This window comes from Solanum dulcamara, chromosome 7 (assembly GCF_947179165.1).
Source record: "Solanum dulcamara chromosome 7, daSolDulc1.2, whole genome shotgun sequence".
NCBI lineage: Eukaryota > Viridiplantae > Streptophyta > Magnoliopsida > Solanales > Solanaceae > Solanum > Solanum dulcamara.
The window spans coordinates 29,464,893-29,536,981 of NC_077243.1; the positions used below are offsets into that span (position 1 = coordinate 29,464,893).

At 35.0% G+C, this 72,089-nt stretch overlaps 2 protein-coding genes across 3 annotated transcripts; one reads left to right on the forward strand and one right to left on the reverse strand.

The window, feature by feature from the left end:
- The first annotated feature begins 12,685 nt into the window (after positions 1 to 12,685).
- On the forward strand, positions 12,686 to 40,520 carry LOC129893988 (exocyst complex component SEC10b). 2 transcript variants are annotated; one of them, XM_055969464.1, is made up of 25 exons: positions 12,686 to 12,928; positions 18,228 to 18,328; positions 18,434 to 18,691; positions 18,777 to 18,851; positions 19,223 to 19,324; positions 19,685 to 19,735; positions 19,855 to 19,960; positions 21,455 to 21,574; positions 26,483 to 26,574; positions 26,882 to 27,047; positions 27,131 to 27,207; positions 27,557 to 27,655; positions 27,758 to 27,848; positions 30,127 to 30,212; positions 30,891 to 31,064; positions 33,597 to 33,650; positions 33,950 to 34,075; positions 34,190 to 34,282; positions 34,409 to 34,555; positions 34,741 to 34,838; positions 35,123 to 35,207; positions 36,231 to 36,289; positions 38,670 to 38,768; positions 38,854 to 38,937; positions 40,010 to 40,520. In XM_055969464.1, the coding sequence occupies exons 2-25, from the start codon at positions 18,233 to 18,235 to the stop codon at positions 40,086 to 40,088; spliced, it is 2,517 nt and encodes an 838-aa protein (XP_055825439.1). In that variant the 5' UTR covers positions 12,686 to 12,928; positions 18,228 to 18,232; the 3' UTR covers positions 40,089 to 40,520. The 2 variants fall into 2 exon arrangements, with proteins under 2 accessions (XP_055825439.1, XP_055825438.1); XM_055969463.1 differs by having other exon boundaries at positions 18,233 to 18,328.
- An 11,738-nt stretch (positions 40,521 to 52,258) lies between these two features.
- Positions 52,259 to 54,386, reverse strand: LOC129896920 (FT-interacting protein 3-like). The gene is made up of 2 exons (XM_055972913.1): positions 53,069 to 54,386; positions 52,259 to 52,954 (listed from the first exon to the last, which is right to left on the reverse strand). The coding sequence occupies exons 1-2, from the start codon at positions 54,111 to 54,113 to the stop codon at positions 52,488 to 52,490; spliced, it is 1,512 nt and encodes a 503-aa protein (XP_055828888.1). The 5' UTR covers positions 54,114 to 54,386; the 3' UTR covers positions 52,259 to 52,487.
- Between the last annotated feature and the right edge of the window lie 17,703 nt (positions 54,387 to 72,089).

Consider the following 72,089-nt stretch of genomic DNA (forward strand, 5'->3'; position numbering starts at 1 on the left):
TACTTGTTCTTTGAAGAATTTATGGTGCGAGTCGATCCTAAAAATGTTGGCCGCGAGCTAGAGGAGAATCAGGTGCACCTTCATTTTTTAGCTTTTCAACTTAAATTTCTCATCTTAGTGAGAAAGGAATCACATTTTTTATAAATTAAGTGACAGATAATAAATCGATCCGACCAAGTAAAAATCTGTCATGATTTACGTGACAAGTTATTAATTGGTCTACTCAATCAACCATTGATCTGCTTTATAAAATCATCCAAAAGGCTAAAATATTTTGTTTACCAAATCAGGCGATTGATAGTACATTAATTTGAACAATCTAAAAATCAGGTTGATTTTCTAAATATATAATAGACCGACTAATAGTTGGTCGGATCGATTTACAATCAGTCCTTTAAAATATTAACACCAATCTTTAGTTTTCCTTATTTGTCTAATTGATATTACATTTGTTACAATATCTTCAGGAACATGATATATCTAGCGAGGGGAATGAGTCTTCTAAAATCGTTAGTGATGGAGATAATGCTTCTAAAACAGTTAGTGATGGGAATGAGTCTTCTGAGACATCTAGTAATGGGGAAGAATCTACTGAGGAGAATGATATATTATTGATACCAGAACGTGAAACCTTAGTAGACCTCTCCCAATATAGTTTGCGTAAGAAATTGGAGGACGAGGATCACTTTGATGGACTTGTGAGCATTTTATCAAGGTGGGATGTTGTTAAAATTATACAATATTACTTGGAGAAGAAAAAAGTGTACAACCAATTTATGAATAGTTATTTTGGCTGCTTATTAAATGTGAACCTAGAGAATTGGAACAAAAATTTTTGTGGCTAAATGGTACACTATCTTCTACAACGACGTATTGTAAAATTAAAGAAAAAGAAGGTTTGATTCATAAATAATGGTAAGCTAATTCAATTTGGTATGAAGGAGTTTGATAATTCCACTGATAAGACTTTATATGATGAAGGGAAGGCAAAAGATTTTTTAGATCTAGTGTTGAACAAAAAAAGTAGTCTAACGGAAAATGATTTAAAGAAAATATTAAAGAGTGACAGATTTGATGCGCAAACAAAGTTGAAGATCACTATGGCGTAGTTTGTTGAGTCTTTTTTATGGGCTGGTGATCAAAAATGAACTGTTGATATAAAGAATATGAAAATGGTGACAAACTTGAATTACTTTAATGCATATCCTTTGGGTGGTGTTCTTTTGAGATGACAATTGAGTTCCTTCTAAATGTTAACTTAAAGAAAAAGTCTGCAGAATGGAAGGAAAATAATTTCACATCTAAAGGTTATAGCTTGCAAGAATTTCCTTGGGCTTTTATGGTAAGCTTAAATAATTTTATGGTGAGATAGATATTGCATTGGTCATGACAGATTATGTATCGATCTAAAATTTAATTGGTCATGACAAGTTATGTATCGATCTGAAATTTATATACTAATATTATTTAGTACTTTTTTTGTTTTCAATATAGGTGTGGGCTTTCGAAGCAATTCCTACACTAGGAGAGGCTTTTGGACAGTCATTGATAGAATCTCCCTTGCCACTTCTAAGATTGCTCCGATGGTATGATAAAAAGAAGACATCCCCAGATTATAAAATAGTGTTATTAACAATGCAAAATAAAGAGGTGAATACTTAAGTGTCACGCTCCGAGAGGGTACCCTAGACGTAACCGGCACTCAGAAACTATTTCTGACTCCCAAGCGAACCACATAGCCTGATCAGACATCCGACTTTGCCAGGGTATGAACGCTTAACCAATCATGGATCAAATCCAACCAAGTCCTATAATGTCAGGATAATAAAATGGGAAACATCCGACTTTAACAGTTCGATCCCCTCCTACATTTGGCGACGTAGTTTATTGGTTCGAGTATGGACTATACTCTTATCCAATTCGGTGCTCGATACTCCTCCCAAGACTGAATATACTCATATCTATCAAGTGAGTAAGATACTCAAAATACTCATTTAGTCTCATTGGACTCTTTTCAAAACTCAACTCAAATCTGGCCTCATTGGACCTTCTTTCAAATTAACTCATCTCAAATCATCAAACCCTTCTCTTTAAAATTTATACTCAAAATACTCGTGTTAAAAAATAATTAAAAGACTTCTCAAACTCAATTCATCCTTAAACTCTTTTTAAATTATAGATGAAAATAATTATTCTTTAGACTCAAAATAATGTATAAATAGTTTATGCAAAAAGGTTCACACAAGCTCCTTCTCAAAAGATCATTTATTTTTAAAATATTCATAAGACTCCAATCAACTCAAATTATGCAAATCACATACCACATAATCACATTAGACTCCAATCCACTTCATCACACAACATCCTCATCAACATAACCTCTTCATTCACATCATCATCAAATATCATTATTCACATCATCATCAAACATCATCATCACATCATCATCATCATCATCATCAAACATTATCATCACATCATTATCAAATATCATCATCACATCAATCATCAAGCATCTACTCCAAAAACCCTTATTTTTGTCATATGTTCAATTTATAGAAGCAAAAGGACATTCTTAACTATCCAATTCATTCTTTTCATTCCAATCAATACACATATACACAAAACCATCCATCTCAACCTCAAGACAATTATGACAAAGAAATCTTATCTTGGGTTCATGTGAATGAGATATGAATCCATACTCCCAACAAAACTCAACTCAAGAATACCATCAATACCTATAAATCTATATCCAAAGATACATTTGTAGTCAATAATATGAAAGATAACTATTTAGTAACTCAATTCATTAAAATCATCCATCAATTTTTAGTATATAAAGATATTCTAGGGTTTAGGAAAAATTTCAAGAAAACCTTCCTAGAAGGTTCAAATCTTTCACACTCTTAACCAATACATACATGGGCATATGGAAGAACTCAATCCATATTTTAGGTTAGCCTTATATACCTTGCTTGAAGATCATCTCACTGGAAACCAAGACTTGACTTGAAGATCTTGAATCCTTGAGCTCTTGAGGACAAATCTTGTTGGAGATGTTTGGGAGAGAAGAGAATAGAGATTAGGGTTTTTAAAGAGAGGCACAAGGCTGAAAAATATGGTCCAAGTCGTCCAAGGCTAGAGTATATATAATTAGGGAAAATATAACACCCCCCAAAATTTTTCCCTAAGATTCGGACCTTTCTTGTATTCGTGTAGGGTCGAACCCAATTATTGTGAAGCGTGTGCATGAGTTAGGATAAGTTCCTAAGTAATTAAAGAGTGTTAGAGATGATGTGGGGTCATAAGGGATCCTTAGAACCAAGCTAAGTCCAAAAGAATTCGTCATGAGTAAGTTGTCGAAGGAGTTTGTATAAGGGTTGACTTCTAATGACCATATCGTTTGAAATATGATGAACTAGATGGACCACGACCTACCAAAATAAAGGTCGTCGAGTCTTCTTTCCAAAGCCACCAAGAATGTAAATTTTTTGGAGTTCGAAGTCAAAAGATATGACGATCCTAAGACGCACTAGTTCGACAGGAATTTTAGGCCTGGGTTGCAACTGCTGGGAATATGGCCTTGGCGCCATAAGGGCGTGACGTGCCACTATCGTGCCAGGAATATTCCTCAGTAGTTTGGTCCCTAGCGCGACGCGCCACTATTGGATAGCAGGGTTTTTCAAGCCTATTTTCCAGAACCCAGAAAACTTGGGCTTCGCGCTGTAAGGGCGCGACGCGCCACTATCATGCTAAGAACACACCTCAGTAGTTTGTTCTTTGGCGCGGCGTGCCACTAATGGGTGTGCAGGTTTTAGGCCTAATCGACCTGGCGCTGCAATGGCGTTTTCAGCCTATTTTTCAGAATTTTAGGAGAAAGGGCAAATTGAGAATTGTCCCAAATTATATATGTATCAGCCTTATCACATTTTGGGACCATTTTCAATCCCTCACCCTCTCTCTAAAAAGCCCTAGAAAATCCCTCTTTCCTCTTCTTCTTCTTCTTCTCCATTTCCAATAATGATTTGTTCCAAGAGCTTCAAGACTTCAAGTTTCCATTGAAGACCCAACAACAAGGTTTCTTCAAAAGTCTTCACAAGGTATGTAAGGCTAACCTAAAATATGGATTGAGTTCTTCCATATGCCCATAGATGTGTTGGATAGGAGTTGTGAAAGAGTTGAACCTTCTAAGAAGGTTTTCTTGAAAGTTTTCCTAAACTATAGAATGTTTTTAGATACTATTAGTTGATTGATATTTTTAATGACTTGAGTTACTAAATAGTTATCTTTCATATTATTGATTACAAATGTATCTTTGTATATAGATTTATAGATGTTGACGATATTCTTGAGTTGAGTTTTGTTGAGAGTATGGATTCATGTTTTATTCACATGAACCCAAGATGAGATTTCTTTGGTCATAATTTGTCTCGAGTTGAGATGGATGGTTTTGTGTATATGTGTATTGATTGGAATAAAAAGAATGAATTGGATAGTTAAGAATGTCCTTTCACTTCTATAAATTGAACATAGGGCTAAAATAAGGATTTTGGAGTAGATATTTGACAATGATGTGATGATAATATTTGATGATGATATTTGACAATGATGTGATGATAATGTTTGATGATGATGATGATGTGATGATAATGTTTGATGACGATGTGAATAATGGTATTTGACGATGGTGTGAATGAAGAGGTTATGTCGATGAGGATGTTGTGTGATGAAGTGGATTGGAGTCTAATGTGATTTTGTGGTATGTGATGTGCATAATTTGAGTTGATTGGAGTCTTAGGAATACTTTAAAAATAAATGATCTTTTGAGGAGGAGCTTTAAATAAATTATTTGTGATCCTATTTGCATAAACTATTTACACACTATTTTGAGTCTAAAGAATTATTAGTTTTATCTTTGATTTAGAAAAGAGTTTAAGTATGAGTTGAGTATGAGGAGCCTTTAAATGAGTTGAGTATTTTTACATTAAAATATCTATTTTGAGATTGAGTTGAGGAGTTGAAATTATATTTTAATGTACAAAATATTTTTGCATTCATTGAGTTGAGATTGTACAAGTTTTAAAGAGAAGAGTTTGATAATTTGAGTTGAGTTTTGAAAAGAGTCCAATGAGACTTGCCATTATGACTCGATTGAGTTGAATTGAGGATAGAGTTGATGAGTTGGCGAGGTTCTAAATGAAACTAGACGTTAGGGCTTGTTTAAGATGATTGGATGGAGTCTTATGAGCATGGAGTCATGGAAGGAGTATCGAGCACCGAAGCGAGTGAGAGTATAGTCCATACTCGAACCCCAGAAACTATGCCGCCAACATAGGTAGAGATGGAACCGTTAAAGTCGGATGCTTCCCGTAGGATCGAACCGTTAAAGTCAAATGCTTCCCATTTTATTGTCCTGAAATGATAGGACTTGACTAATCGATGGAATCCATGATTAGGGAGGCGTTCATGCCCTGGAAAGGTATGGACGGACGTGGCAAAAATGTCTGATTATTGTACTATCACTGGCTCATAAGTGATGGTTGTCGGATAAGAGAAACTCCCATTTAGGTCTTGATAGTACTCAGAGTCAGTTGAGTTGAGTGGCATGTGATTTGGTCCCGTCTAAACCATTTCTTGTTAGACTTAGGACACTTGAGTGAGTTGTTACTTATTTATTGAGTTGAGTCCTTCGAGTTAATTGTTGAGTTGAGGGTATATGGTCTGATTGGGTTAGACGAGTTATGATTGGATTGTACATGATTTGGATGGATATATGAGTTGATTGGATTAGAGGATATGTGATTGACTTCGAGTTAACAGTATATGATTGAATTGGATTGAATGATTTAATTGTACTATATTGTACATGATTGGATTGGATTGTACGGTATATGATTGGTCTTTGTCTAAAAATGTATTCTTACTTTAGACTTATGACGCCTTATTTGAGTCTCTCTTATCTTTCTGATGTGAGATATTTGGATCGATGATATTCTTCCTTGAGGTATGTTTCATTTTGCCATATTACATACTCATACATTCTATGTACTGATATCAATTTAGACTTGCATCATTTTATGATGCAGAGACAGGTTTAAGAGATCGTCAATAGGAGCATCATTGGGGATCCATTCGCACTCAGCACATTGGTGAGTCCTCCCCTACATTTGGAGGACACCGTTTGTGTATTCTTGCATCGAGTTAGCCCTTTTCATTTTGATTTGAGGTAGCCATGAACATGTCATTGGCACCAATTAGATAGTAGTGATAGAGGCTTCACAGACTAGGAGCCCGTTTGGATTGGCTTTAAGTTGGTCAAAACCAACTTAAAGCCCCTTTTTAGCTTTTGGACGTGTTTGCCTAATGCTGACTTTAAGCCATAAAGTTCTTAAAGTCAGTCAGAAATGAAAAGTTAGGATTTCTAACTTTTTTTTCCAAAGTGCTTAAAGTCATTTTCTTTGACCATGGAAATTACTTTTATATTCTTTATATTTTAACTAAATTCTCAAACTACCTTTTTTTATTCTTTTAACCCTAAAATTCACATCATAAGTACTTTTATCCAAACACTCAACTGCTTATTTATAAAAATAACTTTCAGTACTTCAAAGTTCTAAAAGCACTTTATACATAAAAATTACTTTTTTTAAGCCTATCCAAACGAGCTCTAGATAGTGATGGATAGATTGAGTACTTATATCCTTGGGTTATTCTTGTCAAACTATTTTTAATGATAAATATTTTAGTTGATCTGTTGGCCCATGGCCTTTATTCTTTGAGTTGGATGGGTGATTTGAGTTGCCCGCTAAATTATTCTTTATTTTTAAACTTTTCGCTGAATGAACGGATGTGTGATCAAGTTATGTGGTTCGCTTGGAAGTCAGAAATGGTTCCTGAGTGCCGGTCACGTCCAAGGTACCCTCCCGGGGCATGACAAAAAAAGTCCAATTTGCCCTTTCTCAAAAATCTGGAATAATAGGCTAAAAATGCTCCTGGCGCGATAGTGGCGCGCCGCGCCAGGGACCAAACTACTGAGGCTGTTCTATGGCGCTATAGTGGCGCGTCGCGCCCTTACAACGCCAAGCCTATATTTTCTGAGTTCTAGAAAATAGACTTGAAAACCCTGCACATCTCATAGTGGCACACCGCGCCAGGGACCAAACTACTGAGGTTTGTTCCTGGCGCGATAGTGGCGCATCGCGCCACTGCGGCGCCAAGCCCAGGCTTCCTGTAGTCACAACCCAGGCTTGAAATTCCGGCAGTGCTAGTCCATCTTAGGAGGGTCATAACTTTTGACTCCGAACTCCAAAATTTACAATCTTGGCGGCGTTGGAAAGAAGACTCAAATACCTTTAATTTGATAGGTCATGGGCCACCCAATTCATCCTATTTTAAGAGACATGGTCATTTGAAGTTGACCCTTATACTAACTCATCCTAAAACTTAATCGATTGGAATTCTTTGGACTCGACTTGGTGTTAGAGATCCCTTATGACCCCTAAACACCTCTAACACACTTAAATTCTTAGGAGTTAATCCTAACTCATGTGAAAAATTACGAGTCCTCCAGTCTGAGTCTACACTCACATGAAGAAATGTTCGAGTCTTTGCGAAAAATTTTCCGGGGTGTTACATTAAGTTTGTTTGGTGCAATATTTCATTTTAGAAGTTTTAATTATTGTAGTTTTTTTAAATAATTTATTTTCTTATAGGTTGTGGTGCATCCTACTTTGACTCCTACTAATGTTGAGTCAAAAAATTTATATTTGATTAATTGGGAGGATTTGAAAGATGAGGTGGATGAGAATATAGATCAGTTGACAAAAGTAGTTAGTGGTGTGGCACGATTAGTTAACTCTTCTCTCGAAAGGCATGAGACTCCGATAGCTATGGATTACGACAGACGTGAAACTGATATTAGAAGAAAACCATCAAAGGGAGTTACTAAAAATATTAATTTGAGTGATTCACCAGACAAACTTTCTCAACTTATTGAATTAATGCAAATATGTTTAATGAAATGAAGGATATGAACAACAAGTTGAATGAAAGAATGGATGATCTCGATGTTAAGTAGACCACTTGAGTGGTATAGTTGGTGGATTGCATGTCCAAGTAGAAAATTAAGCAAAAAAAGTATGATGATGAAAATTTTTAGGTGGGTGATAAACAACCAGATATGTTGGAAAAGAAGGTAATTGATGAGCTTGAAGTGGAAGGAAGCAACATGGTTGACAAAGATGAAGCTACCAAATTTGCGGGAGTATGTACTACAAGGGCGAAACGAACAAGGAAAGCTAACCCAAAATATGATTCTCCTTTTGCAACAGATCTCAAACAAAAGAAAATCCGGGAGGCTTCGAAGAATATGAAGACTTATAAAAGGAGAAAGATCGACAGTGATAGTTAGTAATTTTGTTAGGATGTTTTTGGGATCTGTCGGACAAAGTATGGATCAATCGATTTAATTAAAATTTGTCTTGGATTGTATTTAAGTTTAAAAAGTTAGCGTATTTATATTATGCCACTTTTGTTCTCACTGATGGAAATATTCGACTTATTTTAATTTCATTAATAATTTTACAGTGTAGATTTTCTATCATCATTTATTTCATTTATAGTCATTGACAAATTTATGAACTATCCGACAGATACATGATCTGTCTGTTAGATGTGATATCGACTATTTATTTTCTTACTTGTACGTCCAAGTTGTGCTTTACTTTGTAATATTGTTCCTTTCTGATAAATTGAGCATCTGTCCGACAGATACATGATTTGTTTGTTACAGTAGATGCTTTGGTTCGCCAAATGTGGTATCGATTGCTCTTTATCGTCTTATTCCTTATTAGTTTTATGTTGATATTTCGTATTGACTTGAGAGTTGATGAATAAGGAGTAAAACTAATGAAAAAGTCAAAAAATACATGGCATGATCATTCGAGTTGAAACAATAAGACGATTTACAAGAAGACTGACTATTTATTTTTGTGAAGGCACCATCTGGTGCATATAGATTTCTGATATTTGTTTTCTTACTTGTACGTCCAAGTTGCGCTTTAGTTTGTAATATTGTTCCTTTCTTTTTCACGCAAAAAAAGAGAATATAACATCAAATTTTCTCTCGTATAAATGTTGATAAATTGAGCATTTGTCCGATAGATACATGATCTGTCTGTTACAGTAGATAGTTTGATCCGCCGGATGTGGTATCGATCGCTCTTTATCGTCTTATTCCTTATTAGTTTTATGTTGATATTTCGTATTGACTTGAGAGTTGATGAGTAAGGAGTAAAACTAATGAAAAATTCAAAAAATACTTAGCATGATCGTTCGAGTATGTTCACTGACAAACTATTAATTTATCTGACAGATACATGATTTGTGAGAGTTAAAACAATAAGGAATAAGAAAATTTAACACTTGTAGTCTTAAATTACAATAAGAGAATTTAACACTTGTAGTCTTAAATTACAATAAGAAAATTTAACACTAACTGCATATTTAGAGTTCAAGTATGTTTATCGGGACAAATAGTCTTCTTGTGGCCGACTTGCTTGCAGAGAGAATATTTTTTTTGCTTTTTAACACCTTCACCAACTGTTGGGATCCTTTTCTTACGTTTCTGGCCTTTCACACGCTTCACAATGGGTGGATTAATTATATTTTCTATGGCCAATTTCCATTGCTCTTCTGGAGGAACGGGGTTTATAATCTCTGAATAAGACAATCGATGGAATTCTGCCGAATAATATTGTGAACATAGATTGTAAACTCTCTCACCATAGTATGGTAATCGTTGAGCTCTGAGTGCTGCTAATGCATGGGCATAAGGCAATTACTGAAGATCCCACACTTTACAAGAGCATGTTTTGCCGTTGATGTTAACTCCTGCGTCCTGACCATACCCTTGAACAATAAACTCATTCACGTGAAGTTATTGTATAGATAATTTATCTGTAATTTTTCATCTAGTTTCTCGCACTAAAGTATTTATCATCGGAGCTAAATAGTTACTCGAGCACAACGTTAGACCACGTCGCTCATGGAACCATCGACATAACATCCTTTGAATTGCATTAAATAAAGCAATGATGGAAAATTCTCTTTCAATTATAAGTCTGGAATTCACAGACTCTGCAATATTGATTGTCATGACATCATACCTTCTTCCTGGAAAATGAACTCTACTCCACCGTTCGAAACCAACATCATTCTTGAGGTATTCAACAACATTGCCATAACTTTTGCGTCGAATTTCTTCTAAATACTCATTGAACTCTTCGACTCGATACGCATTCGATGCGTTATAGTATAGACCAAGGATTGAAGAACCATCATGGAAGTTTGTATGAATATTTTCCCTAAGGTGCCTGGTACATACTTCGTGATGAGCTTGATCGTAGACTGTAGCAATTGCTTTCTTTATGCTCGCATTTCTGTCTGATGTGATGGATAACTCATTTGTATTTGGCACTACATTGAGTAATTGATAAAAAAAACCAAGTCCAAGAAAGATCATTCTCTGAGTTAACCACATCCCAAGCTATAGGATAGATTTGATTTTTATTATCCTGTCCACATGCAATTAGCATTACACCACCAAATTGGCCCGTTAAAAATATCCCATACATCGAGGACATTTCTTATGTTCTTAATTTCTCTTATGAATGGCCTATAGGCAACAAAAAAATATAAAAACCTGTCATCTTGAACCTCCAAAGCCGTAAAGCTATCTTCATTTGCTTTTTCAATCTCGTATCGATATGCTTTCAGTGTCGCGTATCCGTGTTTCGGTATTCCCCATATCATATTTTGTGCAAGTTGCTTGGCCTTCCAGCATGTCCAGTAACTAACATCACATCCCAACTCTATACTCACAATATTCATTATTTCCTTCGGTATAAGACATTTTCCTTCTCTAAACCTCTCTTTGATAAATTCTGCAATAACGCTGGCAGAAGCATGCCTATGTCTACCAGATATAAATCTCAAGTCACAAAAGTGATTAGGCTCATATTTTGTGATACGGAAGACATTTGAGCTAATATACTTAATAACACGAACCCTCCACTTACAGCTTTTTTCAACACATGCAACACTTACCAATGATTTGTTAGACTTCTTTGTAGCAAACTCAAAATCCTTTTTGATTGCGACAACTTTCAGTTTGTTCACTACGACTTCTTTGTTCAGAAATCTATATCCTTTATGAAAATCCGAGCCATCAAAAAAAATATAGCTATGATGTGTTCCAATCATTGCATCCTCTAATTGTTCAGGCAACTGAACATCATCATCTTCGTTATCCAGTGGAACCTTTTTCTCAACTTGGCAAGGGAGAACATCTTCTATTATATGCTTATTAGCTTCCATAAATTTCTCAACTTAGCAAGGGAGAACATCTTCTATTGTACCCTCATTAATTTCCATAAATTTCTCCACTTCACAAGGGAGAACATCTTCTATTACACGCTCATTAGTTTCAATAAAAGTATTTGTCTCTCCTCCCCCATGAAAATCATCATTGTGCGTGCAGACATTTTCATTCTCAAATTGCTGGTTGTTCAAACCACAATTGCTTTTCAAAAAAATTTCAATCAAGGAAACCTATAACATTGACCTGCTACCTTCACCATTTATATCATTCAAATAAATTTGGACATCATCATTCTTTAGTTCAACTGGCGGGGCTTTTTCCCTCAAAAAAGCACCTGCATTAGTCATATACTTGACACAAATAAGATCATGTCCGAAACACAATTCACCTCTTCTAATGATAGTTCCATGAATTTATCAAAGGTAACATCACTGCTCACAAACATTATTCGAACTGTATCATTTTGAGAATTCCATCTCCACGATTTCTTGTCATCTATCCACTTTCAAAAATAATCAACAAGACAACTCCTGTCATGATTTTGTACCGACCTACAAATAATAATGTAACGTTATTAGAAACTAGTAATATGAAACATTATTGCAAACATGGAAATAAAAAATAAAAAATCTATAATAAATCTGTCGGACTAATTACTATGATCGGTCAGCTATTGAATAATATAGAGGACTGATATATAATCGGTCAGATTGATGGTCAATCGGTCCATTGCAGACCAGATTCCATCTGCATAATAACTCTACAAATATATAAAATTCATTTGTGTACCTTCAAACTGAGGTCTTGATACATTGTTTTAACAGAAGCCTAGGCTAATTCTACTCCAAAATAATCTTTAATCGGATTTAAATTGAGCTTGACTATTTCTTTAAAACTTTAATACCGTCTTTCTCCAAATATAGCTTGTTGAAACCAACTTCACCAAAAAGAGAAGAGTTTTAGGAACTTAATAACACACAATCATATGCACAGAGGGTAAATTGAGAGTGGAAGAAGAACAATAGAAGAAAGAAGAAAAAAAGACGTTGAAAGAGATTTTGGAGGGTTTTTCTTGTTTTTGTTTTTATTGTTGATTGTGGACTAATTTGTAGTTCATAAAAAATGAATACTAATTTGATATAATAATTAAATTCTAAATCACTATTAAATTAGAGTTTTTTACCTAATCTAAAAAGTGGATCATTTCACTAAAAAAATTAAAATTTAAAACCCTTTTTAATTAGATAGAAGACTTAAATGGGCCAAAAGACTTAAATGGGCCTTTTAAGGAAGAGTCCCCTCTTCCACTGCCTGCTGCCTGAAGTTCTTGGTCTACAACGGAGAAAATATAAACAAATAAAGTAAAGCTCATCGTTACTTTCATTGAGATCTTCTTCGCTTTACTCCAAGGATAGCCGTCTTCTTCTTGTTATTCCTGAGATTTTCGACTGGTCATCTTGATCGCCAGTTTGCTGGAAACAAAGCGGACTCCATTTCTTTTTATCTACATTTCAGCAATTCTCGAAGCATAATTGAGGAAAAGAGGCGAGTTATTTCTCTAAACAGTCACTCAATATATATGTTGTACTTCTTTCAATTGATTATTTAACAAGTATAATTTTACAAATAGCTATAGAACTGGGTCAAAGGAAAAAAAAAAACTCCCTTGGAGGTTTAACTGGATGTTATTAGCGATCAGCTCCTATTTTGTTTGATTTTCCTTTTTACTGTTAAATTTCTGTAATTGAAGGGTCTGAATCTGAAACTTCTAGTTTTCTTTGTCTGTTTTGAGGAATAATACCCTTCAGCTTCACATCTGAGTCGTTAAGAAAGATATAATTACAAAGTCATAAGTTGATCCTTGCTATTGCAACTATATGTTAAAGAATTTCTCTTGCTATTATTTTTCAACTGAATTTCACATCTTTGACTTGTAAACTAGAGAGAAATCTGTCGACAATGGCTTCTTCAACATTTTGTTCAAGACTTAAGATAAATAGAATTAGCTAAAGAAGCATAGGCTAAAACAGATAAACTCTTACATCTAAGAGGAGTATTACCAGTGTCATGGATGGTATACCGGCTTATTTGACGTCTCTCTTAAAATGCCAACAACAGTGGAGATGAAGTTGAGTACCATGAGGTATAAATTTCTGTGGGAAGGCATGTTGATAACAAAAGTTTCATTTGGTTAAATGAAAGAAAACAAAAGACAGAGAGGGACTCTTTCCATCTGCTAACTCCTAGGATGAGAAGTAGGTCCCTTGTTTTTAGCACGAAGAGGTCCAAGAGGGGGATTAAGAGTGAGGAATCTAAAGTTGCATAACAAAAGCCTTTTATTTAACGGCTTTGGAGATGTAATGATGACAACATCATGGAAACAGTTGATAGATGCCAAGTGTGGTTGGAAGACATGTGGGCTCCATGCTCAGTTGAATCTTCTTTAAGTGGGGAGTATGGAGCACAATCAGTAATTTAATGAATCAATATAATCAGTTTGTGAAACTGAAACTGGGAAATGGTAATACCGCCCAACTCTGGTCTGATATATGGCTGGGAAGTGAAAGTTTTAGATCAAAGTTCTTTGATTTGTATAGCTGCTCCACAAGCAAAATGAAAGGTATCAGACTTGTACTCAAGCATTGGTTGACAGCTGATCTTTAGGAGGGGTCTCTCAATGACTGGGAAGTATATGAATTTGCTCCATTGATGCAATTATTGGACACTGTTAGATTGGAGCAGTGTTGTCAAAGGTACGCTTAAGTCCTGAAGCGAGGCTCGAAACGTGTTGAGTGTATCGCCTCGCTCAATGTGCGCTTTAGTGTCGTCATCAACGTTTCGAGACATACTTTTCCTTGCCAATGAGTTTCTTCAGAATAGGCGACCTTAAACAATTGATATTTCAGTTTATCGTAATTCTTTTTTAATATTTCTTTGTTCATATATTTGTCATTCATGCTTATAAATATTAGTTTTGAACTAAACATATATGTAATTGTATTGTTTCTCCCTTTGCGCCTTTTTTCTCACGGTTTATTTGCGGTTTGCACTTGAAGCCCCAACAAGCCTTAGAGCTTTTTTGCACTTTTTGCTTTTGATGCCACTGGATTGGAGGAAAACATGAAAGACTCATTAATCTGTACAGCAAGCAATGATGGTATTTTCACAGTCAACTGATGCTATAGTCTGCTACAAAAACAACAAGGGCTTTATCACAATCAGTAATTTATGGAAATCCAAAAGCATCAGTTAAAGTAGCTTGTTTTAGTTGGATTGCAACAAAGTAAGCTTGCTTAACTTAGGAGAACTTGCATTGGAGAGGAAGTATTCTATGTAATAGGTGTTGCATGTGAAGAAGAGGCAGAAATGGTTAATCATCTACTCATTCATAGCAAAGGGGCACGATAGTGCTGAGAGATCTTCCTAAAAATGTCTGGTGTCAAGTGGGAAATGCCTTCGGGTATAAAGAATTTGTGGGAGACATGGCAACTCCAAACAATGGCAAAAAGACAAAAGATAGTATGGAGAAAAATTCCTCTGTTTTTTTCTTGGACAATATGGTTGGAAAGAAATAGAATTTGCTTTGAAGGGTAAAGGCATCATGTATCCAGGATTAAAAATAGATGCTTATTAACTTCGTATTTATGGTCTAAAAGACATGTTATAGAAAATATGGACAACGTATGTTTTTCTAGAAGAGATAGGAGGAATGTAATTACCTTGTGGTTATTGCTGTTTTTTTGTGATTTTGTACCATATTGGTACCTTTTTAATAGAATTTATCTTATAACAAAAATAAAATAACGGGTATTGTCTCAAAGCCAAGAGCAACTAAAAGAACTTGTAGAAGCTATACAAGAAAAGGGTCTCCTTGCTGCAAAGCCAAGATCAACTAAATTATCCGATTGTGACAACTACGAACCCCTTAACTAGGCTTTTTACTAATACTAACTAATAGGCTTTCAAAAGTTTCTCCATACAAAGAGGGGAGGAATCACTTGCTTAGGTATGCGGTTGGTAATTAATTTGAAAGATAAGATACAAGCTTATTCCAATCAGACCATGTTTGACAATGCCGGATGGATCTTACAACTTTGGTGGGAAATATCAATTACATGGTCATATGCCATTTCAACTTTCCATCTCCCATTATTTCCATTTATATAATAGAGAAGAGCCTAAAATGCCCCTCAACTATTTTAATTGACACAAAATTACCCTTCATCCACCTTTCGGCCTCAAAATACCCTTTAACGTTAACCTTTTGGCTCAAAAATACCCTCGATATTAACCATTTGGTTCATATTTGCCCTTGTTTTTATCAGCTTCCCTAAAGTATAATTATTAAATAATTATTTATTATGTTGTCTAATCTGATTGGTCCAAATTTAAATTCTTCTCAAATAAATAATAAAAACTACATATGATCCATATTTTGATTCGATATGCTTGAAAATAGTATTCAAAAATTTATTAGTTTCATGATATCTTCCTATTTGGCCGATTTTAAATCAACTCCTGATTTATTTTAACCCCCTCATAACTACGGATCCAACTAAAATCAATACTTGCCCCGCCTGATTGTCCTTTTAATTTTTTTATTATATTGATTAATATAAAATCTTCTAACAATTATCCAAATATATTATTCATTTCCTCTTTTTATTCTTTTTTAATTTCTTATTCTTAATTAAGATATCAAAGACTCTAACTTGAAATGAATTTATATGTACATATTCATTTAATTTGTATCATTATCATGATGGGGTGGGGATGGGGATATGATAAAAATTCAATTTCATTCTTTTATTTTGAATATTGGGTGCACACAAAAGAAAAATGCAATATACGTACATAGCTGCATAATTAAATCATCTTCCATTAAACTAATTATTTCTATATGAACGTTGCCGCTATTTTCTTCCTTTTTTCTCCCTTGTTTTGTCATAAGTTAAAAAAAATTAAAATGGTGGACAAGATCCAAAAAAGTGGCGTAGAGAGTAGAGGACTAACCTTTTTATATATTTAATTTACTATGGAATCCAAAATTAGGCCAATCATATGAGCTCATATATTAAGTAATTTTAAATTATTTTAATGAAAAAGGGCCTAAAATGCCCTTAAACTATGAGATTTGGTACAATATTGCCCTTCATCCACCTTATGAGTGTGGACCGTTAAAAATAAGGGTATTTTTGAGCCAAAAGATGGACGTCAAGGGTGTTTTGAGGCCAAAAGGTGGATGAAGAGTAATTTTGTACCAATTCAAATAGTTGAGGGGCATTTTAGGCCCTTCTCCGTTTATATAATAATATTAAGTACAGCAACAACAACAATAACAAACCTAGTGGGATCCCACAAGTGGGATTTGGAGAGAGTAAGATGTACGCAACCTCACCCCAACCTTTATGGGTAGAGAGGCTGCTTCGGACTGACCCCCGGCAACCCTCCTCCTTTATCCGGGCTTGGGACTGCAATGTGTGCTAGCTCACACAGGCGGAGTTTTTATAATAATAGCAAGTGCCACTGATATTTAATGTTGTGATTTTGCTTTGCCCACCAGCATGTGAGTTTGATTGGCCCAGAAGTATGACATATTCTGGCAGTTGTGAACATACTATCCTATTAGCGACAAGGGCAGTTTCAAGTCTTTCTTTTATGAATCATCTTGGAATTTCTACAAACTAGGAATAGGCCTATAGATGGTTAGATGCTTTTTTTAGAACACATGTATTGTTGATATCCATAATATCAGGATGAGTGCTATAAGGTAGAATAAAATGCTATAAGGTATTGGTTGTTTTAAATGAGAAGTCAGAATTTAGATGAAGGTGATGTAAGAACAAATATATGTTCCTTCTCAGTAAGGAGTTATTGTTGTACATTTCTAGTTAGAGAAATGAAGTTTCTTTCATCTATTAGTTTGACTCCCCAGGGTGCCAAGAAAGATGAATTTTGTTTGCTTGGTTGGCGGTTAGAGGTGTGATTCTGATGGTTGAAAACTTGAGAAAGAGGAGGATTCCAATTAAATATGTTGGTTTGTGCTCAAGGGTAAACACTTGGAAGAGGATGTGGTTCATCTCTTACTGAATTGTCAGGGAGCATCACGAGTATGGGGGGAGATCTTAAGATAGTTCATGATACAATGGACTATGCCAGGTACTACAAAGGATGTACTATTCAGTTGGACGTTTAAAGGATGGAAAAGAAGATGTCAGGCATGGGATGTTGTTTCATTAGCACTCATATGGAAAATATGGAGGGAGAGAAATAAGAGAGTTTTTGTAGGGGAAGAGCTAGATTTTGTACATTTGAGGAATAACCTCTTGTTTTTAATGTCTTTTGCTTGCCCCTGTGAAGTTCCCATTTCTGTAGAATATTGGATGTCTTTCGTAGAGAATCATATCTTTCTGTATTCTTTGCTCTTTTGGTATACCTCATATATGGGAGTTTTCTCCATTATTAATAAAATTAGAATTTAATCGATAAAAAGTGTCCTGTATTGAGCAGATCTAGTAGTTAATGGAAATGGCAAATACACACACTTATATCTCATCTGAGTTTTGATTTTGTATGAAGTTGCTGAAAGTCTTGCGGCTTTAGTTTTTCCCTTGCATAATTTATATCAGTAAAATTCACTTTTTTTGTTTCTACCTTTTTCTTCCTTAGTTGTCTATCATATAGCTGTTTTCAATGAACAGATGGACTGATCACAGTTCTTCTGTTTTACACCAACTTTATGCTATTTTTTAACTTTGTTTTTTCTGCTTGTCAAATGATTACAATCTGGTTATTTAGTAAAGATGATGGAGATAATTTCTGGTTCCATTTTCTTTTGACTTAGAATAGATGAGAGAGACTAGAGATGGAATGAAGGCTGACAGGTTTTCAAGATCTGCATCTGCCGACTCTGATCCGCTTGTTCTTGACATAGATGATTTTAAGGTGATGCCTCAGATACCATTTAATGTGACTGGAAGATTATGCCAACTTAAGCTTTAGAAATTTGGTAGTTAATTGACAGCAATGTGCTCTATTTACTAAATGCAGGGGGCTTTCTCCTTTGATGGCTTGTTTGGTAACTTGGTGAATGAGATATTGCCTTCTTATCAAGAAGAAGAATCAGACTCTGCGGAAGGGCATGGAAATGGTGTTGGAAGTGATGCTCTACCAAATGGGAATTTGCGAGCACCGCCAGATGCAGGAAAGTCAGCACAAGGACTGTCAAGTCCCCTATTCCCTGAAGTTAATGCTTTATTATCCTTATTTAAGAATTCCTGTAAACAATTGGTTGATCTCAGAAAACAGGTATTGTAAAGGACTATATGTGGATTCAGTGAGATAATACTGTTGCTGATGACTTTTATTCTAATCCCCTCATATTTGATCAAAGATTGATGGAAACCTTAGTGATCTTAAAAAGGAAGTCGCTGTCCAAGATTCAGAGCACCGGAAGACACTTTCTGAGGTTAGTGTATTGAATTCAGTATTGTGGCCATTATGAGATGAAGTTATATTCAGTCAAGGGAAATATTTTTTCTGGAAAATTATCTTTGTAATAAATTACCTAATTGTGTTGTACTCTGCCCTTAAGTGTCTTGATAGAATAAATAAATGACAAAATTTTGTCGAGTAACATTTTAAATCACAGTATGTATGGGCCTGTTTTCAATGTACTTCTGAAATTTGTTTTATGAAAATGAGAGTTGATCCACTTGTTTCGATCGGTGTCTCTTTCTTTGCTGTGTACTTCCAAAGGTGTTCAATATCCTTCATGCTGTGTGGAGCTTCTTTTTACCTAAATAAATACCTCAAGTTTAAGAACATTGCATTGTGCAGCTGGAAAAAGGTGTAGACGGCTTGTTTGATAGCTTTGCACGGTTGGATTTGCGTATATCTAGTGTGGGTCAAACGGCTGCCAAAATAGGAGATCATCTACAGGTATAGCTGCTTAATACCACCTTTGTTTTTTGAAAGTCGTAAGCACTTGTTTTGATACTTGATTAAGGTTAATGTTTTTATTTTATGGTCAAGTGCAACTTGGTTTTTCTTCAAGAAAAATATTTGGTTTTTCTTCAAGAAAAATATTTGGTTTTTCTTCAAGAAAAATATTCTTCCACTTTTACTTTGCATTTCTTCAACTAAGAATGAAATGTCTACTTTTATGAGCAGAAAGAAAGAGACTCTTTTGGTTAACTCCATAATTTTTATGTTGATCTGTTTTCCAAGCTGTTTGAGACCATGTCATCACAGAATGCTGTTAGTAATCTCAGAATATATTGAATCTCCTTTTGTGTTCAGAGTGCAGATGCTCAGAGAGAAGTTGCTAGTCAGACGATAGACCTCATAAAGGTAAACTTTTACTGACTAACTTCTTGGTTATCAAAAAACTTTTACTAACTTCGTGCATGCTGTAAAACAGGTTCTATCCTCATTTTAAAACTGACAGTATTAGTTGCTTCCTTTGATAGTACTTGATGGAGTTCAATAGCAGTCCAGGAGACCTGATGGAACTTTCTCCTTTATTTTCTGATGATAGTCGTGTCGCTGAAGCTGCTTCGATTGCTCAAAAATTAAGTGAGATCCATATGCTTCCTTGATATTCTCATGTTGTAAACATCATGCTTGCTTTACCTACAAAAATTTTCCATGATTTTTTGAGCTGTCAATTGTATTAACTCCTTCCGCTTATTACCTACTAGCCGATGTATCAAGTGACTGCCTCTTAGTTTTAAGAAAGATGCCAATATGTCATTTGGCTTTTTTTTTTGAAATTTTAATTTACAGTTTATACAGTAGACTTCAAATTTATAGTTTTATTGCAGTGTCCTGAATCTAATCTCTTTATGTTCTCTCTATCTTTTCTTTGTCCTCTTTCTTTTCCTGTTCAGTTCCCTTTTCCTAAAAAAGGAAAAAATCAGCAATGCGTAGAGCCTGAATCATGGTCCTCTCTTTCCTGTGTAGACCCTGGATTTAGATATTTTCCTTCCTAGACTACGCAAAGCTAACACTTTATTTTCCCACGAGGTTTCCATGACAAAAGATCTGTATCTCTGTATTATCATCTCATAATCATTGAGGAGACTTTGTGAATGACCAATCATTTTGGCCCAGTGCCATAAAATATGTAATGGCTTACATTCTGTAGATGTTTTCCATTATGGAGGGATATGTCATATTTATGGTAAATGGCATAGTAGAATAGCTGATGCTAATATCCTGCTGCTTGTTTTCCTTTTTACATTCTCTTTTGAGAACTGGGAGGGCTAGAGGCGAATCCAGGACTTCAAGACAACGGGTGCACCATTGCTTTTTAAGATTAGGTATAAATTTTATTGTGACAATAACTTGGAGAGCAAAAGATAATTAATTATATTATCACAAAAAATATGATCAGAGAAATCAAAAAAAACAAAAACGAAGGAGGCAGCTTTATAATGAAGGCTGCTTTAGAATTTTTTTTTTAAAAAGAAACAAATGGCAGTAAGTGAGATTCGATCCCTTGAGTTGACGGAGTTAAGACTAGCTCTCGACCAGTGAACCACGCAATCTCTTTTGACCGTGCCTTCAGATAATACTAGATATATTAAGTATTATACAAATAATATCTATTTTAGTCAGATGACCATGGGTTCATGTGACCCTTTTTTTACACATAAATTCGCCACTGGGGAGGGGCATCTGAGAATGGTATGGTATGACAGTTGAATTTTGTAGGTCCTGGTCAGTGACCAATTGTCTCAATCACTATTCATTCTTCTTATTGCTTGTATTACTTTAGACCTAGGTTTTTAATATCTTAATTCTACTGATGCATGCACTTTACACAATATTCTTTTTTGTTCGAGAATTTCTTGTTTTTCTCTTCCGTGATGTTCCTCTTAGATTAACGAAATGGACTTGACACAGATTTCTTTCTTGGTATACAAGAGTGTAACAATAGAGTCTTTTTCTAGTTGCAGTTACATTCAGTAATATTCTTCTTTTCCAGGGATCTTCATGTTAGGACTTCTTTTCTTCATTTTCCTTGATTTTTATGAAGAGTTACATATCTTTCCACATACATACTAGGATCATTTGCTGAGGATGATATTGGAGGACAAACCATGACCATCTCATCAACTGTCGGTAATGCAACTGCGAGTAGAGGACTGGAAGTTGCTGTTGCCAATCTCCAAGAATATTGCAATGGTACATAATCAGGAACTTATTTCTCCATCTACCACTTCTACTTGTTTTATCTTGTTAGAACTGTAAGTCAGATTTCTAAAGACCTCAAATCCTCCAATTGCTGTTCTACTTAATAAGTGCAGGAAGCATTTTTGTAAAGGAACAGGGTACTTGATGAATTCATACCATAGATTAAGTGGAGTAAAGGATGTAAATCTATCACTAGAAACGTCAGATATGAAGCTTTGAAACCCTATAGACAATTCTTCCAATTTTTGAGACAAGCACTTAGTGACTATATGGTTCAATACTTTTATTGTCGCGGGTGTTTTTTTTTTAATGACTGAGAAATCTGTCTGGAGCCAACCTTTAGGCCAACTGCAGCCCCGGAAACTCGGGGATGATGGGCCCTCTGCTCTCTACCCTTCTCCACTTAAATACCGGAATTAGTTCGCTTGGCGCAAGGTTCAAACTTGTGGCCTAAGACACAAGTCCCTCAACTTTTGCCAATTGAATTAAACTCCAGTGGGACTCAATTGGCAAATACTGTCCCGAGTTACTCTAGTTTTTTTCTAAGTGAAGTGTTTTATAGTTTGTTTTGATTCTGGAAAGGGTTGTTTGGTGCAGGAACTTGTGAAAACTTCAGTTAGGTACGCCAATGCCACTAGCTCAGTAACCTAATGCGAGTAGCTAAACTGATACATAGTTCCATTTCAGTATCTTAGTTTGGCTGTGACATACTCATAGGTCATAAGGGTAGATTACTAGAGATCATATCTCATGGTCCAATTTTATGTGATATAATTAAGGTCTTAAGAAGTCATTTCAATTTGAGTAACATTTTATGCATGTTGTTATAAAAGGAAATATTAAGTATTTGAATGATTGAACCCCATGATTGGTTGTATAACGCATTACTGTTCATTGAAGTGTGCGAAGTATATTAGAGCATCTCAAAACCTGAAATTTATATTATAAAACTAGGGATGGAGGGACAAGAAGTTAAGTTGCAAGTTCAAATTCTACGTGGATAAGGTAGGGATAGCCTAGTAGAAAGTATTCTCCACCTCCAACCTTGAGGGTGGTGTTCGTGTCACCAAGGAAAAAAGTGGGAAAGGTAGAGGGGGTTTGTGGGAAAGGAGTCATGTTTACCATGTGTAACAAAGAAAAAAAGAACAAAAAATTTCATGAGCTGTGACCAGTGTTTAACTTATAAATAGTACAATGTTCAAAGCGTAATTAAAAGAAAAAAAAGATTTCACAATGCATGAAAAGTACATAGCATTTTGGGATTTATCCAAAAGAGAGTGAGATATACGAAGTGATGAGTGGATAACTAAGACAAAGAAGGAAACTAGACTTGGGTTGTTATCTTAGGGAAGTCTTTGTGTGAGCTATTTGGGGTTGAGCTATGTTGGTTTTTATTTATTTACGTATTCATTTTTTATTTAGAATAGAATTATTAAATCAAATATAACTATTTTAATTGCTTACGTTCTAGGTTAAATTTGAGTAGCTTGTCAAGCACTAGAGCTATGTATTCAGTAGGAATTCTTTGAATTTTATCATGTTTTATTTCCTTTATTCGTGTGCTTTTTTTGTTTCTGAGATTTCTTTTTTAATTTGTTTTTGGAAACAACTTCTGATAGGAATGGTTTTGCAGTGGATACTCACGGCTCCATAACGAAAAGTGATATAAACCTGCACCTTGCCAAAATGCTTCCTCAAACTTTTACCTCTCCTTTGATTGTCACTTACATTGGTTGGCACTGTTGATGCTGTCTAATTGTGATATATTTGAAACCCCTTGGATCTACCATTAGTAGCTTTACCAAAGGCCTTGAATGCAAAATATCACACAACATCTCTAGCACTTATGACCTAGAAATCCATCTAGAGACAATTCTTTGGGCCAATCACAACAACAATAACAACAACATACCCAGTGTGATCCCACAAGTGAGATCAGAGAAGGGTGGGGTTTATGCATACCTTACCCCTCTGTGGGGTTGAGAGGTTGTTTTCAATCGACCCTCGACTTAAGAAAAACGTTTTTCTCTATATTTTTGAAAAATACAAGAGTAAAACAAGCTATGATGAAAATATCGAAGAAAAGAAAAGTATTTATAGCAAAACGAGTAAAGATAACCAAAGTAAAATAAAAAACAATACTGATAAAATTAATGAGTAAGAAAATGGTAGAATGATGCTAATAATACCATGTTCGACTAGAACCATCCTCTCCTAGAGAAAAGAGAGAAATTGCTCGGCTACCTAGTAACCTCCTGCCCTAATCCTCGACCTTCATGCTCTCCTATTTAGAGTCATGTCCTTGGTGAGTTGTAGATGTGCCATCTTATGTCTAATCACCTCTCTTCGATTCTTCCTCGGAGTACCTCTACCCCTTCTTAGAACTATCACTGTCAACCTCTCGCACTTGCGACATCTATGCTCCTCCTCCTTCTCTTCCTCTTCACATGCGCAAACCACTTCAGTATCGCTTCCCACACCTTGTCCACCACGGAGGCCACTCCCACCTTGCCCTGTATATCCTCGTTCCTAATCTTTTCTCTCTTAGTGTGCCCACATATTCATCTACGTATCCTCATTTCGCTACTTTCATTTTCTGGACGTCTGAGTTCTTGATTGCCAACGCTTTGCTCCATACAACATAGTTGGTTTGACAACCATTCCATAAAACTTACCTTTAAGTCTGAATTCTTGGTAGTATATTCTCATCACATAGGACAACAAATGCGAGTGTATCTTTCCACTTGTCTAATCTTGGTGGACATGAGGACAAATTAGAGTAACCCTAGAGTTGCGTTGGTCGGAGGTAGCAGGTTTTCGGTTGTTTAATCTAGGTGCCAACAAGTTAGCCCCAATAATACTGTTATCAACCAAAAGAAAAAGAGAAAAAAGAAAAGAAGATGATAAATATATGTATGAGGTATGCCTTCTGAAAAAATTATATGTAGATGTATGCCTTCTCAAAATATATATGTAGGAGGTATGCTAATAATGACCCCTTATAAGTCAGAATTGATGTAGCTCAGAGTGCTGAGAAATTTAGTATGTGAAAAAAAAGTTTTCAATTAGAAAAAGGTGACATCGACTTGGTCAAATGAGATTAAATGAAATATTGACCTGTTTAGAGTGATTAAAAACTTTGGGATGCATATTAGAATTTTGAAATTTTAAAATGTTTTCCCTCTTATTTCAATTCAAATTTTAAAATTTCCCCCTTTTTTTGTTATCTATCAATCTTACTCTCTTTTTCTTTCTCTCCCTTTATTTTCAGATTCTCCGCCCCTTTCTCCTCCATTATCTTCTTTCTTTCTCCCTTCCTACATCTTCTTCTACTTTTTTTTTGTCGTTGCCATTGTTGTCACCGCTGTCGTTGCTGCTGACGTTCATTCTCTTTATCACATTTTATTTTTCTTTTTATCTTTTTTGTTTTTATTTTTACGGACTGTTTTGCTTTGATTTTGAGAATTTTAAAAAAAATATTTAAGTCGTTGAATTTTTTTGTGCAGAAAATCAAGTAACTACGATAGTTGCTGCAGCAATTGCTATAGTTGTAAATAATAAAACTTGAGGGTTTTAAAATTAGTATCATTAACACTAATCTTAAAATTGTCATCTTTGCTCAATAATTAAGACTTATATCACTTTTTCTTAGTTTTGAAACTTTTTTGTCACCTTTAATAAAAAATCCCCAAGAGTGCTAGTGTTTTTTTCACTAAGTACACAACAAAATTGACAGAGATCTTAATTTTTATGCATCTGTTTTAACCATATATTTTTTGAAATTGGTAACTGTTATCTGTATTAACCATATATATATATGTATATATATATATATATATATATAATTTTTTTTTTGAAAGGTAACTTTGGTATGTGATGATTGAACCAATACATGGGTTGTACTGAAAACCATAATTACAACTTATCAACAAAACAGGATATCTGAATGTAAAATCTAACAAGAGCCATGGATCTCAATAATTGACTCAGTATCCTCTAGGTACATCTGTTTGCACCAGAAACAAAGAAGTCTGATACAGTTCAATTTGATCTTCTGAAGATCACAACTTTTGCTCTCAAAACATCTAGCATTTCTCTCTCTACAAATTGTCCACCAGATATAGGCTGGGACAATCGTCCATCTGTCTCTGTCTAAAGCTCCCACACATAACCATATAGTTGAACTAACAATCATTAATTTTGTGTAACAGTATAAATGATATTGGTATGAACTGAGATAGAAACCATTACTCGGTATGAAGTCCGTCTTTTTCTTTCATGCGTCTTTTATGAGGCGGACACATGGTACTGCAATTTAAGATCTGTCTTAGGTGGTACCGGGGAAGGTTTCCGCTGTTAATGTTCTCCTGTGTTTGGCAGCAACTTTTTTTTTTACTCATCCTTGTTTTCCTTCTGCTTTAAATGTTTAGACTTAGTTGTTGTTATACTTAAATTAGGTTTGTTCATAAAGTCTTTGCTATTCTATTTAAAGACATATATGTCCATGTAAGAATAAGTGAGATTTCGAAAACCTCTAGATATTAACCCTTAATTTTCCCTAGGAAACAAGTTTATCTACCGATCTTGCATGCGAAAGAAATAGACCTGATAGATCGGAGTAAATACAGAGGATTCATAAAGTTGACACCAAATACTTTAGAATTTAGATGTAGTTGATTGATTGATATTATATATGGTATGCACGGTTTGTAGAACGATGATGTTGAGAAAATAATATTTATAGAAACTGTGGCAACTTAATGATTGGGAAAAAAAGGAAGAAGTGAGAACTCTCATTATCCATCTTAATTTCTTCCTTGGCCTGTTACCTACAATTCAATAGAGTTTGCTTTCTTGTTTAAGGACATATTAAGTTTTCTTCTTATTTGGTGACTGTAGAGCTGGAAAACAGATTACTATCTCGATTTGATGCGGCTTCACAGAAACGTGAGCTGTCTACAATGCGGGAATGCGCTAAAATTTTGTCACAGGTAAACAAGTAAATTATGTAGACCTATCATTTTGTTCCTCAGATGAAATATCCATGTGTAAAGTTCTTCTACGGAAAAACTGTGATAAGGTGCAGCTGATCATGATCTTAAAAAATGAAAGTGAACAAATAACTTGGAGCTTTATGAGAATTGTGTTATTAAATCTTTCATTCTTGATCATGTTGGTTGCTTCCCTTTTGAATGCCATCTGAAACTTTCGTTGTTTACTTAGAATTCAGTATCAGATTCTAGGTTATATACATTCAGAAACTTTTTCTGATTTTGACATACTAATTTTGGAAATCAGTTTAACCGGGGTACCAGTGCTATGCAACACTATGTGGGATTATGTCCAATGTTCGATCTGGAGGTCATGAATGCAGATGCTGAATTGGTTCTTGGAGATCAGGGTGCACAACCCAGTCCTAGCAATGTTGCACGTTGTCTTTCTTCAATTTTTAAAGAGATTACAGGTTATAAATACTGAAATTGATCTGAATTGAAAAGTGGTTTTCTTTTTAATACATGCCTCTTGATGCGTTGGATTTAATTTCAGAGACTGTGCGGAAAGAAGCAGCCACAATAGCAGCCGTTTTTCCGTCCCCAAATGATGTAATGTCAATACTAGTTCAGGTATGGTTGTATTATTACTGGCGTTGTGCTTGAGGTAGTTAGTTGTTGAATTATCTTCTTCTGGTGCGATGATGCATGCCAGTAATAAAACAAGCTAGCTCAGAATATGGGCAGAGTGATTTTACTAAATCTTTTCTTGCTAGAAAACTTAACATGCTACTTTCTTATGAATATTCATTGTTTTTTCTGAACATTGCTCCCTTTTGATGTTTTGAGCTTCCTCTAAGCCATCTTCTATTCTCTATTGATTCTGGTGTTGCCGTTCAAGTTAAAATGATTGTCGAATGCGTCACTGTAAAAACTGTATTGTGAATTGTGATATAGTGGCTAATTCGTGTTGGTTGTTCAGCGTGTCTTGGAGGACCGTGTTCCAAAGCTACTTGAGAAACTCTTACTGAAACCGTCTCTTGTTAGTCCACCTCCCATGGAAGAAGGAGGACTTATATTAGTGAGTAACATGACTGGGAATTTTCTTCTGTTGGTACAAACCTTGAGGTGAAAAAAATGAGCCACTAATTTATCCTTTTGTTATTCATTTTTGTGCATTCAGTATCTCAGATTGCTAGCCGTGGCATATGAGAAGACACAGGAGCTTGCTAGAGACTTACGTGGTGTAGGGTGTGGCGACTTGGATGTTGAAGGTAGAAATACTTTCCATCATCTCATCCTTGCAAACATCTGCTTAAACTTTTTATTGAGTAAATGTGATGGAGACTCCAAGTGAAGAATACAAAGATCTGCATATAACTGCTTTTCATTTGGACCAAAAATTGCTCCAAAATAATATTTTGCGATGCACTTTTATGGAGACATGTACAAGCCCCAAAAAATATTGTTAGTGTCGTGACTCTGAAATCGCTTTATTAACTAAGATGCGGAAATAATAAGGGCTGTGACGAATGTCTTAAGTGCTACACTTGAAGATATTGCTATTGTATGTAAAAAAAAGATTTAGCTCAATTTCCTTGCAGACAGTTCATTTTTCTCGTCTCAAGGGAGTGAATGACAAATGTCTAAAGCACTACACTAGAAGGTATTGCTATTGGATGTAAATAAAAGATCTACCTCAATTCCCTTGCAGACGTTTCATTATCTCATCTTGAGGAAGTGAAAAACACTGACAATTGTTGGAAAACAACTAAAAGTAGCAGAAGAATAAGCAGTTCCATCACCCTTTGGGGTGGTCCTGTGGTTTGGGCTTAGGACTTCCATGTTGGAGGTCTCAAGTTTGAAACCCCTTGCCAGCGAAAGCTAGGGGCTTGCCTAGTGCGGATTACCTCTCCTGTGTGGTTTGCGAGCTATTGCATAGGAGCGGGGGTTTTACCCTGTGCGCACCCATACGGGTTATCCTTGTCATCACAAAAGAACAAGCAGCTCATCAATTTGATCTACTAGGCTGTGAAAAAAGATGACAGAGAAGTTCTTTCATTTGATTTTTTCCTTCTGGAGAAAAGGAAGAAGATCAATTGATAGAATGGGAGGTAGAAGCAAAAGAAAGAAGATTGGATATCTTCAATTATTGAATGGGGAAAAAAGAAGAAGGTAAACAATCAAAAGAAAAAAAGAAGAAGGTAGAATTGGGCTAGTGAAGCATGGTCGCTTACAGATTGTTGAAGGAACTACCACCCAGTGTTATTGAAAGCACGAACTTCAGTGCTTTAAGCGTGAAGCAAGGCGTAGTGCTTCTCTGCGACTGAAGCGAGGCGCCAGAGGAAAAGCATGCGCTTTTGGTGTCGAAGCGAGAAGCTCTGAAACGAGCGCTTTAGAGAGAAAAGCGAGAATCTAGGGTTAATTTTAAAACATATGCAAAACAGACTCACACGTTTTCTCTTCATCAAAAAATGCACGAGCTGCTAGAATGGTCAGGAAAAAAGAGCACGGTAGGCTGAAATGTCCACCGAAATCAAGAGTGGTTATGGTATCAGTACTAATATTATAAAAGAGCAGATTAGTCAAAAGTGAAGGGTGAAAAAGCGTCAAAGTCTGTTGGAGTTTTAAGTGAAACCAATGGAGAGAAAACAGAAAATAGAAATGTAATGCAAGAAAATGTAACTATAAACACAAAAAATGATTATTTGGACAAAAGAATGGAAAAACTATAGTTAATTTTTTATTTTATATATATATATATGTTGTTGTGCCCTTGAAGACAGAACCCCCATCGGTGAGGTTGCACACACCTTAGCACCTTGACCTAAAACGCCTATTAAGCAAGGTGAAGCACACAATGCAGCCCGAGCTTCAGGGCTTAAGTGTGCTTTAGGCTAGCCTTTAACAACGGTGTAAGAGGATAGAAAAACTTTAGTCAGCTGACCTTCCCAGTAGACTGAAGTTACTTGGATCTTTACCTAGATTGTAGAGGATTGATACCATATGAGGAAATAAGAGAAGAAGAGATACTGATGATTCGGTAATTGGATAAATAAAAAACACACCCTTTTAGTCTTTATTGGTGTCGGCCACGATACGCATATGTTATCTGTCCAATGCTGGAGAATACCTTACTTTAGAACTAGACACTTCTAATATTCTAATTTAACCTTTGACATTCTAACATTGAATGCTAGTTGTCCTAGGTTCTCACATAGTTAAGTTAAAATAGAACTAACTACAATGGAGAATATGTGGATGTAATATCAAATCTAAAACCTGACCTTTCTTGTGCTATCCTGTCATTCTATCTGCTTGAGTTCCAAAAAAGTACAGAAATGCCATGCTAATATAACATCTTACTTCATCAAAAAAAAAAATGTACAGAAAGATTTGATTGCTAAATTCAAGCATAATTGCACTGCAAGACTTTTTGTTGAAGAAGTTTTCTGCTGTTTAAATATGGTTGCACCTTTGCTTCTGTTATACTTGATCGTGACTTTGATGTTTGTGTGTTACAATCTCATGTCGTTTTTCTTCTGGGTACAGGTTTAACGGAATCTCTGTTTCTACCCCACAAAGACATATACATCGAGTACGAGCAGGCCTCTCTTAGACAACTTTACAAAGCTAAGGTTGGGACAGTCTGTCTCTTAGTGGTCTATCATCTTAAATTTAGGATATATCTCTGTCTATTTCTCTCTTTCCTTTTTGCTTTTTTTTTTCATCGTCTAACTTACGGAAGATAAATTTAAAAAGACACTTCTACAGCATGGAGATAAATAACTCCGGAAATAACACTCCGAATATTAACATATCTGCTTTCCAGTATTTTATTTGGTTATGATGATGATGATGATATATATATATATATATATATATATATATATATATATATATATATATATATATATATATATATATAAGCTGGAGATTGAAGCGCTGTAAAGAGAGAGGGATAAGATTTATGGGCAGGCAATTGGCTGTGTTAGCAGGTTGTGGAAAGGTTTAGATTATTTCCTTGCAGAGCCCAAATAAGTTTCAATAGGACTACGTTGGGTGGATTCTAACCTAACTAATTGTATGAAGTAATGTTCATAGCTGACTCATGTTTTTCTGAAAACCATTAAACAATTTTGAACTTCTGGAGGTACATTTTTAGCAGAAAAAGATCATTATTAGTGTGCCATGAACTTGCAACAAGCTGTTGAACTGTGTGTTTATGAATCTTTCCACTGATAAAATATCATTATGTTGATTCTTACTCATGAACTAGCGATAAGCCGATAACACACTTTGGTTACACCTTGCAGATGGAGGAGCTGCGTGCTGAAGGCCAGCAATCCTCCGAGTCATCTGGGACAATTGGACGCTCAAAAGGTGCTTCAATGGCATCCTCTCACCAGCAAATTTCTGTTACTGTGGTGACAGAGTTTGTTCGTTGGAATGAAGAAGCAGTATCCAGATGCACTTTGTTTTCATCACAGGTATATGTGACATATGTTTCAGTGAGCTACAACTTACTCTTTCTTGGAATGCATATACCTTTGAGATGGTTGGGCACAGCCTCCTCATTTATAAAATTAGCTAGGTGAAATATCCAAGAGAATATATATTGCATTGAGCCCGAATGCGACTTTTTCTGTTTGACTTATTCTCTGTAATGAATCTTGACAATGATAGGTGGGTCAGAGAGTGGATGCCAGTGATTGTTTTATTTTACTCCGTGTGTGTGTGTTAGAACGAAGTCAATCAATTAGAGAACAGTCTAAAGAAGACTAGTGTGTTTTATTTGTACATGGTCAACAACACAACTTCTGTACTGTTTCTCGTCAATACAAATGTTACTATGAGAAAAATATTATTGAATTGTGTGTCTACATTATTACATTGATACCCTATTTATAGACACTACATTGGACTCCTTTATCAACTAGGACATTGCAATACAATCCTTTTTCAAGTAGGATTCTATATACTTTTTTTTTGAACAAGTAACATTTTTTTGTAGGATTTATATACTATTCCTATTCCTATTCTAAGTAGGATGGTATATATTATTCTTGTTCCTATTCCTATTTTAACACCACCCCTCAAGCTGGTGCATAAAAGTTATATGTACCTAGCTCGTTACAAATGCAATTAATATGAGGACCGATGAGGGGCTTGGTGAGATGTTTGCAAGTTGATCACATAACTTCACAAAATGGACAGTCAATCTCTATGTGATTAGTATTCTCATGAAATACTGTATTTGATGCATGATGTCGATACAAACAGAGTGATAAATTCCTGAATTACAGTGTTGAACTTCCAAACCAAGCTTGAGAAGATTGTTTCAAACCATAGAGTGACTTACACAATCTACATACAAGGCTACCAGACTCCCCTTGAGCAACAAAACCAGGTGGTTGCTCCATATAGACTCTTCCTCGAGATCACCGTGGAGAAAAACATTTTTAATGTCCAATTGATTAAAATGCCAATAGAGAATGACAAGTCGACAACCATCGATAGAAAAAGCTGAACATATGTTGCTTTAGCCACGGGAGAGAAAATATCACTATAATCTAGCCCAAATATCTGAGTATACCTTTTTTTTTGGCAAAAGTAAATCTGAAAGAGAAAGTAAACACGTAAACCTAGCCGGAACATGCTCATGCGCTGGATTATTAGATTTGATGGCTGAAAGTGGTCACAATCTGAGAAATAAAATTATATGTTTAGGGTCGGAATGATGGGATGAGAATTATATGGGTAGAGTTGGAATGATGGCACGACCCCACTAAGGAAGAGAATTATATGGGTAGGGTCAGATTGATGGCATGACTCTATTGAAAAACGAAATTAGATGGGTAGGATTGGAATGATGGCACGATCCTAAGCAAATCAAATTTGAGGAGTCACCGGAAAGACTCATGGAAATACGCAAATCAAATCTGAGGAGTCACCGAAAAGACATAAGGTGCTGTGTAACTCAGATACGAGAAAGTAGTGTACGCAAATTAAATATGAAAAGTAGTCCGGAGAGATGCACGGTGCTACGCAAATCATATTTGAGAAAGTAGTCACCGGAAAGATGCACGCTGCTACACGAATTGGATATGAGAAACTAGTCACCAGAAAAATGCACAGTGCTACACAAATTGGATATGAGAAACTAGTTACCGAAAAGATGCATAGTGCTACACAAATTGGATATGAGAAAGTAGTCAACGGAAAGATGGCACAGTGTGACACGAATCAGATATGAGAAAATAGTTACCAGAAAGATGGCATAGTGCTACACAAATTAGATATGAGAAAATAGTCATTGAAAGGTATACAGTGACCCAACTTTTGCTAATATAATGATTGGCTAGACGGGCGGCATATATGGGTAATAGCCGCTCGCCGACAGCGGAAGCTCTTTGATTCTCTACCAAGATCGTAGAGACTCTGATACCATGTGAGAAATATAGGAGAAAAATATTATTGAATTGTGTGTCTACATTATTACATTGAAACCCTATTTATAGACACTACATTAGACTCCTTTTTCAACTAGGACACTACAATACAATCCTTTTCCAAGTAGGATTCTATATACTATTCCTATTCCTATTCTAAGTAGGATTCTATATATTATTCTTGTTCCTATTCCTATTCTAACAGTTACCTTCTCAAAAAAAGGAAAAAGAATCATATGTTTCATATTTATTGGTTATCCTTTGTCGGCAGCCTATTCAGGCAGTTCTCCTGAAAATGTGTATGCTAGTTATCCACAGCAAAAATTAGAAAGTTGATGCATGTTGTCCTTTTGAAGCTGTCATGTTCTCAATCTGCAAAACGCCATGTGAAGACAACATTTTTTCTGATAAGTTTATCTGTCATGTTAGAGGAATAAAATAATCAAATGTTATGTTCTCTGTTTCCTGTAGGCTGGTGCAATCCTTGTCCTCATACTTTGATATTGATCTAAACTGATTCGTTTCAGACCTACATAATTGAACTAATTTCTTGTTAATTTTTTTGTATAGCCTGCTGCAATTGCTGCTAATGTACGGGCTGTTTTTACATGCCTTCTGGACCAAGTAAGTTCACTACCTTTCTATTTCAAAGTTTGTTTCTACTGGAAGTATTTACATTATTTTCATTTGGCATGCCGACTATGTAATTGAATATTACTTTTTTTGGAGGTTGAGTGTAATTTCATTGTACATAGATATCCTTTTATTTCTTCTACTTTTCGAAGGTTGGAATTTATGTATGGATCATTTCCTACTGAACTACCTTGCATTGGTGATATAGCATATTCAATGAGGATAGTTTTTCCATTGTTCTCTGTCATTTTTACGTGGTATTGTTAGCTGCCTTATTCGAACTCTTGCAGGTGAGCATATACATAACTGAAGGTCTTGAAAGAGCCAGAGACAGTCTCACTGAGGCTGCTGCTTTAAGGGAAAGATTTGTACTTCCTAGTGTAAGTCGAAGGGTTGCTGCTGCAGCTGCTTCCGCGGTAATTACTTTGGCATTCATGTCTACTGCAGTCTGACGTTTATGTAAGTTTTCATTTTACATGATTATACATTCATAGATTAGCTGATTTAAGCACATCATCTGTGGTATTTAGGCAGAAGCTGCAGCTGCTGCTGGTGAAAGTAGTTTCAGATCTTTCATGGTTTCTGTGCAACGCTGTGGGAGCAGTGTGGCTATTGTGCAGCAAGTATGTTGGTTTGATGCTAGTAGACTAGTGAAAATATTTGTTTGATTAGAGATATAACACAATTTCATGTACAAATTTACCACATGTTGTCTCTTTTTGTGTTCACATTGAACTCCTTTTCTTCAGTATTTTGCGAACTCTATATCTCGGCTTTTACTACCTGTGGATGGTGCGCATGCTGCTTCCTGTGAAGAAATGGCTACAGCTATGTCTAGTGCAGAGGGTGCTGCTTATAAGGGGCTTCAGCAGTGCATTGAAACTGTTATGGCAGAGGTCTGATTTGTAACATTTAATGTGCTTGACGGTCGTGGTAGTCTTTATATGGGACTTGGCTTCATTAGTACAATCACAATGGCACCTTTTGTCAGTCATTTTGAATTTATCAGATTCTATTTTGTTTCCCTTCAGATTAAAGTTTACGTTTGATATTAGGTTACACTTTCTTTGACTGTTATCAGGTGGAACGCGTACTGTCAACTGAACAAAAAGTCGCAGATTATCGATCACCTGATGACGGCATTGCCCCTGACCATCGGCCAACGCAAGCTTGTTCAAAGTCTGAACTAATTTAAGCTTTACTTATGCCATGTAGAATAGAGAAGCTATAATAAGATGATCTCTGGAAAAATATTAAGCTGCCTATTATTTTACTGGCTTTCAAAATATCCAAACACACCATTCTTGATATGTCAAGAATGCATTGGAGTCCAAAATTTCCAATGCTTAGTGCTTGGCCTTTCATATATTTTCTTGTCTCTTTCCCTCATAATACATCTTAAGTTTTTTTTTTTCATTTCTGAAGGATATTTCCTGTATTCTTACGGCTTCTCCCTTTACCAGAGTTGTCGCATACCTTTCAAGGGTGCTTGAATCGGCATTCACAGCGCTGGAAGGGCTTAACAAACAAGCCTTTCTGACTGAATTGGTATATTCCTGTTCTTATTTCTGCATACGCTTAAATCCTAGTCTGACCCCTTAATTCTGACAATGTTCAGTGTGTTAAGTTATTTTCTTGATATTGCTCCATCTTATTCTACAAGTTATTACTAGGTGATCCTTGATCCTACTGGTTAATGCTTTATTTTTTTTGTTAGTCTTATTTACATGGACCACGGTGAGTGTAGGTGTTAAAAGAGGGTAGGTAGACCTAAAATCAGATGGAAGGAAGTTGTCTTTGAGGACCTACAATTTCTGGGGATCAATGCTAACTTAGTGAAAGATGGGTGGGAAGAAAAGGATCTATATAGGTGATACCTATTGGTTGACAATATGTTTTAAACATGTTGACAGTTTTACTGTAGGTTCTATGCTTTCTAGGAGTGGTTTAGCTTTTAAGATATTTATACGTTTAGGAAATATAGAGAACTTCTATTACTTCTTATTTGCATTTGCATAATATTGGCATGAGATGAGTTTAAATGGAATAACCTGGTCAGTGAAAGTTCATATAAACAACCCCAACTTTATTGGGACTGAGGTATAGTTGTTGCTATTGTTGTTGGTGTTATTTTCATGAATGTATTAAGATGGCCTTAAACATGCCATTGCCCGTAACTCCAAAATTCCTAACAAATGGAATCTCCAAGCGACTTAAACCTAAGTTGCTCGTATTCTCCAAAAATGTTGCTGCACCTGTGTTGGATCCTTGAAAAATGCACTACTTTTGAAGGATCCAACAGACACCCGATGACATTTTTGAACTATCCAAGCAACATAGACTTGAGCAAAATAGGAGAGTTTCTCTGCGACACCATGTTATTGTTTTTTGACTGTCCGGAACATGTTAATATTTAGGCTGTCTACAGCCGTTTTACAGCTGTCCACAATGTGTTGTGTTGATTCAGCTGATTACATTATCTGCAATTTTTTCCAGTTTGTAGTTATTACCCTTAGAATCAAAATTTCTGGTATCAATATAGTGTATGTTTTTTTTTTTCTCTTTTAATAGGGGAATCGTTTACACAAAGGCTTGCTCAATCATTGGCAAAAGTTCACCTTCAATGCAAGGTACTTCCTTTCGGTATTGCTGTTATTGCTGCTTGTTTAAGTTAATAAAATTGGAGTCGCAGAAATTACATTGTGGCTTATAGGATCCATACTAGGAATAATTCCCTGCGTATAATAAAGCTAATGCTTATACTTCTGCTAGTGTCAGTGAGTTTAGAAAGCTATCTTCCAGCTAATATTTCTATTGCATAAAGCCAAAAGAGAAATTTCTGATGTTTGTGTGATTTCAACATTATAGAAAATAAAGAAAAATAAAGTCTCTATTTGGTAGATTGTAAACCAGGTGGAATCTAGTTTCATGAAGTTCAATAATTGTGATACTTTTGCTAATAGATTAAGGGCCAGACATGAGATTACCTTCATCTCCTTCTGTTTTTAGTCGTTGTTAAGAAGTCCCACATCGGTAAAGGGATGGGAAATAGGTCTCCTTATATGGACTTGGACAAACCTTTCTTCATGAGCTAGCTTTTGGTGGTGAGTTAGGCTCAGGTGCCATATGTTTACAGTCACACATCAACTTGTGTACTGATGCTTCAAGGATCATTCTTGGGTTGAGAAAGTAAAACATTTTGAAAAGCACCTTTATTACTCAACATGAACACAACAAACAACGCTACGTCTCAAATCCCAAGCAATTTGGAGTCGGTTAAATAAAGCCTTGGTGATCATGTTGTTCTAGTTAAGCTCATATTTAGGGGGGTCAAATGTGGCCCAAATATTTTTGACCCTCCCAGAATTTTATTGGTTGGGCTTTGTTGGTGAGGGTTCGATTCCCTTTCTTGTAATCCCCCACCTCCCCAATTTTTAAGGGAAGGGCTAAATTTTAATCCGTTTAACCATAACCCATTTTAAAGCATTCTTCAACTTAGCCCAGTTCTATACCCAATTCAACTGGGTTTTCTTCAATTCATTTTTTCTTTCCACAATTCTGTCCTATGGGATGTGGAGATAAGTTTGCTGAGACATCCAGGTCCGGGGCCGGCAGGCACATCCCCGGCTTCTAAAGTTTGGGAATTGTGCCTGACCAATGCTACGAGCTTCCGGAATCCAATGGAATCTTCGTAAAGTCGGTCATTACGAGTGTTACGATTCATTTGATTGGTAGGTCCAATCGATTCATAGCCTCTCTAGCACAGCCCATATTCATGCAGGGATTGGTGAGATTGAGGATTTCTATATATTGAGGACAATTAGACTTCTCCATATTTTCATTGAGACTTGCCTAAAATTAAAGTAAGAAACTATCTACAGTTCCTGCCATGTACATGACATGGATAAATAAAAGATCCTTAGTTTTCAAGTCAGTTTCCTTGTATTCCAGATCTTTTATTTTTCATTCTATATGTGTTGAGAAGAAACGTATATCTGGTCTTTTCTTTGGTACATGACTTATATTCTGAAATCCGTGGAGCTCCTATGCAGAAAATTGTCCAACTGTTTCAGTCACATAGTCTGATAAAAAAGTTTCCAACAAATGCTTCTACAATCTGAATGGCGTTAAGTGGTTGAAACTCTGGATATATGACCAAATTATCAAGTCTGACTGGAGAAATTGGAAAGTTGGAAGTAAATATGTTTGTCAAGCTCACCTATCAAAAAATATTTTAGTCAAAGCTTGTGCAGTTTCTCCACCATGGAAGGAAAAAAAAGGGAGGTCTTGCATGCATGGGAATGATTAAGCATGAGTTTTATATCAGTTTTTGGTACTCTTGTGACTATGTATAACAAGATTACAAAGAAACAAGTACTAGCTCCAGGGCTTTTGTTCAGTGGCGAAGGTAGTACAGACTATAGCGCGGCTGTATGGTAGGCGTACATCACGAGTTCAAATCATGACTGGTATACCAAGTCTGGTGCTTTAGTGGAGAAGAGTGGAGGGTAGAATCAAATAGCTACTGAGTTCCGAAGATGAAAATAGCAGATTTCTTGGTCATTAAAAAAGGAAGGACTCACTAGTGAATTGTTTTTTGTTATCAGCGCTAACCACTAAATTGTTTGTAGTGTATTCTCTTATTTTTGTCAAGTGGTAAGCTAGGTCCTATCCATGGGGATCATTTACTCCGATTAATCCGACTTTGCTGGGTGCTGCACCTCTATTTCTTTTTGCAATGCTAAGTAAATCCCCTGTACACTCGGTGCTTTATCGTTTATTCACATTTAAAGCCATTGTGTATCCCTGTGTGCATTTAATTGGACACTTCTATAAAACTCAATTTGCTCCATTGTTTTATGACTTGGTCAGTCACTCATGATGTTTCTCTTACCTGTACCCTGTCTCTTGCTGAAATAGAAACCATGTCAAAATAGAGACAGGTGACGGAAAATAAACGAGTTTGTGCTTTCTTGTATATTGCATAAAATCTCTCTTGTTTATTTGTAGTGGAGGATTGCGTTTGAAGCGTGATATAACAGAGTATGGGGAGTTTGTTCGTAGTTTCAATGCCCCTTCTGTTGATGAGAAATTTGAACAGCTGGGAATGTAAGTTGCTAGTTTTTTGAAAAATTGCATGCCTTCCACAAAATATGATATAATCCTGATTACCTGGTTTATCATCTTTTTCCAGCATGGCAAATGTGTTTATTGTTGCTCCTGAAAGTCTATCAACACTCTTTGAGGGAACCCCGAGCATTAGGAAAGATGCACAGAGGTAATTATTATCATGTTGAAGTAACCTTGTATACTGTGAGTAAACAGACTGTTTTCCTGCAGATTTTCTCATAAAGTTAAATGAGCGTTTTATGCACATGTCTATCATGTATTGCAACCAAGGTTACTCTGTTATATCAGCAGTATGACGATACTAGAAAGATTGGATGATATCAAATTAAAGCCTCATGTGTTTGCACTTAATGAAGATCTTAATCATTCAAATCTCAGTTTGGTTTGTAGGCTTGAATCTTAATCTGGTAGATCTTGATCATTAAGTGCGTTTGTTCAACCACTTAATGAGTGAAAAGATCTAAATGATTAAAATGTCTATTCAAGGATTTCAACAAAGACAGTAGTTTACCATTACTCCATCCACTTTCATTGCTAACTGCCGCCATCATCCACCATTATCAATTCCCAACATCCACAAGTACCATCATCGTTACCGATTCAATCGCCACCACCATTAGCCATCATTTACAATCATTACCATAAACCATCACTATATACCGCCATTAGTAATCGCTATCGTCCACCACAATTATTAGTTACCACCACCAACTATCACAATCAACAACCACTATTAATCGCTATTGCTAGTCATTATCACCACTAGCTACTACCTGTAATAACCACCATCATCCAACACAATCTCCAATCAACACCCACAACCATGACAAAGCTAGCCATCAACATCGACTGTCATTATTTTTTAAGAATATTTTATTGATATGGTATTAGATTAATTTAGTATTTATTTGAATTTTTTATTTATTAACTTTTAAACAAAGGCAAATTTGATACATGAATGAGAAAAAAAAGCGTCTTAATTATTTAGTATTGAGATTTTAATACAACTTAATATTCATATGTGCATTCTGATTCAGACATCTAAAACTTAATGCACATCTTAATATGTAGACATGCATTTAGATTTAGATGTAAATTTAATAAAAATAAATGAGGCCTTAGTGGGTCCATTTGTAAGCTCATTGTCAATCAGTAAAGAGTTTTAGAATATGCTCAAGGACTTAATAGTTTTGAATGCTTGTGTTTTCTGTGAACTTCAGGTTCATTCAGCTTCGGGAGGACTACAAGAGTGCAAAAATTGCAGCGAGACTCAGCTCCTTATGGCCTAGCTCTAGTTAGAACCAAAGTCAATGAGCTTTTACGATAGTGGTGAGCTGGATAGAGCTATACAGTTGTATGGTGAGGGCTTTCCACCTCCTATACTTGCCATCTTTTACCTGAGCTCGAAGATAGTGAAACGTTGCTAATTCAGAGTAATTCATCTTTGGAAGTTCATATGCAGCCCCTTCTGTGTGATCATCATTTATTGTTTTCTTCACGATCTGCTGGTGTATGTTTTGGAACTAGGTATCGAACATGCGTGTAAGTTTTTGCTAATTATGACTAGTGTGTTTATATGATAGGTGTGCAGTTGTATTGTTAAAAGTAGATGAGAGAAATGTACCAGTTTTATTGCTATAGATACTGATTGTTCTATACTTTATAGAAGTTGTAGTAAATGTATCTCTTTTACCATATGCAGAAATTTAAGGATGTGTATGTTTCACAGTAGAGTTTAGCCTATTATTAACTTCTTGTTAAATCTCTAAATCATCATTCTGAAACAAATAATAATTGGAAAAATGAATTTATGCAGAAAGTTTAACTTGACAAGCTGTGTATTCAGTTTGGATTTGTTTCGTATTAAATTGGAACCAAGGACAATAAAAGGTCATTCGCACAAATGTCCTTATACATAACGGCAGTCAAAAATATTAGACATAAGAAACAAAAAAGAATTTGCAAGGCACAAGTTATGCTTTATAAGACAACGTAGTTCCTATAGAAATTATGTCCAGAGGTATAAGTTCAGTTTAAGAACCCATATGCCTTCACTGCCTTAAGAGGCATGACTTATTACTAGGGTTTGAATAAAAATAGATTAAAATCGAAAAATCAAATTAAATTGATCAAATAAATTAATTTTTTATTTGATTTGGTTTGGTTTGATTTTGTTTTATATTTTTTAAAATCGATAATATTTGGTTTGGTTTTGATTTTGTTCAAAAAAATCAAAAAAATTATCGAACCGAACTATATATACATAATATATTATTTTTTATGAGCACTTTTTTATGCAAAAAAATACAGTACACTAATTTAAAATAGTAAGATATGATACGTTTTTTTATTTATACAATCATATCATTAGCTTATGCTTTATTCAGTAAGTTTATGTTGTTTCGTACATTGGATTAACTAACAAATAAGCAGGAAGTTAAACATAATTAAAGTTTTGATATAAAAATTATAAGATTCAAAATGACACGAAGACAATTTATTTCTTTTCTTTTGAATGAATCGTTTCTTTTATTTTTGTGTATGGTTAATAACTGAATAACTGAACCAAACCAAACCGAAACCGATAACAACCAAACCGATGGATGTATGTTTTATTTGGTTTGGTTTGATTTTAATAATTTTAAAACTGATTAAATTGATTTGATTTTAATTTTGACCAATAACCGATCCAAACCGACTCGTGAACACCTCTACTTATTCCTACAAAAATTTTGCCGAATAAGGCAAAATTCTCTAAACCTGTGTATTGCGAATTAGATACTACACTAAACTCTTACCTTACGAAATTAAGTTATAGGTAAGAATACTTTTTCCCTCATTTTTTTATTAAATGGAAAGTTAACAATTAAAAATCATCAATTTGAGGGAGTAAAAATTCAAGATCATCCTAAAATAGTGGAATCCGTGCCAAAAATTAGATAACAAAGCCCTGAATCTTTTCACAAAAATTCAATGGGACTCATGTCGCGTGTAATAAGACACCAAATAAAATTAAATTATAGAACAGTAAAAGAACAAGTTTTTCTAGATATGAGAACTTCAAGTTCAATAATAGTGGTTCAAAGTCTTCTTTCAAACTTGGTGATTTCAATGGGTTTCTGAAAGTGTTTAAATTTTAATGATTAGAGGAGTTAATAATGTAAGGGGTCGTTTGGTGTGATGGATAAAATAAGTTAATTTTACGATAATTTTTAAGTGCTCTTTAATTTCTTGTTTGATTGCAAAGGATGTATAACTTATCCATGATTAACAATTAGTACAGGAATAAATTATCCATTTGTGAGGATGGAATAATAATCCCATGATAACTCATCCTAGGATAAAGTATGTTAAATAACAAAAATATCCCCTTAAACTCTCTTTTATACACCACTTTTTACATTAATATATATTAACATAGTTTTTAACAATATTTATAATAGCATTCACAATCTTAATTAATCATTGTTTTATGATAATATATTTTTCTATTAAAAAATTACATTTTATAAATACAATTTCTATTTTTGAATATATTATAAGTTGAATTTATTTGTCTAATTCTTATGTTTATTTATATTTTGATTTCACTTAAATGTTCAATTCACTACTAAATTACATAATTTAACTAAATAGTTTATTACTCATTTAAAAATTATATTTTATATATCAATTAAAATGTAAATAATTTTAAAATGTAGATAATTTTAATAATAAAATTTATTTTAATTTCATAAACTTAAAATGAAAGTTTTATTTTTAAGCTAAATACGATGGAAGTTTTATTTTTAAACTAAATAAGATGAAAGTTTTATTTTTAAGTTAAATAAGATGAAAGTTTAATTTTAAATACACGCGGCACAATTATGGAAATGCATACCCAAAAATATTTTAGTTAAATAAAATCGAAATTTTATTTTTAAGAATGAATAACTAAAGTTTGCTAAGTAAATATAAAAAAAATTAAATAAGGTGGAGGGTATTTTTGTAAACAAACAACTTATTCTTAGATGTATGCAATTAATATAGTTTTGAATATGACAAACCAAACAAGCAATAAAAACTACTCTCAACATAACTAATCGAATCATAACTTATTCCAGCATAGCTAATCCCACATAACTTGTATCCAAATCAAACGACCCCTTAATGTCATGCTTCGAGCCTATATTCTGGATGTAGCCAGAACTCACAAATCATTGTTGGTCTCGAGCGAATTCTTGGCATGACTGACTAATGAGCGGAAGACTAAACATATGTGTAGAAGTTTTAAAGAGATGAACATTTGAAGTCATTTAAGTAACCTTAAAACATCTCAATCATACTTTATGCAAAAGTATGAAAATAACTATGAATATAAATAGCAATAATGTTTAGAAACATTTGAATATTAAAAACTAAACTTACTCACTAACTTTTCTATGAACCCTCTACCAACTGAAATAGGTATCGGTACAAAACCCACGACTACCTAAATAATAAACTAAATGTCTACTAAAACTGAAAAACATAAATAAAATGCAGCCTTCCGAAAGCAATGAGGTCTCACCAAAGCTGATGGAGTGAAGATCTCAACAAAGTGTTTGTTGTCGATCCTGGATATCTGTATCTGCATTATTTAAAGATGTAGCGCCAAATGACGTCAGTACATGAAATGTATGATATGTAAAATGCCTGAATAAAACATAGATACATGATTACAAGTTGAAAGGAAACTGACAATTAACTCAACTGAAAGTAAAACATATATGTGTAATGAGAACAATAAGGCTTTACAACTGGGATATGTAATAATAACAAATACAAAAATAATGTAATTTACTTTTCTTGGAAAGTTTCTCTAACTGAGCACCATCACTATATATGAGTATTATGATGACACAACGTCTTGCCCACATTGTCAAAGTCATTTAATACTTTGTCAGGGTAAAGGACGAATTGAACTTATGGATCCATATCTAAGCCCTTATTAGGGGCCGTGTAAGGAGTCACCCGAATCAACGGCACTGTAATGACCTTGAGGGTGATTTTCGTAAATTTGTACAAAACACGCGTGAACAGTAACACGCGTGAACAGTAACACGCGTGAACAGTAACTTTTTGGGCAGAAAATGCCCCTTTCTTCTCATTTCAATAGTTTTCAACATTTGTTTGAGTTCTTGAACTCCTTGAGGTGATTTGAGAAGAGATTTTCGAGGCAAAGTGTTGGGTAAGTGATTTTTGACCTAAAACCTTCCTTTTTCATTAAGTTTTTGACGATTTTAACTCTTAAATTTTAGTTTCAAACCCCAAAAATCCTTGTTTCTTTCCTAATCCGAATTTAAGGAAAATTGTGATTTCCAACTCGTTTTGAGCTCTATTTTTATGGGTTTTTCAACCATGAGTTCCTTATTACCAATAGAATGGGATTGTTCAATAAATTTACAGATTTGACCCTTTTCAAAAATAGTTAATTTTTGGACCATTTTACCCCCGGTTCCGAAACCTATCAATATGGGTGTCATTGGACTCCTTGTGACGTGTATGTTTCATTGTTGATAGTGGGTTGTCATTCCGAGTGCTGAATTCGAGAGTTACTTGTCCGGTGGAGGTATTCGAGTGCGGTTTCGACAATTGAGGTAGGTTTGGCTATCTTTCTTTGAGATTGAGATAGGGTAATTAATCATTCATATGTTATAGACTTTGGGATGGGGTTGTAGTATGAGTTGAGAATGTTATATATATTATGATGTCCGTGTGGAGGCTTATTTATTAATGTGTTGCCGTGACGGGGTTTATTTGTATTACATAGCCCGTGTGGGGGCCTTATTTGTTATCTTATTTGCTTTGAGAGCACGTGAATTATGATTTGCCTAAGAGAGAGGCTTGAGTATATTATTTGACTTGTGATGCCGCCTGAGAGATTGAGTTGGGGGTTTTGAGCATACTTGAGTATTGAAATATTGTTGAGAAAGGGGTGAATATTTAAATGAAAGTGTGTTCTTCCCGTTACTATTTATTGAGGGTGAATATCATGTGTAGGTTAAGTTTTGAGAACTTTGAACATTATACCATATGTGAGTTGATTATTACTTCCATGCATATGTGTTTTGATGCATTCATCCTCATTCATCACATCATGAAACATGAAAAGTTGAGAAATATGGAAATTCTTTTTGAGAAAGAAAATGAAACACCTTTAAACCTTTGTATCTTGAGTCCCTGACCGAGGCAGTTTTCCGGTAGGGTAGTGGATGCATTGTGATCCCAACCTTTGTATCTTGAGTCCCTGACCGAGGTAGTTTTCCGGCAGGGTAGTGGATGCATTGTGATCCCTTGACCACGAGGAGGTGGCAAGGATAATGAGATATTGTGATTGAGGTATATGGTCTGCGAGACCCCCATGGGTCCTGCTTGGTAGCACAGCTCGGCAGGTGTATACGACAGGCTGTGCGACAGTCTTGATTCCACCGTACCACCACATCATCGCATCATCATATTGCATTGCATTGCATTGACATTTGTGCTGCTTGAATTATTTGATTAATTGTGATTATGAGTTGTTATTATACTTTATTCGTGCCACTATATATATAAATTGGCGGCACCGATGCCGAAGTGGGACTTTTCTATATGCAGGTGGAAGCGTTCCTTAGTTTATTTCATAGGTTTGATTAATTCCTTATACTCAGTCAGCTAAAACCTACTGAGTACATGTGAATTGTACTCACCCCTACTTCTGTGTCCCTTTTTGATGCAGATACTAGTCGGGGTACCCCACGTGGCAGTTAATATTCTAGCGGATTGTGTAATTCTCAGATTAGTGGTGAGGTCCCAGAATTCGGATCGTCACTAGTCTATCTTTATTTTTCAGTCTTTTGTATCATTCAGAGACTTATGTTGTATCTTCAGATTCGAACCTTGTATTAGATGCTCTTTATACTTATGACACCAGGTTTTGAGATAATTTCTTCATTGTTTTTTTTTCTTTTTATTTAAATCGTGGAATCACTTTCCCCTTTGGGAGTCTTGTATGAATTTTATTTTTAGGGTTACACATCAGATTGGGTTTTGAGATGTGTGCCATCATGACCTCAGTTTTTGGATCGTGACAGGCACGATCCTTTCTTATGCTGCCGACGCAGTTTATGGGATTTGGGTTATCTAAACCCTTACCCATCTCGGTACTCAAAACTACTCCCAAAACATGCAATAGTGTTCATTAGGAGTGTACATGGACCGGGTTGGCTCGGATTTTTTACAAACCAAACCAAACCAAACCATTTGTGTCGGGTTATTAAATCTATAAACCAAACCAAACCAATAAAAGTCGGGTTTTTCGATATCAATTTTTCTCGGGTTTTTCGGATTTTTTCGGGTTTTTTGGGTTTTTCGGGTTTTTTTGGATTTTTTCGGATTTCTCATAGTATCTAATAAAAAGCACAAAGCAGTGCTTCTTAAAAAGAGTTCTAGTACAAAATATCAACATATAAGATGGAGGCACAACACTGTTTGAAGTTTTAACTTTATAATATAACTTTATAAGATAAATATTTTTTTGTATATTATTTAGATGGGCTACTCAAGTCCAAATCTAAATGTAAGAAAGAAAACAAAAATTATGAAAAAATTTTAAAAAATATTTATAAATTACATTTTAATAAATATTTTTATGTATAACATAATTTAAAAGTAGTATATCTATAATCGGGTCGGTTTGGGTTCGGTTTGACTTTTTTTAGTTAAAATCAAACCAACCCTATAATGGTCGGGTTTTTTTTCAAACACCAAACCAAATCAAATCAAACCACTAGTCGGGTTTTTTTTCCGGTTTGATTCGATTTGTCGGTTTGGTGCAGTTTATCGGTTTGTCCTGTACAGCCCTAGTGTTCATATTTATCTCTGTGTTGAATTAATACTCAAAAGTACTTCTTTGTAATCATATTAAACTTTCCCTTCATCTGACTGCATCTTCTTTCTAAAACTTATTATGCTTTCTTTAAAGCTAGTCATGCTCTTATTGTGAAAATAATGCATTTGAAACGCTTTTTTGTTTTGTTTTTCACCTGTTGTCCGAAGTTCGTGGAGCCCCGATAAAATTTGAATCGCGCACTATAGGGCCTCTTTGGGGGTGACGCTCCCAATAATATTTTTCCATACCCAGGGTTCGAACCCGATACCTCTAGTTAAGGGTGAAGCAGGCATTTGTAACACTTAGGGGCCATTTGGTTGCTGGTTATAGTTATGCAGGTATTACTAATACATGTATTAGTTATGCAAGTATTAGTAATGTAGGGTTTAGTTATGCAGGTATTAATAATGCATGGTTTGGTTATGCAAAGTGTATTTATGCAAGGTCTAATTATGCAAGGTTAAGTTATCCACTGTTTAATAATTTTTTGGGCGTTGGTTTGTTATGTTAAAAATTGAATCTGATTTCTTTTAAAAGTAAATTAGGGAAAATGAAAACAACAAATTGCTTATATTTAAAATTATACAAATAGAAAACAAGAATTGTCTCTTTCTCTTTTTTCTCGTTGCTTCAACAATCGCACTGTCCTCTTCTTCACTTTTTGAATAATGTGTTTTCCTGCATTTTCATGAATTGGAGTTCAGAAACAAGGACTCTTTTGATTAATTTCAGTTTTTTTTGCGAAAAAAATTCTGACGTTTGTTTATTTTTGAGCTCATCTGAGGGGATTTTTGTTTCTACTATTGTTACTGCCGTTGGATAATTCTAGTGCTTGTCACTCTACTGTGAAGTATAGTAGAAAGAGAGCTAAATGGGATAGCTTTAGAATGGAGTCCGGTGGCGGAGAGAAATGCTGGAAATATGTGATTATTTTTCAGGTGAGGGTAAAGTTGTCAATTTGTATTTTTATTCAGGTCTTAGTTATTCAAGTATAACTTATTCCATCTTCTACCCCGTATAAAATAATACATAGATTGACTCATAACTTATACATATATTAGTCATGTGATTTTATAATTTTCTAACCAAACATAGTATTATATGTGTCAAATTTTATACCTTACACAAAAATGCTACCAAACATGATAAAGCATATGCAACATTTAATACTTGAATAATTCAATCCTTATCTAGTAACCAAACGACTACTTAGTGCTTCCTTAATATTCTTCTTAAATTATAGCTTAAATACTTGAAACATACTTTTAGTTTGAAACCAATGCATGAATGTAAAGGTGCAAAAGCTTTCAAACAATTCTTTGCTAATTAGGGTTTATGTGATAAAACGAGCATGAACAATAATTAAGGATCAAAAATTATAACGTTCCTCAAAAATGCACAAGTACCTTAAGAAATGCCTTGGGAATAAGCCGCTCATGTAATGCGTTATCCTTAATCTTTTTGAAAAATCTGTGTTCAGAATATTGATCAGGGGGTCAAAACTTAAAAAAAATGATCTCGGTGGATTTTTAGGACCCGTATATCGGAAGATAGATTTTTAAAGAAATTCACGAAATAGTAAGGTCCGCGACAGGCCCGAGTTGAGTTTTTTTTAGGGCGTTTTAGACCTTTCCCAAATTATTAGTCAATGAACCTAGACGTTTTTAGGGCCTAATCCGACTCTATAAATTCACCTAAACCCGTAATTCTATTCATTCTTCTACAATTCATCTATCAAATATTTTTCTCTCTACAAAAAGGCTCTCAGGGGTTTCCATTGAAGAATTCAAGTAAATTCACTCAAGCTCTCCATCAAAACTCTCAAGTTCTTCCAAATTAATTGGTGTTCTCACTTAAGGTATGTGGTATTGATTCATGTATTCTTTCATCCATGAAGGTGACTTAGGGCCCTATGTGGTGACCTAAGGCCTAAAAGGTGACTTAGGGCCCTATATGGTGACCTAAGGCCTAACGATATGAATTATGCAAGTATGATTGTAATGATGAAATGAAAATTCTCACATTACAAGTATGTTATGCAAATGAGCTACTCTATGATTTCAAACCTATGATCATGACTATACAACAACAACAACAACAATCCAGTGAAATCCCACATCGTGGGGTTTGGGAGGGTAAAGTGTACGTAGACCTGACTCCTACCAAAGTAGGACGGCTGTTTCCGAAAGACCCTCGGCTCAATAGAAGCATAGAAAAAGGTCAGACAAGAATATTAAAAGTAGATAACGAAATAATCAAAGAACAAAAAACAGTAGGTATTATTAGATAATAACATAAATACCATAAATCAGAGTACAAGAAATCATAGTGCATTAATATGCCTACGGATAAGGGGGAATAATGCCACTATGTACTAGCCTTCTATCCTAATGTGTGTCCTCCACACCCTCCTATCTAAGGTCATGTCCTCGGTAAGTCGTAAATGCGCCATGTCCTGTCTGATCACCTCTCCCCAACTATGATCATGACTATGATATATAAAATTATGATTTTATGTTATGTATGTATTTCGTGGGATTTGACTTAGCACCGAGTGGACTTGAGGTGGGGGCCCTACCAAAAGTCTTAGTAGCAGCCTCATGTCCCATAAACTACGTTCCACCGTAGATTGCCTTCATGGCTTAGCTATTGGATTCATATATAGCATATGTATAACCCACCTAGCGGGGTAGAGTCTACCCTGACAAGTAGATTTCCCTTTTCTTCGTTGTATGGGGAGACAACAGAATTCCATGTTATAACTCGCATGATCTTATTGTCGGTTATGATTCCTATCCCACATATGTATGATCTCTTAAGTATGTTATAATTTTAAATTGATGCTTTTAAATGCTTTGGTCAATATGATTTTCTCATGACTTTACTTATTCCATCTTATCATGTGTTTTACTTGACCTTTGCATTCCATGATTTACGTTGCATGTCATGCCCACATACTTAGTACATTCCAACGTGTTAATGCATACTTTTTGCCTACATTGTCTCATAATGTACGGGTTGAGGTTGAAGATCCTAATCGTCCACGTAACTAGTAAGCGTTCTCTATCCGACATTGTTGTGGTGAGTCCTCATTGATCGGGGACTAGTTTTCAAGTTGGTTACTATTTTCTTTTCAAAAGACTTTTGTTTACGTTTTTTATTGAGGGTGAGCTAGGGACATGTCTTAGCCCCCGCCCATACTCATGTTTAGAGGCGTCTAGTTGGACATATGTTCGAGTCTATGTTGTCATAAGACATTTTCAGATTACTATTAATGGATTAGACTCTCTTATGATGTTTCCGCCTTTACTTTATCTTATGTATGCTTATGATAAGTACAAGAGGCTTGATTGGAGCCCTTCGGGGTTTGGATTGCCGTGTTACGACTAGGCCCTAGGTCGGATCGTGACAAAATACATGGAGAACTATAATCTCAATGATAAGAATTAGAAATCAATAATAAGGAGTATAGGCAAATTCGAACCCATGAAACTTGGAGTAAAAATCCTAGGTTTGATCTCACTAACTAAATTCTAGATCTAAGACGTGAAGACAGATAGCCTTACATACTTGGGAGAACGAAGTCCTTGGATAAAGCTCACTTGAATGCTTGAAACCCTAGGTTTGATTCTCTAGTTTCTTGCTCTAAGTTTTGGAAATAGTTACAAGGATGATTTGAACGCATAATACTGATAAGGAACTTAATTATGTGCCTAAACATTGAGATTTAGGCTTAAAAGGAATGAGAAAAGACTAAGATAATGCTTTTTAAAAATGAAAAAGAGCCTAACATATCCTTGAACTATAGCTTTTGATACAATCTTCATTAACCTTTCAAGCCGAAAATGCCCTCGATGATAAGCTTTTGGTTCTAAACTACCTTTATTTTTAACGGCCCTCTCTGAAAATACAATAACAAAATTCATTTATTATGTGCCAAAATGCTATTAGTTGGTTTAAAAAATAATAATAATTAAATTCCCCACCCACGACCCAAATCCACCTAATAATCCATAAACACCCCTCTCCCCCACATCCCACGTAAAAGCCCCGTTAAACTCGTGGGCTACTCATAGTTTTGGCGGGTGAAGCAGAAATTAATCGAGGATACATCTTCTTCTCCGAGGTTAAATTCATTCTTGAATCTGACCTCAAAGCAATCAATTATCTATGGAGAACATACAACGACAACAAATTCTGGTACAATGTTCAGAAGAAGATATGAAGCAAAGTGAAGAAAGGTTTCACTAATTTCTTCATTAAAATTGTGTGGATGAAGAAACTCGAAATCACCAAAGTTATCAGTACAACTACAAAGCTTTTCCTAATGTATTCATTTGGATCTGAACGACGAAACACCAGAAGGACATTCGCCATTAACGAATGCTCTGAGAAGAATCCAATTGCACTCATTCAACTATTGTTGAAGGAGGAGAGAAGAAGAAAGTAGTAAACCAGATTACAACTTTGGAATTCCAAAAAAGAAAAAAATGGCTATTTATAATTGAGAAATTAATTACTCAATCAGTACACCAAATTAAAAATTATGCTATTTTTCTATCTAATGCGTTCTTAAACAAATGCATCAGTTGAAGGGTGAAGGTTCTTCTTCTTCCTTTTAATGGGGCTTTTAGGTGGGGCAGCTATGGTTATTAGGTGGATTCGGATTGTGGGTTGGGAATTTAATTAATTTATTTATTTTAAAACCAACTAATAGTATTGTGCCACGTAATAAATAAATTCTATAATTGTATTTTTGGAGAGGGAGGTTAAAAATAAGGGTAGTTTAGAACCAAAAGATTGACGTCGGGAGCATTTTTGGCGTGAAGGGTTAACAAAGGGTATTATTGTACTATAAACCATAGTTCAAGGGTATTTTAATCCCATTTCCATTTTAAAAACCTTTTGAGAAGAATTGCTCTTTGGAGAGCTAAATATAAGGGCGATGAAAGCCGTCAGAGCCTTCTACAAGGGTCATCTACAGTCCGTAGATGCCTAACGTAGAAGTCAAACAAGATTCGTAGGTTTTTTGAAGTTTTGGTTCATGGATCCCATTTACGGCTAGTCCTGAACGATCGTGGAAATCGAACAAAAATAGAGTTTCAATACTTTGTACTACGAGTCGATCTAAGACCAGTAGAAGATTTTACGGACCGTACTGTTAGTCTATAAAACTCAGAGAAAGTTTACTGTTTTTGAACATTTTCTACGGACACTGTCTACAGACTGTGGTTCATTCCACGAGCCGTGAATACCATCCGTGAAAGTCGAAAGGAATCCTACTAAGTCTGAACCTGAAGAATGAGCCTTCTACAGGTCGTGGTTCCAACTATGATCTGTAGATGTTTCTCGTGATTCTCAATTCTGCAGAATTTTTAAAACTTTTTATTTCACTCAAGAACTGATTTAGACTAGGAATTTTTGGGGTGTTATAGTTAAGGTGATGTTACTACCTCTTGGTGGAGGATGGTGATTTTTTTTTTTTTTTACTACAATGCACTAATTTTTAATTGCCAAATTGGATCAAAACATTAAATTGGGATATTTCTTGTCCTTTTTTGGCTGGTTGGCCATTAAGTGTCATAGACGGAAGCTTGAAGAGGAACCACGGATGTCTCAATGTATAAAATCCAGTCAAGAGAGTCACAACTCGGAAAGGCGTGACAATGAACAAAATGGAACAACCAAGCAGAAAATCAAAAACACTGTTGTTTCCCTAGGATCTCTCCAGCTCCGCAAAGATAGAAGCCTCTCCCCTTGAGTAGCCCAGTCACCAACCACAGTCTGAATTCTCCCTCCAATCATTCTCAGACGGTCATACTCATGCTAATAATATCAGGAGAAACTGAAGTGGGAAAACCATCAAATTCCTCAGATAATTCATCAGGAAGAGCAGTATCAGCACATGAAAGACAAGTATCTGTAAGTGGAGGATGCATTGGCTTCGTTCTGTAGTTCCAGACACTGATCAAGGAGAGAGAGAGAAAAAAAGTTGGTGGAATAAGTTTTGGATTTAGTACCAGTATGATGAACAAGATATGGATCAGAAAAGTTGTAATGGGGTTTCTCCAATTACATATTTGATCAAATCTTTTTGCTACAGCCTCTAAAATAGCCATAAGCCTGAAAAAGTTAACCCTGCATTTTCTTATACTCCACAAGGAAGAGTCTGTGTCTAACATATACTCCACTACCTCTTTCCCAATAGGTGGATCAGCATGATTCAGTCTCATAATGATAATCTGCTGGGCCTGATGCATCAAGTAGGATTCATCTGCAATTGATATATGATGAAGATAGTGCATCTTGGGTAACAGTGGCTGAGAGTAAATATATGTCATATTCAACGAAGATGAGCAAATAAAACGCACAGTCAAGTAAATATCACCTGCCTTTGTCACCCCAGTAATATCGAAGAGCATTAACGGATAAGAAAGTGCATAGACCCTGCCTGTTTGAAGCGTGGACAGACAAATCCTAACCTTTCCAATCCTGGAGTCCTTTGCACCTTCAGATTTATCTCCTCCTTGCAGATGGCAATTATCAAATACACCTATAGTTAAAACAGTGCAAGGGTCAAATACTTCCCAAGTGTAATGCTCATTCAATGTGGGAGAAAGGCTATCGGTAATTGTCCTAGTTGCAACCCACTTTACCCCATATTTGGCAACACAATAGGCATCTGTAGTCGCTTGCCCATCTTTTATCTTTATTGGCTTGAGGCCCTGAGCATTCAGAATACCCAATTCAAGGACACCAATACTGGATGTCCACAAGTGTTTTGCGGTTGTTCTAAGATCACTACTGTAACAGGTAGACTCGTCCTGAACATGGTAACCTCCCTCCAGACATATCCTCATGAGAATCCAGCCAACAAACCTGATTTTGTCCTCCTTTTCTCCCTCAACTGTATCCTGCTTCACAAGTCTATACCACTTGCAGCTCACAGGTTTCTGATCATCCAACCTCATCTCCATATCTGACAAAGGAATGACACACCTTCCAAGAACCTCATCCTTGCCTGGCGCAACTTTATCTTCCACAGTCAAAATCAATAGCTCATGAAATGGTTCAACTGCTACAAGCATCAAAGACTCTTTCCATAGGGGATTGAAAGTCTCTCTCTTGGAAACCTTTGTACAGCGTGTCTGAGTTCCAAGGCTGACCTTTACGAAAACTTCTGGAAGCCTATATTCATCACTTGGAATCAAGTCCTGTGCCTCACACACGTCAACTCTCAGGTAACAGAGCTTTGGCAAGAGGTACAACTTAGATCTTATATTTGCAAGGGCATCATCTGAATGACAAGCTTCAGGAAACGGTTCATCAGCTTGAGTACCCGTCCAAAGAGCCAAAAGCAACTCCCCTTTGAACTTATACCCTCTTCTATCCTCCAATCTATACCACTGAGGAACCAAGCTTAATCTCAACATAAGGATCAAGACGACCCGTATGATGTTTTGCAGGTAAATCTCTACCCTTCACTACCCGGACAAAAAGATAATGCATTTGCTCAAGCTAATAACACCCCTAATCTTTTTTACTACTTGTTGTCACACAGAATCAAAACCTCTCTAATACTACATTGATCAATAAACAAAACTAAAAGGATAGAAGAGAACTAAATAATTAGTAGTATATAGTAATCAACAAGAGAACATAATCATATAATCATAAGATTTTTCATGGAAGTGAACAAATGAACCAAGTTTTCCTCTAATGATTTTTCTTGGAAGTTAAATGTCATTGAAAGGGATAGGGTCTTTGTTGGTTCTCTTTACTTCTTTTTCAGTACTATTCCGTTGTAATAAATTATCTACCGTACCAGAGCAGTGCGCAATCACATGATAAACTAATTAGAAATATATAAATTTATGATTGAACCCATCGCTCACTACATCAATTTTCATCTAAACATTTTAATTACGTTTTGTTCATTTTAGACACATTATGTCATGTTTCGTTGTGTCATTTCGACATCTTTTTGCCAATCAGCTAAAATAACAAAATATGTGTAATCCACTTACATGTTGACTAATAAAAAGAGGACATGTCAGTTTGGTTCACAAAAAAAAATTAAAAATTATTTATAAGAAGAAAAAAGAAAAACTATTTAAACTTATCTTAAAAAATATTTCAATAATAAAAGAAAAAAAAGTAATTTTCTAGAAAATTCATTTCAATCAAAAGGAACTCCTCCGTACCGGAAAAAAATAAAGTTTCACCGAAAAAAATTATAAAATCAGATTTGATTTTTTTTCAATGGCTTTTCATATTTATTTTTAGAGCTAAAAATTTTAATTTTAGATAAAATGTATTATGGTGGAAGAGAGGAAGGAAGAGAGAAAGAAAGTGACGACAATGATGGATCTCCATCTTTTCCGACGAGTTGTAGATTTGATTTGGAGGAGTATTTATTGGTAGTAATTTTTCAGTGAAGTTTATTCATGTTTTATTCTTTTATGTTTTTGTAAAGTTTTTCAAAATTAGTGTATTGATTTTTTTTTGGTTCAAAATCAGTGCATTGCTATGTTTTTATAATTGTTTTTCAAATTAATATAGTGGTGGTTTGATGAAAGGTAGTGGAAGGTGGAAGGAGAAAGAGGGAAGAAGAAGAAAGGGAAAAAAGATTATTTTCCAAAAAAAAAATATTTTTCACGTGCTCAAAATAAGTGCAATACGTGCACTTTGCCAACTCAGCAAAAATTGTCAAAATGACACAGCGGGGCATGACATGAGGTGTATAAAATAAACAAAATCTAATTGAGGTATTTAAGTGAAAGTTAGTGCCAACTTTATAGGGCAATGGATGGATTCAACCAAAAATTTATCGAACAATTTTGCATTCAACTTGTTATGAAATAATATTAAAAGAAAGAATATTAACATATCAACAGTTTATAATAGTTAATACTTAAAAAAAAAATATATATAAGTTTAGTTCATTGCCTAGATTTGTTAATAATAGCTCTTAATATTTAATTATTTATTTTACAAATTAATCAAAATCATAAATACCCTCGCACAATCCCTATTATCCTTTTGTATGCATTTCTTTACTAAAATATTTTTAATTATTATTATTATTTAGTGTTTTACCTAAAATTCAAACAATGATTTTGAACTACTTATATTTTCTTTCATTATTATATATTGATTTTTAATTTTAATTTTTTATATTATCTACATTGTTATGAAACAATAAAACAATAAGAAGAAGAATATAATAAGAAGAAGAGAGAAGACTTCTTATTTCTCTTGAATGATTAATTATAATGAAGAGAACCCTTTTATTTATAGGGAAAAATTGATTTGCTCTCTAAGTTAGGGTTCCTACCTTTTCTCCAAAAGATAAATACAAAAATAGACAATCACTATAATACAAATACATGTATAACACCCCCTCTTGAATGTCTATTTGATAGAAAATGTGCCTTGTTTAAATCTTACTAGAAAAAATTTAGAGGAAAAAAATTCTAATGAAGAAAAAAGAGTACACAAATCTAATACTATGCATTTTGGATGCCTCATTAAAAATCTTACAAGAAAAACCTTTTGGAATAAAATCTTGTGAGGGAAAAAGAGTACATCTCGTATTAACTCCCCCTAATAAGAATATCAATCCAAAAATTTAAATATTCACATCCCAATCTTGTGCACTATCTTCTCTAAAGTTGCAGTTGGTGGAGGCTTGGTGAATATATCAGCCATATTATCACTCGAACGAATCTGCTGCATGTTGATATCACCATTCTTTAAAGCTCGTGTACAAAATTTTTTTGGTGAAATATGATTCGTTCTATCTCCTATGATGAATCCTCCCTTCAATTGTGTTATACATGCATCATTATCTTCATAGAAAATCATTGATATTTTATCACATTTTTCTCAAATGAGATGTATCGTTGACCTCAGCCACACATGAATTGATTGTCATGAAAAACAACATAGTAGGACAGTAACCCTTCATGATAATACAATATATGTTTTTTTTTGAACTCTTATGTCGATCAAAAGAATGTCTTGGATATTCAAAAATTTGACAATATTAATTAGGATTAATATTTTTTTTATATAAGAACTTGCAAATGATCATATTTCAATCTTTCCATGTAGAAGTAAAACTATATCAGACTCATAGTTATATCAAGATATATAAATGTATCAATTGAAAAAGAATATAATACTTCATGACCAAAGAATTTTGTAAATTGCCCATTTCAATTTCTATAAGAAGATAGGAAGTTCTTCAAAAATTTTAATAATATTTAAACCATCAACTTGCATAACAATACAAAAAAAAGTTGATTCATTTAATCCATATGAGGATTATAAATAGATTTTTCAAAAACTTGTATATGGTTCAGTCATTTTTAATCCTTAAGGAATTTTTATATCAATTTTTTCAAGTGACAACATTCAATATTATATGCATGACATTTTCTAGTGTCTAGACTACAAGTTAAATAAGCTTTACGCTTACCAATATGCATCATTGCACTTGATAATTATTTCTGTACCAACATGCTTTAATAAACGTAGAATTCATATTATCATAATTTTTTACAATATTGTGCTATATGGTATTAAATATACCGTCAACAAGATATCATTTTGCATCGATTCACAATTCAGGTACCTTAACCTCTCATAAGATTTCATGAAGCGTTACGTCATATGCTCTTCACACTACTAAAAAACTGTCAAAAAGCGAAGGACTGTATAACTTTTTTGGTCAAAATCAATGGAAAAACAATGCAGTCACTTCCGTCGCTATTTGTTTCGATGCTTTTCAAAAAGCGACAGAATGCGTCGCCATGAACGACCCAGTCCATCGCTTATTGGATATTTTTTTAAAAAAATAATTTTGAAAATAGCGACGGACTGCGTCGCTTTTTTTCTTCAGCATGAACAACATAGAGACGTAGTCTGTCATTGTTGTTAATTTTAAAATTTTCAGATAAGCAACGTATAGTGTTTCTAAGTCGGTCGCTATGTTCTTTATTATTTTTCATTATCTGTCGCTATTTTTGGAATTTTGTTTTTTTTTTAAAATGTCGAAGTCGCTTTTTCTGCACTTTTTTGATAGAAGAAACCTGCAATTTCTGCTGTCCACCTGCTCAATCAATTCAATTCAATAACAATCCAAACAACACAATCAAAAACAAGCTCAAACAACACAATCAATTCAATATATCTTCCACAATTTAAAAAAACATTCAAAAATATAAAATTAATAGTTTAAACACTTATTAAAGTATTCCAAAGTTAGTCAAATATCCCAAACTTAACAAAGATATTCAAAAACTAAGGGAGTAATGTAGCTAAGGAGTGGAGACTATGTATTCTTCATCTTATGATGAGTCATCACTAGAAATGGACTCTCTTGAAAAATGGGACGACCTACGAGCGAGGTTAAACACTTGTTCTTGGATTTGCTTGATGACTTCGTTCGTTCTTTTTGGTTTAGCAAGTCTTATTGCCTCAGATGCTACCAATACACGTGTAAATTCTGAGATTTGCCTCGATATCTTAGCTATCTGAACACCGTCAATTGCCTCATCTTGGAGTGACGACCCAATATCTTGTAGACCTAATTGGAGTTGTCAAACGTCATTTTGAGAGCCCATCCCATATATCCTGCCCTTATGCGTCCCTTATACCACTTTTTTAGTCCAAATTCTAGTGGATTCTTCTGGCGTGAGCTGGACCGAATCTCCCATCTTATTAATGCACCGATGGTACATATCCTGCATTTAAAAATAAAAGTTATCATAAAATTAAAATTTATCATCATAAAATTTTAATTCATATATATGCAATATTTATCTTAAATAAGTTACATAAATTTGCGCAACTATTTCCTCCACCCTCTCATCCGGATCTGACTCATTTCTCTTTATCTAGACATGAGTCTTCTTGAATACCTCGCTACGAAGGGGAGGGAACCCCAATTTTTTTTATATAAATAAGAATACAATTTTAGATGATATTAATCAAATAATATTCAAAGAACTAAATTTATATGAATTAAAATTTCAAATTTAGAAAACTTACCATCTCCCTTGTAATCTTTCCAACACTCTTTGCACCTCCGGTGTGCAACTAGCCATCCTTTAAATTGCCTCTAGATTTTTTGACTTGATCGGACATAGGCTTGAATTCATCGGGCTCCTAATAACGACACAACTCCTCAAAAATATGTGGTAACATTCAACTAGGAGATGTCATGGAATCCCAGGCCGAATTAAGCCAGCTAGACAGTCTAGCGCTCGCTTTCTTCTCAAATATAGTTGTAATGACCATACTGTACTTTGGTTGTCAAGTACACGAAGTCTGGAAAAACAATTAGTAGCATGAGATATTTAATAAAGTATACTAGAAAAAAGATAAGCTAATTAACTAAAAAATGTATAAGCAAACATATATATACCTTAAATTCATTAAACATGGCCTGCCATATTGTAACATCCCCTAAAAACGTTGTATACGATGTTTCAATTCTCGCCTAAATATGATACAACCTCTGTATTTTGGGAATAACCTTTTATAAGATTGTCCAAATTATGTGATTCAAATTTCTGAGTAACCACAATATCATTACCTACAACTTTTGTGAAGACCATAATTTAATTTGTGGAGGTTAAATAGGTTAAATAAATTAATTATTGTAAGACAGTGTGCTGTGATGAAATAGAGTATTTGTAGAAGAAAATTCATATCTCACTGTAGGATGCTCCAAATTAGTTGATTCTTGAGCGACATGAAACTATACTTCTATATCTATAATTCTTATGAAGACACCAAATCCTAATAAAGAATTTATCTTGTTCAAAAGCAGCTCCGAAAAAGAGTATTCTGTCAAAGATAACTCATTTCACCTACCATGGAAAGATCTAGATACATTTGACATCACTCATGATATAAATTGTCCTCCAATTAACATCATCCATGACATCATAATTTTCCACTAAATTTTTAGATTTTTCTTTATAATTATTTTATTTATTGTTAGGTCCCTCTTTCCAACCTATAAATACCCACCTTATTTTCTCATTTTATTCATCAAGCTTTTTCAAGCAAGTCTTCTCTCTATACACTTCTTTACACATTCTCAAATATAGTTTTAGTTCTTAGTAGTGAAGAAATACTATTCTGGTGATTCATATACTCCGGGTAGTACACAAAACGTTCTGGCGAGGAGAAAAGCTAGGACTCAAGAGTGTTCATTAAGTCTTTCGGTTCCGACTAAAGCTTCGGATTCCAGGTATGTAAGGCTTCAATGAGAGTATTCCTTCCACTCTCATGTCTAAATTATTTTGATTATATGATAAATTATATTTATTTTATTTAAGCTCTACTCTAAGTTATGTGGGTGTTTATCTATGGGTTCTTTCACCCATGTAGTCCAAAAACTTTTTCAATTAAGTCTCTTGATTTCAAGTAATATTTTTTTATGGTAATTCTTATTTTTACTTAATAGTATGAATCATGATTAAACTAATGATTATTGGTCTATTTTGATGCGACATAATTTTATATGTATAAATTGATGGTTTGCAAGTAATTCCTCTATTTATCTATTTAAAGGTTCTTGAAATTCATGGTGGATTGCTTAAAGCATGATTTTTAATTAATGGATTTCAAAGTATTTATGTATATTTATTTACATACATATTTGCAAGTTGAAGTGATTTGAACCCACCTAGTTTTACGATGTTTTAAATAAAGTTTGACTTGAAAGCTTTATTTCCAAATGAATATTTATAAAAGCAATGATCAAAAGGGAATCTTATGAAGTGAAATAATGATGAAATGATATGAATGATGGATTCTTTATGCAATAAGGACAAGTCTTGCATATTTGAATTATCAAATGTTTTAATGAGCTATTCTACCGAATATAATGTTTGAATTCTCAAGTTATATGCTATGAATATTTTTAAGTATTAAACTATTCCGTGGGATTGACTTAGCACCGAATGAGGCATTGAGGTGGGATTCGGTAAGGGAATCCTAGTAGCAACCCCTTGTCTCATTAACTATGTGCCAACATAGGAGCCCTTGTAGGCTTAGGCTAATGGAGCCATAAATAGCCCTTAAAGTTAAAGTTAAAGAAATGAATGAAGTTGATGGAGTTCTACCTGGCAAGTAGTCTCCCCGGCCAACATAGGGGGTTATGTTGGATTCCATGTAATAGCTCGCATGGTCTTAAATGTCGGTTATGGTTATTTTCCCATAAAATAAATGTTTTAAAGGATATCTATATGATTTATTATGCATGCATTATATTATGTTCCATATTACATAAATGTTATAATGTTTCCTCAATGTTCATGCATCCTTACATACTTAGTACATTCAAAGTACTAACGCATACTCTTTTGCCTACATGATATCACCATTTAGGAATCAGTGCTCCTCCTCGTTCTCCTCCACGTGGCTAGTTGAGATTTCATTGAAGACTACTTTTGGTGAGTTCCCATGTTTCGAGAACAATACTCCTTTATCTTTCTAGCTTATGATATGTTAAGATATTTTACTATGGCATTTCTTCTATTATGATTGAGGGTGAGCTAGGGACTTGTCTTAGCCTCATTAAATCTAATAGTTAGAGGTATTGTTTGACATATGTAAGTTGAAGATTTACTATTATGATTTCCGCTTATTTATTTATCATCATTACCTATGAAAGGCTAAAAGAATGCTAAGAGGCTTGTTTGAGGTACTTTCGGGTTCCTCATTCGCCATGTCACATCTAGGCCCTAGGCTTGGGTCGTGATATATATACTATTTGGAATCACGTGCCAAGAGTGATAGGGCTTTATATAGAGCCTCCGTACACTCTCCTGTAGATCCCTAACAACTTGTGTAGAAGGATGACACCTGCAAGACAAACATTTTAATTCATGCATTATAAATTAACAGTGAATAAATAAATAAAATAAAGAAACTTACGATGATCCATCAGGTGCTAGCTCAAATGGTTCATCATGTGTAGCAACCAGAGGAGGTGGAGGTGAATGTGATACACCAGGAGGCACATAATGCTGAGTCAATGGACGAGTAGTAGCCATAACATCTCACTCAGTACCTCTGTCTCTAAGTACTATGGAAGATAGGTGACAAGATGCCATATCTAAGGGAGATGGAGATGGAGATGGCATCGCAGAGAATATCCAATTAGCCAATAACGGCCGTGGTCGACGATAAGCCTCCGTAGGTAGGACGGTGTAGCGATGTGAAGGCAAGGACTGAGACGAAGAAGAAGTACCAGCTTGTCTCTGATAATAAGGGTGATAATCTAAGGGATTTGTTGTCCCAAATGGAATAACATATATGCGCGTATCTGTGCTGCGCTGCTCTATATGCTCCAGCGTAGATGAAACAAAGCCTGGTATATCCTCAACCTTTATAGGCCTCATAGAATGTTTTTCCTACTCAAACTAGAATGGTGTCATGACCCAACCCACTGGGCCATGCGGGCACATCAGTTCAACAATTACCAAAATAGCAACCTAAAAAGTCAAGAATACACCATAATTAAGTATTAAACTCTAAGGTTTATTACAAAAAAAATTCTAACACCCCCAAGGATACTAGTCTAAATAGGTACAAGACATTCTACAGATACAAGGTATAAATAAATACAAGACACAGCTCCTACCATAAGGAATGAAGAGTAGAAGCTATTGGAGACTCATCTTCGTCTTCACCTATGAAATATCACTGACTCTGCAACCAAACTATGTCAAGTGGCATAATAAGAGTAGTATTAGTACTAATAACACATATTGGTAGCATCAATGGTCAATTCGATATCCACCGCATAATATAAAGAAATCAATAAGAAGAAGCATGCTCCTAAGGAAATACACTCGGCAGCCTTTATGCACGAACTCTTGTCATTCCCATTAACCTCATTAAAGTCGTTCAAACATAACTCTCATCCCTTCTAGTTGGTCCGCTGCCAACTCTAATCCAGATTATGGCCTAGCCCTTCTATCACATAGAGGAGTTTTCAAACTATGGGCCACCACTAACTCTGTCTATCTCATCTACTACCTTTAGCTTTCACACCAACACCTGGCCCTAAAATAATTAACATCTCACTTGAAAGAGGGAAATATTTAAATTGATTAAGGCTCCTCTCATTACCGTACTATCCCACCATGGCAGGACCTATCCCCCCAATTTTCACATGTACCAATAGGACACCATCAATAGCTAACTCTAAGTCACCAATCTTACTAGACCACACATCAACTTTTCTCCACTTGTTTACCCATGATCTCATTCATGTGATACGTACGCATCTAGCCACCATAACATAATTTGAACGGGCATATGCATAAGCACATTACCAATTTACCATTTCAAGGGCAATATACAATTTTACAGTGTAAATCTCAATTCAACATGGTAACACTTGGACCTTCGGTCCTTTCATATCAATTATTACATAGGATAGACATGATCAATTATAATTGGGTTAGTTTCTCTATCAACACCCATATAGTCAAGATCAATTCACATATGGTAGCCATATAATGGTTCTCTCATGGAACTCATACCCAAACAATATATGTGTCGGAACGTAACACCTGATCTAATAAATGTGTCAGAACGTGACACCTGATCTAATAAATATGTCAGAACGTGACACCCGATCCTATATATATATCGGAATATGATACCCGATCTAATATATGTGTCGAAACATGACATCCGATCTAATATCACAATCATAGTCCATAATGAATAGTTCACATACTTACACAATCAAATAACAGGTTCATTTCATGCAATCATTCACAAATAGTCATTTCATTGGTTTCATTCTATCTTTCCCTTCATTAACAATATTTCATCAAGTCTTCTTTATTCAAGGCATCACTTTTGGTAGAGCAAGTTCAAGATTATGGATTTCACGGTCTTGGGATTGTAGATCAATCATAACAACATATAAATCACCCAACCACAATAATTAAATGCGTGGTAAACATCAAAACATTAATCAATCATATTAAGAGTCTCTCTATGATATAGACTAAACAATAACCTATAGCCACATATAATTAAATAGGTTCATGGCATGAGGTTTGTCAACTATAAGTCATTCACATTCACCCTTTATTTTATGATACACATTACTTGAGTAATTCATAGAGAATAATCAACATGAACACACACAATTATTTGTATAAACACATCCCTTTCTATATACATCAATAGCCCATAATCCCCAACTTTCAAGATTCCGTTATGACCAAACTATTGTCTACACTTAATCTTACAAGAGTCATTGATCTTCTAAACAGTTTTACCAAGGTTAACATTCAAAGATTGGACATTTATCACTAATCACATAATAATCATGACCCATAACATATATTCTCACTCTAAACAACAACTGGCAATTATTTAACCATCCAGACTCCGTGCCCAAAGGCCTAGACATGAAATCTCCTGTTAATCTACATTATATTAAGCTATGGGAACGAATTTATAACTACGCAATGGAGAAAACCTACCCTACCTAGATGACAAATAATTATAGAAGGATTATAGCATGATGCCTTATTTTTGGAAGGAGAAATTATGGTGATAGGCCTGAAATCCTTGGGTTGTAGCCTTCCTTGAGCTAGCATTCTCTTCTTCCCTTCTCTCAAAGCATAGAACAACTTCTTGGGAGTTTCTAGAGTAACCCACATCTATTTTGGCACTTAGGGGAAGAATGAGATAATAAATATTCATTTTTTTAGCTTCTGGACTGTCGGATCCCACTCTAGCGGCCCAGTACGGATAGTGCTCAGTAAAATGAGCATAACATTTTACTCCAAACTTCAAATGAGGCAAACTCGGTAGCGTTGGAAAGAAGACTCATAGAAATTTAATTTTAAAGGTTATGAGACACCAATTCATCATATACTGAGAGTTATGGTCATTTGAAGTTGACCCTAGTTTGAACTCAAGTCCAAAATTAAATCGGAAAAATACTTTCAACTTAACTTTGTGCTTGGGGAATTGTACGACCTTAATTCACAACTAATGCAATCGCATACCATGGAATTGACCAAGTCATATGATGAATGATATTTGTATACCTTTAGCGCATATATTTTTAATAACGACAGGATAGGTCATTATAGCTGAGTCACCCTAAGATGATCCCGAGATCTATCACCATCACCAGATAAGTATATGCAAATTATATTACAATATATAAAAATGATTAAATAAATTAGTATTAGCAAAATAAATTAACTTACATACTAGCTATAAGCTATCGTTTTACCATTCTTCCTCCTTGATTGTTTTATTTTCATCAATATTCTCCCATTCTCCCTTCTCAGTTATTTTATTTTCATCATCCCATTCTTCTACCTCGAATGATTCATCACATTATTTATCCTTATTTATTTCTTTCTCAACATTTGCCATTATCTCATCATCAGAAACTTCTTCTAATATGTGTTGAATGTTCTAGTGTGATTTTCAATTCAACATCAACTTGTTGTTGAACAAGTGAGACATCTTTTTAGTACACCACATCTATCACATTTTCAATTTCAATTCTTCCTACAGACTTTGTCTTTATTACAATCAACCAATCAACCTTGTCTCTATGCAACATATATGGAGTGTAATAGACTTGCTTTGCATTTTGTGCAATGATAAAAAGGATCATAACCTCTGTATTGTCTGGTGTGTTTAACTTCAATTATATTATGTTGTTGGTCCACCCTTGTGCTTCTATGTGATGGATCAAACCACTTACACCGAAATAATACGATCTTTTTTTTTGGCCAGCCTAAATACCTTACTTCATTAATCTTATGGATAACACCAAAATATTTAATAGTTTGGCCAGTACTATTAGCATCACCTTATATATAGACACCACTATTATTAGTTTTCTTAAACCTAGAAACCTGTTCAGTTTAAAACTTAAAACCATTTACATAATACTTATTCATTGTTTAAATTTGAGATTCAGGTCCAAGTGCAACTTCTCTTACTAATTGCAAATGTTCAACATTTGAATATTCATCATAAACCTACATATTGTTATTTAAAATAATCCAATTTAGTATAAATTGAATAAATTATTATTCTTATTGATTCAGTGTAAGCTTGCACACTTACATATTCTTTTAGCCATTTGAAAAACCTCATATGTATGACTTCATTACCCCAGACATAGTGGTACTCTGACCAATTGAACTACAATCTTTCCATTGATAGATCAGAGGGTCCTCTATCAGATTTTTCATTAGTTAATAAAAATTTATTTATAACGACCCGAATCGTCGTTACTAAGAGAGATGGAAAATCATAAAATTTTTCCATCTAGACCCGCACCATCCCGCCAGAGCGGACGTAATTCCGCTACGATGGTGCCGCTCTAGCGGGATATGAGCTGCCAGAGCGGGATGGTCGGATCAAAATTTAATATCGCAAATTCTTATTTTCTCCTCTTGTCCCTAAGTGCCCAAAAGAGGTGAGGGTTACCTACAAAACCCTCCGAAGACTGCTCTAGGCTTGGGAAAAGAGGGAGAAGGAGATTTCAGCACAAGAAAGGTTCCAATCGGTGGAATTCTGGCCCACCTTTACCATCTCATTGTGTGGAAGCTAGGATTGAAGACATAATGCTTCTCTGCAGTTGCTTGGCGCTCAGGTAGGATAGATTTCTCTAATTGATTAGTTATAAATCTATTCCCATGCATTCTATATTGTAATTGATAGGAGATTTCATGCTCATGCCTTTGGGAAATGAGTTTGGATGGCTGGATCTATTGTTATAGGAATGTATAATATGGGTCTGATTATCCTATGATTAGTGATGACAGTCTAGTTCTTTGTTGATAACTATAATACTGCTTATTGATATGATTGATGGTTTTATGTGAATTATCTAAGTAATGAGAATCATGAAGTTAGGGGATGAGGTAATTGATCTAGTATTAATAAATCTCTTAAATGAACCTATTAATTATATGTGGTTATATGTTATGACTGGTCTATGTCATAGAGAGACTTTCAATAATGATTGATTAAGGTTATGACGTCTTCTATGTATTTAATAATTCTTGTTGAATGGTTGATATGTTATTGTAATGGGTCTACAATCCTAAAACTGTGAAATCCATAATCTTGAATTTGCTCTACCAAAAGTGATGTTTTAAATAAAGAAGGCTGATAAAATACTATTAAAGAAGGAAAAGATAGAATATAGCTAATGAAGTGACTATAATGAACAATTACATGCAAAGAATAAGAATATGTTACTTGATTGTGCAAGTATGTGAACTATTCATTGTGGACTGTGAATGTGGTTATGATTGTGATGTTGAATCGGGTGTCATGTACCGATACATATATTGGATTGGGTGTCATATTTTCATATATATAAATAAAAAGGCTAATGAAATACAATTAATGAAGGAAAAGATAGAATGTAACTAATGAAATAACTATAGTGAACAATTACGTGCAAAGAACGTGTTACTTGATTGTGCAAGTATGTGAACTATTCATTGTGGACTAAGTGATTGTGATTGTGATATTGGATCGGGTGTCATGTACTGACATATATATTGGATTGGGTGTCACATTTTGATATGTATATATTATTGGGTGTCACGTTCTGATACACATATAGAATCGAGTGTCAAATTCCAATACATATATAGAATTGGGTGTCACGTTTCGGCACATATATAATTTGGGTATGAGTTCCATGAGAGAACTAATGTGTGACTATCCTTTGTGAATTGATCTTGACTACATGTGTGATGATAGAGAAACTGATCATATTATAACTGAGCATGCCCATCCTGTGTAATAACTAATATGAAAGGACCGAAGGTCCTAGTGTTATCATGTTGACTTTTGTAATTGATATTTACCTTATGAAACTCTATATTTCTCCTGAAATGGTAAATTGATAATGTGTTCACATATATGCCTCATTGGATTATATTATGGGTGCTACATGCATTCGCATAGTAGGGATGAGGTTGTGGATAAATCAGTGGAAAGCAGTCAGTGTGTTATTAAGGGAGATTAATGACTTAAGTCAGTTATTGTTGATGTCATGTAGGCATATGGGTAAAAAAAGAATTAGAAGGTTTTCAGAGATTTTGTCTCCGGACAAGCCACTATAACAGAAGAAATTCTGCTGTGGTGAGGCCACCAGAGCCGGATAGGTCCTGCCATGGCGGGACAGTAGTAGTTAGGAGGTGAGATTTATTCCCCCTAATGTTGTCTTCTTGCAAGTGAGATGTTAATTATCCTAATGCAATGTGATGGTATGAATCTAAATATAGTAGACGGGTTAGACAGAGTTAGTACTAGCCAAGAGTTTGAAATCTTCTTTATTTGATAGAAGGGCTAGGCCTTGATTTATATTAAAATTGCCAGCGAACCAACTAGAAAGGATGAAAGTTAGTCTTGAACGACTCTAATGAGGTTAATGAGAATGATAAGAGTTTTGTATAAAGTTTGCGGTGAATCTCTTAAGAGCATACTTTCTTCTTGTCAATTCCTTTATATTATACAGTGGGTATCGAGTTGACCAACGATGACTACCACTATATATTAGTTGTAATAATACTATTCTTTCTATGCCACTTGACATAGTCTGGTTGCAGGGTTAGTGATGTTTAATAGGTGAAGAAGAAGATGAGTCTCCAATAGCTTCTACTCTTTATTCTTATGGTGGGAGCTGTGTCTTGCTTTTATTTTTACTATGTATCTTTAGAAGCTCTTGTATATGTTTACACTAGTATACTTGGGGGTGTTAAGTATTTCTTGTAATAAGCCTTGGAGTTTTAAAAATTCAATTTTTGGTGTATTCCTGACTCGTTTAGGACTTATAATGGTATTTTGTTAAACTTCTGCATGATATTTTATAAGGGTTCTCTTATCTAGGTATCAAAGATAAGTTTTTTCCATCACTATAGTGGCAAGTCTATTGTTGTGTTTCGGAATTAGGGGAAACAAAGCTTCAACAAGTAGAAGCTTCCTGGCAAAGCTTCAAACAAAAAGGTTGGGCTGTTCACTTCATTGATTTGACTTTACTTTACTTAAGATTAAAGATAGGGTCTGGGTGGGCAGTGAAGGCTCATTTAGTAGACAGCGAGTGAGCTACAAGAACCTACTCCTATCAAAATGAAAAGCAGCAAGCAGAACTTGAACTTGAAGAAGTGAGCCTCTATTAGAGAAAGCCATTGCGCGCTAGAGTAGGTGGACGCATGGTCTGGTGGAATGGGTCGTGATAATTTGGTATCAGAGATCAGGTTACTTGTCTCCCTGTACAAGAGCAAGTATGGAATAGAATTATGCAGATTAATGTGTTGACGTCCATATCTAATCTTGAGGAAGCTATGAAGCATTTTAGGAAGTAGTTTCATTTCTTCTCTCCTTTTGTGTAGTTTGTCGCTTGTGTTATGGGTTGAATCCAATTGGTATCTACACAAAATAAACTTGATGTCATTGTTGCGGCTGAATAGACACAAGTAAGAAGAATTGGAACCGAGGCCTTACAAGTTGTGTAAGTGCACAGATGGTCAGTTGAATGTCATCCATAAAGAAACTAATTAAATAGATTGACTTGCTTATGTGTTATAACCTTAAATTGTGATTATGTGCAGAGTGTTGCCTGAATAACTGCCAAGGTGTGAAGTGTACTTCCTTGATATGATGTTATTATGTGTATAATGTTGCCTAAAGTACCTGCAGTGTGTGAAGTGTACTTGTATGAATGGTTGAAATTATGTGAGACATGATTTCTTAGGTTTTTGTTAACTTGCTGTCAGAAAAGGAGTCATAACTTGGTTATGATCCATGGTCTAATGATAAACCACAAGGTGATTAATGAATAAATTTCTGACGTGTGAAATGATATGCTCATATGAGGGAATACAACTCTTAATTGTGGATGGACTTACCATTGGTAAAGATGGTAAGGGAAAAAAATGAATTATGACTGTAGAGAAACTCTGATTTTGGGATAGTCTGGATTTGTTAGAGCCATGTGAGAAAAGAGCTATTGTTGCATAATAGTGGAATTTGTTGTTATGAACGATCTCCTTAACATTTTTCATAACTAGTTTAAGATAATGTGATACTGAATTTTGGTCTATGCATTGCTTGAGTTAATCGTGGAATTATGTTAAATTCCTCAAGGCGATGTCATGTGTTTATTAAGTCAAGAATTGAGACTGGGGGTCTGAGCTATGTTATACTTGTGATCATAATTGTTTTGACTAGTGGATTGAGTTCATGGGGACTCAATACTTTAGTTGTTGCTATAGTGTATTTCTATCTGTGATAATTGTTTGAGCTATTGGATTGAGTTTATGAGAACTCAATTAGTTGTTCCTAAATTGTGCTCCATTTATCATGAGGTTATTGGTTTAATGGAGGGGGGGGGGGGTTAATGAACGACTCCTTGTGGTGGGCATAGTTGTTATGCTAAGGTGATGAGGAGCGGTAATCTCCTACATGCAGTGCTGGGTTCGACTCTAGGATAGTTTATGTTACAATTCTCGTAAAAAATAAGTCAAATGGGTTAAGTTTAATGCTAAAATTCCTAAGGGGGATATGGGGCAGAAAAGTGTACCAGGGAAAGTTACTAAGGTTGCTATTTCAGTGATTTTCGCACCAGCAGGATTTCACGAGACACAAACCTCAAAAAAAGATCCCCTATTTTGCCTTGTCCCACCCTTCTACTCTAGAATGAGTGATAGTTAATTCTCTTATTTGAGTAGTTAAATCTATACCCATTGTGTAGTATAGAAGGGAATTTAATGAGAATTTGTATAACTAAGCTATGGATCAAGAGTCACAGATAGAAATTCGGTTGTCTTAGTGGTTTAATTTTAAGTGACCTGGGTAAGAGGGTGGGGTCATGATTGGGGAGACATTGATTGTGATATTATTGCGTATAGATGGGTGAAGTAGTAATGGACACAGTAGCATGTACAGAGATATAAAATATGTGGATATTGGTGATAAACCTTAGGGGTTAGCAACGTAGGTGATGGTCTAGTTTCCCGTATGTATTTCATATACTTGTTAAATTACTTCATAATATGCACATGTGTATATGAATAGGGAAACATGCTAGAATTTATGTGAAAGGATCACCTGCTGGCTTGTTTTGTGATAAACCTGTTCTTGGTGATATAATGCTGAAATACTTAATGTAATTATGGTTATCTGTATATTGGGATCGAGTGTCATGTTCTGACATATATTTGGATCGGGTGTCAGTTCCGACATAAATCTTGGATCGGATGTCACGTTCCGATGTAAATAGGTGTTTGTAGGTCTCATGAGAGGACCCTTTATTGGAAATGTCTTATAATTGACAAGGGTGAGAATCTTATGGTATGCCTTGATAGTCCCATTGTGATAGTGAATTACTTGAACTTGTCATTCTTTATTAATGTGTGAACATGCCGAATTGCATTAGTTCTTTGATCATATGATGGGATGGAGAGTGTGATGCTAAGATCATGGCTGACGAATATGATTGATGCTTGATTATTTATTGTGAATGAGCATCCTTATAAACTTAATCATTATCTATTGATTTTTATGTTTGATTCATGAGATGCCTTGTGGCTACTACTCTTTGAGTGGGGATGATGTGATACTTATATCATGGGTTAGGGTGTAAGTATTCAGGTAAAATTTTTCCCTAATATGAGGGTTAACAAGGTTTCAGAGAGCATAGAATCCAATTAACCTTATATGATATACGAGGGACGTAGTATTATTATCCTATAGAAACTTCCGAAATGGATTTCGGGTTGGTAAAACTCTAGGTGCAGTGTTTGACGTAAAGGGTTTAGTCTGGGATGTAATCCTTTCCCTAAGTTGTAGTGGTGTATCACCATTTGTTTAAGAGGACTCTTTAAACTGCTCGTATCCTCTCCTCCACATTATCATTGGGGGACGAACAAGGGGTAAATTGGTATCTACTATAATGACTTGAACCATCGTTACTAAGGGAGATGGGAAATCGTAAAATTTTGTTATCTGGACCCACACCATTGCACCAGAGCGGACATAATCCTGCTATGGCAATGCTGCTTTGCGGAATATTTGTCGCCAAAGCGAGATGGTCGGGGCAAAACTTAATATCGTGAATTCTTATTTTCTCCTCTTGTCCCTAAGTGCCCAAAGAGGCTAGGGTTACCGCAGAAACCCTCTAAAGACTTCTCTAGGCTTGGGAAAGGAGGGAGAAGGAGATTTCAGCATAGGAAAGGTTCCAATCAGCGGAATTTAGGCACTTTCACCATTTTGTTGTCTGGAATCTAGGATTGAAGCCACAATGCCTCTTTACAGTTGCTTGGCACCTAGGTAGACTAGGTTTCTCTAATTGATTAGTTTTA

Excerpts from the sequence above, each read along its gene's own strand:
- LOC129893988 (XM_055969464.1), top strand. The coding sequence starts at position 18,233 with ATGAGAGAGACTAGAGATGGAATGAAGGCTGACAGGTTTTCAAGATCT. Across the intron at positions 21,575-26,482 it reads TCTCCAAGAATATTGCAATG|AGCTGGAAAACAGATTACTA; the intron begins GTACATAATCAG and ends TGGTGACTGTAG. Across the intron at positions 30,213-30,890 it reads GACAACTTTACAAAGCTAAG|ATGGAGGAGCTGCGTGCTGA; the intron begins GTTGGGACAGTC and ends TACACCTTGCAG.
- LOC129896920 (XM_055972913.1), bottom strand. The coding sequence starts at position 54,113 with ATGTTGAGATTAAGCTTGGTTCCTCAGTGGTATAGATTGGAGGATAGA. Across the intron at positions 52,955-53,068 it reads TACTGGGGTGACAAAGGCAG|ATGAATCCTACTTGATGCAT; the intron begins GTGATATTTACT and ends TATCAATTGCAG.